The 72,089-nt window shown below is 36.8% G+C and overlaps 3 protein-coding genes and 1 long non-coding RNA gene across 7 annotated transcripts in view; all 4 read left to right on the plus strand.

Annotated features, from left to right (window-relative positions):
* Positions 1-11,498: 11,498 nt before the first annotated feature.
* Positions 11,499-46,616, plus strand: LOC117336121 (sulfate transporter-like). 2 transcript variants are annotated; one of them, XM_033896499.1, is made up of 4 exons: positions 11,499-11,599; positions 11,909-12,215; positions 20,856-20,948; positions 43,526-46,616. In XM_033896499.1, the coding sequence occupies exons 3-4, from the start codon at positions 20,918-20,920 to the stop codon at positions 45,601-45,603; spliced, it is 2,109 nt and encodes a 702-aa protein (XP_033752390.1). In that variant the 5' UTR covers positions 11,499-11,599; positions 11,909-12,215; positions 20,856-20,917; the 3' UTR covers positions 45,604-46,616. The 2 variants fall into 2 exon arrangements, with proteins under 2 accessions (XP_033752390.1, XP_033752391.1); XM_033896500.1 differs by lacking the exons at positions 11,499-11,599; positions 11,909-12,215; positions 20,856-20,948 and adding exons at positions 39,085-39,242; positions 39,552-40,621.
* Positions 46,617-55,458: 8,842 nt separating this feature from the next.
* Positions 55,459-56,759, plus strand: LOC117335387. Its single transcript, XR_004534391.1, has 2 exons — positions 55,459-55,621; positions 56,191-56,759. It is a non-coding gene; the product is annotated as an uncharacterized LOC117335387 (long non-coding RNA).
* Positions 56,760-60,765: 4,006 nt separating this feature from the next.
* Positions 60,766-64,261, plus strand: LOC117336813. Of its 2 annotated transcripts, XM_033897467.1 has the most exons (3): positions 60,766-63,078; positions 63,648-63,713; positions 64,155-64,261. In XM_033897467.1, the coding sequence occupies exon 1, from the start codon at positions 60,901-60,903 to the stop codon at positions 62,809-62,811; it is 1,911 nt and encodes a 636-aa protein (XP_033753358.1). In that variant the 5' UTR covers positions 60,766-60,900; the 3' UTR covers positions 62,812-63,078; positions 63,648-63,713; positions 64,155-64,261. The 2 variants fall into 2 exon arrangements, with proteins under 2 accessions (XP_033753358.1, XP_033753357.1); XM_033897466.1 differs by having other exon boundaries at positions 63,648-64,216.
* A 493-nt stretch (positions 64,262-64,754) lies between these two features.
* Positions 64,755-72,089, plus strand: part of LOC117336128 (branched-chain-amino-acid aminotransferase-like) — a 37,939-nt gene continuing 30,604 nt past the window's right edge. Inside the window, exon 1 of one of the 2 annotated variants that reach the window (XM_033896511.1) lies at positions 64,755-64,894. Coding sequence is in view for 1 of the 2 variants with exons in the window: in XM_033896510.1 (XP_033752401.1) it covers positions 65,650-65,670 (21 nt within the window). In the remaining variant the exon portion in view is untranslated. Of the gene's footprint in view, positions 64,895-65,572; positions 65,671-72,089 lie in introns of those variants that run through there. The other variant, XM_033896510.1, reaches the window with a different exon arrangement.

Below are 72,089 nucleotides of genomic sequence, written 5' to 3' on the forward strand. Positions count from 1 at the left end.
TGATGGTGATCTTACTGGTAATCTTACTGGTTATATTACTGGTGATCTTACTGATGATCTTACTGGTGATCTTACTGGTGATCTTACTGGTGATCTTACTGGTGATCTTACTGGTGATCTTACTGGTGATCTTACTGGTGGTCTTATTGGTGATCTTACTGGTGGTCTTACTGGTGATCTTACTGGTGATCTTACTGGTGGTCTTACTGGTGGTCTTATTGGTGAGATTGCTGGTGATCTTACTGATGATCTTACTGCTGGTCTTACTGGTGGTCTTGCTGGTGGTCTAAATGGTGGTCTTATTGGTGAGGCTACTGGTGATCTTACTGGTGGTCTCACTGGTGGTCGTACTGATGGTATTACTGGTGATCTTACTGGTGGTCTTACTGGTGATCTTACTGATGCTCTTACTGGTTATCTTACTGATGATCTTACTGGTGATCTTACTGATGATCTTACTGGTGATCTTACTGATGATCTTACTTGTGGTATTACTCGTTGTCTTACTGGTAGGGTTACTGGTGATCTTACTGGTGGTCTTACTTGTGGTCTTACTGTTGATCTTATTGGTGGTCTTACTGGCGGTCTTACTGGTGGGGTACTTTTGGTCTTACTGATGATCTTACTGGTGATTTTACTTGTGATCTTACTGGTGAACTTACTGGTAGGCTTACTGATGATCTTACTGGTGATCTTACTGGTAAACTTACTGGTGAGTTAATTGATGAACCTTCTGGTGGGCTTGCTGAAGAGCTTATTGATCATATAACTATTGGTTTTATTGGTGGTCTAACCGATGGTCTTACTGGTGGTCTTCATGGTGGTCTTACTGGTGGGGTTACTGGTGAGTTAACTGGTGGTCTTACTGGTGATCTTACTGGTGATCTTACTGGTGGTCCTACTGGTGATCTTACTGGTGGGCTTACTGGTAATCTTACTGGTGATCTTACTGGTGATCTTACTGGTGATCTTACTGGTGATCTTACTGGTGGTCCTACTGGTGGTCTTACTGGTGGGCTTACTGGTGGGCTTACTGGTGATCTTACTGGTGATCTTACTGGTGGTGATCTTACTGGTGGTCTTACTGGTGGTCTTACTGGTGATCTTACTGGTGGTCCTACTGGTGATCTTACTGGTGATCTTACTGGTGGTCTTACTGGTATGAGTCTTATGGTACTTATGGTGGGTCTTACTGGTGATCTTACTGGTGGTCTTACTGGTGGTCTTACTGGTGATCTGGTGATCTGTGTTTTGGATCTGTACTGTGTCTTATGGTGTCTTACTGTGGTTACTGGTATCTTACTGGTGGTCCTACTGGTTACTGGTGATCTTACTGGTTGGATCTTACTGGTCTTATGGTGATCTTACTGGTCTACTGGGTATTGACTGTCTTACTGGTGGGTCTTACTGGTGTCTACTGTGTCTTACTGGTGGTCTTACTGGTGGGCTTACTGGTGGGGTTACTGGTGGTCTTACTGTGGTCTTACTGGTGATCTTACTGGTGGTCTTACTGGTGGTGTTACTGGTGGGGTAACTGGTGGTCTTACTGGTGGTCTTACTGGTGGTCTTACTGGTGGGGTTACTGGTGGTCTTACTGGTGGTCTTACTGGTGATCTTACTGGTGGTCTTACTGGTGATCTTACTGGTGGTCTTACTGTGTCTACTGGTGTTACTGGTGAGTCGGTTACTGGTGGTGTTACTGGTGGTGTTACTGGTGGTCTTACTGGTGGTCTTACTGGTGATCTTACTGGTGATCTTACTGGTGGTCTTACTGGTGGTCTTACTGGTGATCTTACTGGTGATCTTACTGGTGATCTTACTGGTGATCTTACTGGTGATCTTACTGGTGGTCTACTGATTCTGTGGGTTACTGGTGACTTACTGTGATCTACTGGTGTCTTACTGGTGGTCTTAATGGGTGGTCTTCTTACTGGTTGGTCTTACTGGTGATGCTTACTGGTGATCTTACTGTGTCTTACTGGTGCTACTGTGGTTTACTGGTGGTCTTATGGTGAATCTACTGGTGATCCTACTGGTGGTCTTACTTGTGATCTTACTGGTGATCTTACTGGTGGGGTTACTGGTGTGGTTACTGGTGGGGTTACTGGTGATCCTACTGGTGGTCTTACTTGTGATCTTACTGGTGTCTACTGGTTGTCTATTACTGGGGTCCTACTGGTGGGTCTTATGATGATCTTCTGATTTACATTGTATTTACTGGTGATCTTACTGTGGTTACTGAGTGTTAACTGGGTTACTGGTATCTAATGGTGGTCAATGTGTCTTACTGGTGGCTATTGGGTCTTGATTGGTGATTAACATATGGTTTTACTGTGTCTTATGTGGTCTTACTTGATCTTACTGGTGTCTTATGGTGGTTACTGGTGGTACTGGTGTTATGGTGATTACGGTGATCTAACTGTGGTGCTTATGTGTCTACTGTGTCTTATTGGTTTATGTGATCATGGATCTACTGTGTGATTTATGGTGTTACTGTGGTACTTTTATGGGTTTAGTGTTTATTTCTGTTATTGTGGTGGTAACTGGTGGTCTTACTGGTGGTCTTACTGGTGGTCTTACTGGTGGGGTTACTGGTGGTCCAACTGATGGTCTTATTGGTAAACTTACTGGTTGTCTAACTAGTGGTCTTACTAGTGGTCTTACTAGTGGTCTTACTGGTGATCTTACTGGTGGTGTTACTGGTGGTGTTACTGGTGGTGTTACTGGTGGTCTAACTGGTGGTCTTACTGGCGGTCTAACTGGTGGTCTTACTGGTGTTGTTATTGGTGGGGTTACTGGTGGTCTTATTAATGGGCTTTACTGTTATACTTTCTGAAATTTCCAACAAAATTCATTTCAATCAGGAATATGAGTGAACAGCAGGTATAGCCTTAATTAACATAGAGCCTATAAGTTTTACTAATGATTTATGTCAAATTCTACCATGTTTGCTATGTAACGCCGGTTTTGATTGGTTTAAAACCATGTATTATTTTCCAATAACCCACGCTCGTGCCAATAATACACGGTCGTGAGTCACGGCTATCACAATTTTAAATATCTAATATTCACCCATTTCATAAAAGGTTACTATAGCCGAGTGGGCTAATGGGTTAGTCTTTCAATATATTTTTATCACGACGCGAGTTCGAATCCTACGGAGGCCCCCCCTTTTTTTCTTTTTTTTTCTTTTTTTTTTATCCTTTTTTTTTTTTTTTTTCAAAATCAATGCCATATGATAGATGCTCTTGATCGTAGTACTGTATTGCCTGTATATTTCATCAACAAATAATACAATACTCAAGAAATAAGGTTTTCCCGGGGTTTCTTTGCTGTTTTTCTATTAGAAAGAGGTCGATCTCAGAACTGAACAGTACATGGTAGAATAGAAATAATCAACTTTGACTCGTGTATTGTTGCAGGATATACAACTCGGACTCGGATATTTTGCAATTTTAATTAATAACTCAGGCCTGCGGCCTTCGTTATTAATTTAATTGCAAAATATCCTCGTCCTCGTTGTATATCCTGCAATAATACACGAATCATCGTTAATTATTTCTTAAATTAAGGACCCATAAATAGGTAGGATTTGCAGGTATGTAAATATCTTAGTTCCAAACTATATCATGACACGTGTAATAAGCCTGCCAGAGAAATAAGCGCGACATCCCTTGGTCAGCAGGGTGCGTCATGGTCCACATATCATCCATTGGTCAGCAGGGTGCGTCATGGTCCACAGATTTGTTCTGATATCAATGTTACAGGTTTAAAAAATAAACTTTGACTGCCATGTCATAAGTTTGAAAGGAATTAACTTGATAATGATATATGGTAAAACCCCATGACTGCCATGTCAAAAGTTCAAAAGTAATTAACTTGATAATGCTATAAGGTAAAACCCCTTGATTGCCATGTCATAAGTTTGAAAGGAATTAACTTGATAATGCTATATGGTAAAACCCCATGACTGCCATGTCAAAAGTTCAAAAGTAATTAACTTGATTATGCTATAAGGTAAAACCCCTTGATTGCCATGTCATAAGTTTGAAAGGAATTAACTTGATAATGCTATATGGTAAAATCACTTGACTGCCATTTCAAAAGTTCAAAAGTAATTAACTTGATAATGCTATATGGTAAAACCCCATGACTGCCATGTCAAAAGTTCAAAAGGAATTAACTTGATAATGCTACAAGGTAAAACCCCTTGATTGCCATGTCATAAGTTTGAAAGGAATTAACTTAATAATGCTATATGATAAAATCACTTGACTGCCATGTCATAAGTTCAAAAGTAATCAAACTTGATAATGCTATATGGTAAAATCACTTGACTGCCATGTCAAAAGTTCAAAAGTAATTAACTTGATAATGCTATATGGTAAAACCCAATGACTGCCATGTCAAAAGTTCAAAAGGAATTAACTTGATAATGCTATATGGTAAAACCCTTGATTGCCAAGTCATAATTTCAAAAGGAATTGACTCGATAATGCTATATTGTAAAACCTTTTGATTATATATCATTTCGAACAAATTTTATGTAAACAAGGAACACGTAGTTGCCATGTATTGTATGACAAGCATTGTTTGACAAGCATTGTTTGACTAGCATTGTCTGACAAGCATTGTTTGACTAGCATTGTTTGACTAGCAGCTGTCCGTGATGTGGTATCTATATAAAGTGATCCCTCTAAACCATAAAATGGCATAGACATACAATGTAGATGTAGAGATGATCATATTATTACAATATGAACAAATCTATTATCTAAACTGAAAGTCTGTGAAATTTCGATAAGATATGGGAAAATGTTTATAAATAAATGGTCCATTGGAATGATACAAAAAAAATAAGATCATCCTTGGCTTTGTAAGCGGCAAATATCATGTAAATCTATGTCAAATTGAGTACTACCACGTATCGAGAGAGCCAAGGGATTGACCAGGAAACTACAACGCCTATTAGTGTGTATAGATGTTGCTACAAAGAAAAGTAAAGTTCACTGTCAAAATAGTGACTTCCAATCTGGCTGAAATCACCTGTTCATGGCTTCTGATGATTTTAATCAGAGTGAGTGACCGCATTGGCAAAACTGTAAGCACAAATGGAGGGGAGCGGCTGATGTTGGCAAGTCTGCATAGCCATGAATTTCATGGTATGAGGGTATCTTGGTCAATAAATCAAATCATTATGAGACAAGTAGACAATTTTGTTATCACTAAGATGTGTGAAAAACATAACACGATGATCCGGGTTAAACTGTTCATGATGGCATTTGGAAACTAGTTTAGATACCAAGATACCCACTGAGGCAAGAGTCTGTTCTATTAAAGTAATTATTTTTTTCATTCTTATTGAATTTCTATAAAAATATTATCTCTGCTGAGTTTGATGTCAAGATCTTCCAACAATCTATTGGCGTACCATGGAACAAGTCGTAGTGTCACAGCTAATCAATATTCTCCTGAAACATTAATCTGTTCAAACGGATGTGACCATGTATATTTGAGACGACGCGTAACCAGAAACAAGAAGATGCCGATAACAACATCAACACTATCAACCAAACCGTGCCCATCTTTTTGTCGACTTCTTTTTTATTTTATACAAGGACGAATTTATCGAAGATCTCCTGAAATTAGATATCAGATCCCTTGAAATTCATTAATTTTTTCCTTTAGATTGATTGATGCTGTGTCGTCTTGAAAACGAGAGGAATTAATTGCCATATCGATCGGAAATACCCTTGAGAAGTTGAAACCAAGGACACAAGAGACTTTATTTCACATTGGTTGTGTACATCTGTGATCTTTACCTACAACCATGGTGGACAGCTCACAACCCACTCTGTATGATAACGCGATGATTTCAATTTCCTTAACATCACAGATTCCTAATCAGCATATTGGGTTTGCATGTCACATGAGTTTTTACCCAATATCACGATTTCCGTTAAAGATGTCAACTGATGACAGAAAAACATCAAACACGTGGTGCCGAACGATGCAGCTAAATGAACTGATGGGGACGTTACAACATCAACGTCTTTATCTCACTCTAAAATTATTTTATCTAATGACATTTTAATGGCATTTAATGACAGTTTGCTGTACAGGGTAATTCCCACTTCACCAGATTTAAAATGATAATGTGATGTAGGACAAAAATAATTGTATATTGTACATGTAACGGCACTAAGTTCGAGTATCTGATTTAGAATAATACTTTAATTCATTGCTTTCCAAGTGCTTATCTTTTTCATTTGGGAAGCAGTTTTTCCAGTCCCTACCTGTCCTGGTAAAATGTTCCACCCACACTTCTGCAGGTATTTTCTCTGTTTCCAGATCACTGTGAACATACAGTGACCACTTTATCATATTTCTATGAAATGGTTAATAACGCTCTATCGTGTCTCCTCGTTGCCTACCCCATGATAGCGTTTACAAGGCGTTACGTGATACGAGAGATGTTTCTATCCTGGTTCATGTTTGCTCTCCCTTTTATCCTACACAATATGACGTTTTCGATACACATTGGTATCCTTGGTTATTCCGTTATTATCTCATCATCTTTCATTTTGATAACGTGGCATTCCCTGCGTCAAGCTTTAAAATTTAAATGTTTTCAGGACATGTTTTCTTCGAATAAAAAGCTTTCATAAAAATAGGTTCGTACTTAATTCCAGTATGACGTATGGTAAACCACGTATGTAGTTCGATTGTTAGATATTTTGCCGTTCATTGATTTCACACGTGGAATATAAATTGTTGCAATACATTTTAAATAGTCACAAGATAATTTTTTGATTTTGAAAAAACAGCGACAAAACGTTTATCATGGTTTTTATTTCGGAAAATACTATATAGGATATGTCACCAAGTACAGAATGATGAATTAATCAACATCGTCCGTAAACTCTTTATTCCTTAGTTTATCTAACAGAATCGCGATTATCCTCTCTGATTGACAAAGTTCATAATGTCAGGTGCTTTGTCTGCAAGTAAGACTGTGTAGATAGTCTGATCATGAAACAGCCTTAAGGGTCATCTATATAGCAGAATAGTGTTGAATTTCAAACACGAATAAATACCTTAAGATTTGCACAAAACATGTCATGTAATATACCAAAATGTTTGTTTGGACATGTAGCTTCTTACAATCACCAATAATATGCTATAGATGCTACCAGTTTCTTCTGTAGAGTAACTTTGTGGTAAGATTTGGCATGGAATAATTCTAAGTCACGCAAATGATCAAACCTGAAAAATAGCCATGCTGTTATGTTCACAAGTGTCTATAGCACAGGATAGGAACATTTGTTTGACCGGATTTTACTGTATGTACGTATAAACACTTATTTTGTTTTGACCTTGAAATGCAAATGGCAGCTGAGAATAATATTACACAAATATGGCTTAAAGGAGGCATTTCAGTTAATAACAAAACTCCTATATCGTACTTTTAAGACATCTCATCATAGTAACATGAACATTTGAATGTCAATTTGTTAAAATGGTGAGTTTGCAGCCTTTTTCAGAAATAGGCATATTTTACCCCAAACTCAACGGTTGAACATTTTTTCATAAAAGCAGTCTTCTTGCCACTTCAAGAATACTTTATATTGTCTAATAAGAGCATTTTTGATGTTTTAAATACCTCCTTATATGCCATATTTGTGTGATATCGTTCACGACCGCCATTTGCAATTCAAGGTCAAAATAAAAACAGCGTTTATACATATAATAACGTCAAAGCTGGTCAAACCAATGCTCCTATTTTGTGCTTTAGACACTTGTGAGCAAAACGACATGGCAAGTTTGTGTAATATATGGGATACAAATGAGTTAATTATGTCCCCCTGAAACATGCATTTTTCCTACGTTTTGTTGAAATTTACAAACAGCTTAACAAATTACATGTCAACAGCAAGACCGAGGGTTTGCCATGATACATACTAAAAGTTCACCATGTTACTTTTGTGACATTGCACCATAATAGGGATTTATAGGCCTGTAAAATATCAATGTTTTGACTGGATTTGCTGTTTAGATGCCCCTTAAGTATGTCCTAGTAAAAACACACGCCTGCAGTAAGTGCCATTGTTATCTTATCGAGAGATTGTCAGTGACGTGTTCACAGTCGGATTAGGAAATGATCGATATCACGAGAAGTTTCCAACACTTTGTCCTTTTGCAAACGAAAGGTTCTATACTTCTTATTACCACATATAGATTTAAATTTCATGAATACACAATGTAGACGGTCACATATGAACAAAAATTCATATAATGGTGGCGATTTTCAAACTGCGAATCCCGGACCATGGGATGATATTCGGCCATATTTATGTAATAAATGATAAAGATAAATAGTGAAATAGCAAGGCAGTAACATATTCTGACAGAGTATACTGTGTCAGAATGGCTGCCAAGATTAGATACAAAACTATGTTCATTGACGTGCATACGATATACCGGTACCTGTACAAATATAAATATGCCGTCCACAAACATGCACGACCCTTGCACTTATAAATTGGTTTGTCATGTTTTAAAATTACTAGGCAACTGCTCACGAGCTGTGTTTAGACGGTGACAGAAACAGCACGGTAGCTAATGTCAGAAACGATAAAAACAAACGTATACATGTATAACAAGGTTACCATAGCAACTACTCCGTGACACAAACAACTTAGTAATAAGGGGATGTATCTACTGATAAAAAAAGGATTCAATACAAAACCATTTATTTGTCCACTAGCTAGACTAATATCAATGTTATATCTATTAAGCGTATTTGAGTTATCGTGCGCCTTATTCCGGATTAATGGGCCATCATGCCTAACTATGTTACATAAACTTTCACTGTTGTGAGGAGATGCAATTTCGCGCATGAATTTTAAGTAAAAACCAGAGATGTGTTTCTGGTCTAAACCTTTCCTTCAATAAAACTCAAAAGGTGAAATCCTTAAAATGTCATTTGCAAAATGTATTTTCTGCTTGGTGTATTTCGTTACGTGAATAACATGTGCATACATGCATGTAGAATGTGAGAATATTAGAGGTGTGTAACGAAATCAAGGTTTGTCCTTACGCTGCAATGCATTACGTAACCGTCATGTATATCGGTGTATGCTTTATTACGAACCACGGTGTAAAGTTTGAATAATTAAAGTATGTTGTAAGCTAATTTAAGTAAATGTTAGTTACCGGATACCTTAATATAAAATATGTATCTCATATGATTGGAACGTGGATAACTCTCCATTCACTACAATGAATTACATCATCAAAACCTTGAATTGGTGCAATACTACAGCATACATGTACATCAGAGGGCCAACAAGATAAAAACAAAAACAAAAAAACGCACACAACCATTTCCCCCTTTGGGTCGGGAAATGGAATCTCAACCCTCGAGGTTCTAAAAAACACAAGAGAATACCAGCTTTATATAGCGATAAATGTCCCGCCTTCGCAGCAATTGTCAGTGATGTTATGGGTCTATAGCCTTGTAATAAAAAGTAAAATGTAAAAATGAACCTAAATGTTTAAATATATAATGGGAATGTCAACTACATGGTTTAATGAATTTCATATTTTTGGATATTTGATTTCACATTATTTATTCATTAAGAACATAAAATACAAAATTGTACATGTAAACAATTATACCGAAAAAGGGCGATACCAGCCACCTCACTCTAAATATGCTGAGGGCTAAGCATGTGTAGATCCTAACATTTTAGAGACTCTGGTATGTCCCAGCCAGGGGACAGATCCGAAAGCCTTGATTACAGGGGCGAACGCTCAACTAAAGTCTTAGAAAAACATTGCGGCGTTTACTGAAGACTTGACCAGTTTTACCTTATCTGCAGTCTGTGTAAGCAGACATGAGTCTTGGTCATATCGAAAATATAGTTTTACCTGGATGAAATTCCATTTCAAATGCAATGGCTGACAATTCGTCTGACGACACAAGAGCCCGCGAACCTGTTATAGGCCATAGAAAGTAAACCTTTATAAATCGATAACAAGTCCAGAGGTACGAGTACTCCGTTGTTCAAGATATGTGCTGCATTGCACCGTTTCTATAGCTTATCTACCGAATAGCCTAACACTTTAGATATGCTCAATACGGTAGATGGGGGATCACCAGTTTTATGTTGTGTTTTTAAGGAACTGCTTTAAAAACGAAACTCTAACGGTTGGGCGCCTAGTAGATTATGTATGCAGTAAATGTCGACTAACTGATAAACTCCATCTTCTTCTTTCTAGGACTCGTCATTGATGCTATGGAACAAAAGTGTGAATTTTAAACAAAACAAAAATCGGTTTAATTAAATATTGAAATACCAAACGAGAGGTGTACAAACTTTATGCTTAAGCAACAATTCAGGGAAAAACTCTATATCTTAGGGTCTAAATATAATGCGTCTCTGGTGTTCCAAAAGTTGTGCCAAGGCAATGTCATGGTCAAGTTCCACTTGCTTTGTCCGGTCTTGCCCACTGAAATTCGGGGAAGCCCGCGCAAATTTCGAACAAATCTATTTATAAAATGTCACGTGATTGTTTCGAAAGCGAGGCAGTGAAAATATCAACATTTCAGCAGTGTAGTATTCAACCAGCGGACAAAGCCGCAATACAGTAAACAATTGTTTTAAGATGCGCGAACGAAACCATTATTCTATTATTAACTCAGGTATATATATCAACACAATACATAGGAAGCGACAGGTTTATTTTCCTCTTCCATCCAACTTTTATTATTTTTCTATTTAATTATTCTTATGTATTCTCCATCCGATTTATCCATGCGTTCTCTCGGTATCTGATACATTTGATTCGTGTGACACTGTGATAATGCCGTGTTTAAAGGAGAGCGTAAATCTTGTACCGGTTGTATGTATTGCATGATCCTAAAAGGCAACTAAATTTGGGATATTAGCTGTTTTCTAATATCTCCCTTAGCACTGCCTTACTTTTTGCCCTTAGTTGACCGTTCGCCCTTAAAAAGACATCGTCGGAGACCCACGGTTGATTGCACTACGCTACGCAACACTTATCACCAAGTGATAAATGTAGCTAATTAGCACTCGGTGATAAGTGTTGCGTAGTGTAGTGCAATCAACCGTGGGTCTCCGACGATGCTGTGAAGAAGGCTTTTGGGTTTTGTCCCCTGGCCGAGACATACCACTGTCTTAAGAAATGGTAGTTGCTACGCTTGCTTGGGTGGGACACATAGTTAACCTGTTGTTAGTATAATGTAACCAGTGTCCTGGATGAGCACTGTGAAGTTGACATCAGTTCCGCGCTCTCACAAGGAGGCGAACACGAAGTAGTCTCCAAAAACACATACACATATACGCATGCGTCTCGCACATAGTGGAGCCCCTCCTTAAATGACCATAAATGTTTATACACATGGCAAAAGTGAAATATGGAAATCGTGAAATTCACTGAATTATATGGCTATTGCGCCTGCCCCTCCAGATTTTGACATTTCTTTCAACCTTGTTTGAGTTACTTCCGTCGCTATACACATCTGAGTCTTAGGAGGACAAAACAGCTATACATTGTGTTCTAATGTAAGGTAATTATCGTGTTTTTACAATCCTTTGCGTTTGATAATTAATATGATACAATGAATGGTATATCCTGTTTATGGCCATGCATGTCCACTCATGCTGACGACTATCAAAGTCACCAAATCTCGTTGTTCTAAAGAATGAAAACAAATCGTGAAATATCTATTCTTATAGTTCATAGATAATCGCCAGCTAGTTACTATAACGTTGTCATGGAAATGGTCTATTGATCACAACGTTATTTGATAATGATGTCGTTACACTGTTTGAAATAGTCTTGTCCTTAAAACAACCTTTTTATATCTATCTTTCAGGAAAGAAAATGAATGGAGGTCAGTCGTTATCTTCAAATGCACTGATTCGGCGTAACAGGCGACACACCACAAATGCACGTATTAGATAATATTTGGAGGTTATATGACTGGACAACTTCTGAACTGTCTTGTGTGAATGTATACATCACTATACGAATCATTGATCACCGCCAGGACATTATTGACAGGAAGGACACTAAATGCAAGCTTCCGTTTATATCTTATCACGATAGAAACTCGAGGGCGTGATCTCAGTGTGAAACAGGAAAGGAAGAGAGTGAGGAGAGTGCTGGCCTTGATTTGTTAGGTGAGCATTTCATTACAAAAACATGTGTTAAAAATATCATTATTTTATATCCGTAACAGTTATTGACATCAAACGTTTAGAACTCGGGAGGTTTTTGATATATATAACTGTGTGGTTTGTTTCAGAGCACGGGATGTTCAGATGTTTAGCCATTTATTTACACCAGAGCCTCCAATATACGAGTTCTCTATACATAAACTCATTTCCATAATCTTCACATCGTTCGTCACATTAGGATACCGAATTTCTACGTCAAAGTCACCATTATCTTTTCGAGGATTGCTTTTAATAGTTTGTCAATGAATTTCTTCCTGTTGAAAAAATAAATAATATTTTGTAAAATAATTATATATACTGTTTGTAAGTTACTCAGTATTTGCCACTCTAATCGCACTACGTGTAAAATGTTCTATGGATAACAAAATGTGGAAAATATTTCTTAAACAAGTCAAATGAAAATGTCGTATTTATCATCTAGTTCTAAAATGTTTGAAATGAAATATGCAATAAAACTCATCTGAAATTTATGTTACTGAGCATGATTGAGCACCAGACCTAACCTATAGACTACGTCCGTGTGCTGTTAAACACGTTGAGTGGTCAATAAACAGAGTGGTCAAGTTTGATAGAGTAGTGTCCCCTGACCACCACATTGGACTAAAACTAAACAAAACACTTAAAAATCCTTACATATATGGTTGAAAATCATATAATTTTGAATACATATATGGATATATATCCATACTAATATCGAGGTTTAGCTTATTATACGTTCAAAATTATTGTTTATATAAGCATATCTTTTTTTTTACACTGTACAAATAATGGTTATACCTTGAAATATTTATGTTAGATTAAGCCATTACTGTTTGTGTATTGCTGATCAATTTGGTGATATGCCGTTCGAAATTCAAAATGTCAATTTTCACAACCTATTGAACATTTCATGCAAAAATATCACTCTTATGTTCATACATCTAAAGCATCACCAGGTGAACTATACACCAAGCTATCAGCGTCAATATGAGATAAATGTGACAAGGTTCTCTTTGTTTTATTTGATAAGTCATTTAATACTTCCGAAAATGTTTTCCTCACTCAGTATGTATTCGATATATTTACAGGAATAGGGACTTAATACAAAGTCCCGCCGTCCATAAAGACACATTGCTGATAACTATGTGCCAATATGTGATCAATAGGAACCTAAATTGACACATCTGCAATGAATCTTTCTTAAAATACTTCTTCAACGAAAAAGAGTAATTATGATAGATTGAAAACAATAATTTTTTGTTTTACTTTTTTGTGTACAATGCCAAAAGTTATTTTTTACGCTATCATCACCCCAACAATATGGAGCTTCTACCTCTATCATTTAAATCGAAAATGAAAACAAAAATTAATGATATCCCGAAGTAATTCTTTCGTATATTTTGTATGTAGCTTTCTGTGTTATAAGCGATAATGACTTGGGCACTGTTATAATCATTTTTCTTTTAGATTAATATTTATATATATTTATTTATATATGTCTATTTATATTTATTAGATATATTTCTATAACGGGGTTTCATTTGTTGGTGTTAATTAGATATATTTCTATACCGGGGTTTCATTTGTTGGTGTTAATTAGATATATTTCTATACCGGGGTTTCATTTGTTGGTGTTAATTAGATATATTTCTATACCGGGGTTTCATTTGTTGGTGTTAATTAGATATATTTCTATACCGGGGGTGTCATTTGTTGGTGTTAATTAAATATATTTCTATACCGAGGTTGTCATTTGTTGGTGTTATTTAGATATATTTCTATACCGAGGTTGTCATTTGTTGGTGTTAATTAGATATATTTCTATACCGTGGGTGTCATTTGTTGGTGTTAATTAGATATATTTCTATACCAAGTGTATCATTTCTTGGTGTTAATTAGATATATTTCTATACCGGGGGTGTCATTTGTTGGTGTTAATTAGATATATTTCTTTACCGGGGGTGTCATTTGTTGGTGTTAATTAGATATATTTCTATACCGTGGTGTCATTTGTTGGTCTTAATTAGATATATTTCTATACCGTGGGTGTCATTTGTTAGTGTTAATTAGATATATTTCTATACCGGGGGTGTCATTTGTTGGTGTTAATTAGATATATTTCTATACCGGGGGTGTCATTTGTTGGTGTTAATTAGATATATTTCTATACCGGGGGTGTCATTTGTTGGTGTTAATTAGATATATTTCTATACCGAGGGTGTCATTTGTTGGTGTTAATTAAATATATTTCTATACCGAGGGTGTCATTTGTTGGTGTTAATTAGATATATTTCTATACCGAGGGTGTCATTTGTTGGTGTTAATTAGATATATTTCTATACCGAGGGTGTCATTTGTTGGTGTTAATTAGATATATTTCTATACCGGGGTGTCATTTGTTGGTGTTAATTAGATATATTTCTATACCGAGGGGTGTCATTTGTTGGTGTTAATTAGATATATTTCTATACCGAGGGTGTCATTTGTTGGTGTTAATTAGATATATTTCTATACCGGGGTGTCATTTGTTGGTGTTAATTAGATATATTTCTATACCGAGGGTGTCATTTGTTGGTGTTAATTAGATATATTTCTATACCGAGGGTGTCATTTGTTGGTGTTAATTAGATATATTTCTATACCGAGGGTGTCATTTGTTGGTGTTAATTAGATATATTTCTATACCGGGGGTGTCATTTGTTGGTGTTAATTAGATATATTTCTATACCGGGGTGTCATTTGTTGGTGTTAATTAGATATATTTCTATACCGAGGGTGTCATTTGTTGGTGTTAATTAGATATATTCTATACCGAGGGTGTCATTTGTTGGTGTTAATTAGATATATTTCTATACCGAGGGTGTCATTTGTTGGTGTTAATTAGATATATTTCTATACCGAGGGTGTCATTTGTTGGTGTTAATTAGATATATTTCTATACCGGGGTGTCATTTGTTGGTGTTAATTAGATATATTTCTATACCGGGGTGTCATTTGTTGGTGTTAATTAGATATATTTCTATACAGGGGTGTCATTTGTTGGTGTTAATTAGATATATTTCTATACCGGGGTGTCATTTGTTGGTGTTAATTAGATATATTTCTATACAGGGGTGTCATTTGTTGGTGTTAATTAGATATATTTCTATACCGAGGGTGTCATTTGTTGGTGTTAATTAGATATATTTCTATAGCATGGGTGTCATTTGTTGGTGTTAATTAGATATATTTCTAACGAGGGTGTCATTTGTTGGTGTTAATTAGATATATTTCTATATCGAGGGTGTCATTTGTTGGTGTTAATTAGATATATTTCTATACAGTGGGTGTCATTTGTTGGTGTTAATTAGATATATTTCTATAGCATGGGTGTCATTTGTTGGTGTTAATTAGATATATTTCTATAACGAGGGTGTCATTTGTTGGTGTTAATTAGATATATTTCTATATCATGGGTGTCATTTGTTGGTGTTAATTAGATATATTTCTATACCGAGGGTGTCATTTGTTGGTGTTAATTAGATATATTTCTATACCGAGGGTGTCATTTGTTGGTGTTAATTAGATATATTTCTATATCATGGGTGTCATTTGTTGGTGTTAATAGATATATTTCTATACCGTGGGTGTCATTTGTTGGTGTTAATTAGATATATTTCTATAGCATGGGTGTCATTTGTTGGTGTTAATTAGATATATTTCTATACCATGGGTGTCATTTGTTGGTGTTAATTAGATATATTTCTATACCGTGGGTGTCATTTGTTGGTGTTAATTAGATATATTTCTATACGAGGGGTGTCATTTGTTGGTGTTAATTAGATATATTTCTATACGAGGGTGTCATTTGTTGGTGTTAATTAGATATATTTCTATACCATGGGTGTCATTTGTTGGTGTTAATTAGATATATTTCTATACCGAGGGTGTCATTTGTTGGTGTTAATTAGATATATTTCTATAGCATGGGTGTCATTTGTTGGTGTTAATTAGATATATTTCTATACCGAGGGTGTCATTTGTTGGTGTTAATTAGATATATTTCTATACCGAGTGTGTCATTTGTTGGTGTTAATTAGATATATTTCTATATCATGGGTGTCATTTGTTGGTGTTAATTAGATATATTTCTATATCATGGGTGTCATTTGTTGGTGTTAATTAGATATATTTCTATACCGAGTGTGTCATTTGTTGGTGTTAATTAGAGATATTTCTATACCGGGGTGTCATTTGTTGGTGTTAATTAGATATATTTCTATACCGAGGGTGTCATTTGTTGGTGTTAATTAGATATATTTCTATATCATGGGTGTCATTTGTTGGTGTTAATTAGATATATTTCTATACCGAGTGTGTCATTTGTTGGTGTTAATTAGATATATTTCTATACCGAGGGTGTCATTTGTTGGTGTTAATTAGATATATTTCTATACCGGGGTGTCATTTGTTGGTGTTAATTAGATATATTTCTATACCGAGGGTGTCATTTGTTGGTGTTAATTAGATATATTTCTATACCGTGGGTGTCATTTGTTGGTGTTAATTAGATATATTTCTATACCGGGGTGTCATTTGTTGGTGTTAATTAGATATATTTCTATACCGAGGGTGTCATTTGTTGGTGTTAATTAGATATATTTCTATATCATGGGTGTCATTTGTTGGTGTTAATTAGATATATTTCTATACCGGGGTGTCATTTGTTGGTGTTAATTAGATATATTTCTATACCGAGGGTGTCATTTGTTGGTGTTAATTAGATATATTTCTATACCGGGGTGTCATTTGTTGGTGTTAATTAGATATATTTCTATACCGGGGTGTCATTTGTTGGTGTTAATTAGATATATTTCTATACCGGGGTGTCATTTGTTGGTGTTAATTAGATATATTTCTATACCGGGGTGTCATTTGTTGGTGTTAATTAGATATATTTCTATACCGGGGTGTCATTTGTTGGTGTTAATTAGATATATTTCTATACCGGGGTGTCATTTGTTGGTGTTAATTAGATATATTTCTATACCGGGGTGTCATTTGTTGGTGTTAATTAGATATATTTCTATACCGGGGTTTCATTTGTTGGTGTTAATTAGATATATTTCTATACCGGGGGTGTCATTTGTTGGTGTTAATTAGATATATTTCTATACCGTGGGTGTCATTTGTTGGTGTTAATTAGATATATTTCTATACCGGGGTTTCATTTGTTGGTGTTAATTAGATATATTTCTATACCGGGGTGTCATTTGTTGGTGTTAATTAGATATATTTCTATACCGGGGTGTCATTTGTTGGTGTTAATTAGATATATTTCTATACCGGGGTGTCATTTGTTGGTGTTAATTAGATATATTTCTATACCGGTGGTTCAAATATCTAACGTCATGGTTGATTTCTAGGGTCATTAGTATAATTCTACTAACCGGTGTCATTTGTTGTATAAATCTAACGATCTTTTTTAATACTATTCATACCTGCATTTATATGTTCAAGGTATGTGTATAGAATTTCAACGAGTTATTTTGTATACTATGGTTTGTTGCATTAAGTATTTCAAGTTATACGTATAGATAGTTCTTTGTACGGTTATCATTCATTTTAATGATTCTACGGGTTATCTGATTATAGATTCGTAAGTTCATTGAGGCTTTAATTAAACTTCATATAATGTATAATGATTGTAAATAAATTAACCGAAAATACGTCAATCAATTATATCGAATTGTAATTATACGATGTAGCTTTCTTGTGATTCATAGTAATTCCAACTGGTGGTCATAATTATTAATATAAATAACAATGCTGTAACGTATATCAAAATTATTGTAGTGCTTAGGATAATACATATCTAACATATCGATTGGGGTGTCATTTGTTGGTGTTAATTAGATATATTTCTATACCGGGGTTTCATTTGTTGGTGTTAATTAGATATATTTCTTTACCGGGGTGTCATTAGAAGCATTTTGTTAGAAGTAGCGTAAACGCTGCCAGAGATGTAGCATATTAAATAAAACAATTGTTAACGGTATTTTTAGTCATCAAAGCACCAGACAATATCTGGTTCTAAGGTGTAATAGATAATCCCTCACTGAGATCTGATATCAAAATAAAATTTACTTAAACATCAGTCGCTATATCAATAGCGGATCAAATCTGATCCCAGAATGGATTAAAAGACTTTTCCGATCTAAAAATGGTACAAGACATAATGCAATAATAAACAGTCTAAATCAGGCCGTCGTACGGGCTATACATATTCCGAGATTGTAATGTCCGCCATCTGTGAGTTTTATACTGATACCTGTAGGCGTTATACGGTTCAGATAAAGAAGGCGTTTGTATTGTCAATACAGTTATATTTCAATATGTATGCTGCTTCAGTACATTCGTCACCGGTAAAATCTTCACTTCTTACATCTTATTAATCACTAGCAATGTGAATATTGAAATGTGTAGCAGATACCTTGTCTATGTTGCACCAAGAAAACCTGTGTGGGTTCATCTACTTATATTTACCATTGTATGGCACTGCCACTATATAACCCTACCAATTCAGTTGCGAGTTCACCAGCTTATGAACTGCCAACTGCAATTTGAATTTGAAAATTTCAAAAAAAAAAAAATCGCACGACAAATAAAAAATCGCAGATGGTAAATATACGCATTGAACGGCTTTCAGTTGGCATTCATAGTCAATATGCCAACTGAAGGCCGTTCAATGCTTAAATAAAATACAATCGTAAAACGGATATACAAAAATGTATTGTGTAGATGCTTTGAAGAGGAAAAATAAACAATAGCTCTAAACATCATCAGATTGTGTATGATCTAGTTATATTGACGATACGGAATCAATTCCTCATTCTAACATGTAGCTGTTCATCTCGGTGTGGTCTTCATACAATAGTTTGAAATAAAAATAAATAATCAATTTGCTTAAAACACGATTTTATTGCTCCCCTTCTGCATTCCAAATATTTAATTTGGACGGTTTTAAGATACATGTTAGAAAGTTTTTGTAATCACCGAGTTTGTTGTATTCTAGTGGTCTGGTGATTTAATATAAAGGATATTTCATTTTAGGCTTTAGTTATTAGTGTCGGTCTTTCAGCCCATGAGTTCGTTGTATTGTGAAATTAACATAATCTATATATAAATGACGTGAACTTTCATAACGTACGAGTAATTCATTGTTAGTTAGGTGAGGATAGGTCGTGATAGTGGACCTTTAATCCGTTAACGATCATATTAAGAACCAAATATCACTCATCGCAGCGCGTAGTTGCCATGTCTACATTTATGAACAAGGGCTCCTTTTTATAATTTGAAGACGATCGGTCGTTTGAATAACATGTAAAAGATGACATATTGATAATATTAAGAGTTAACAATTTCAATTTCCGAAAAAGGCTTTTGTCGAACAATGTACGTGGTATCATTTAAAGTTGTATAAAGTGACTTTGGCCAAGCTGTTTCAGCCAATATCCTCTGATGTAAGGTTGTAAGTCCTGTCGAGCAGACTTAATCCCTGAATAGCAAATACCAGAGGACGCATATTAATCTTTTACTGCCAGTAAACCCAATAACTACTGTCTACATAAAAAAAACATGACACAAAATAGATATGGCATTGTTGTGAATGTTTTAGGACAAATGATATCCCAGTGTTTCGTGTGTCGACTACTGACTCGCAAGCCAGTAACCCAGGACGGTGGACAATTGCCCACACAATGTCGGAATACGCACTAGTTTTCGAGATAGGAAGCTTCATGGGACAGTTTTCTAACCACAATAATTCTATCATGGAGTATTAGTCTGAAACTTACCACACGGGTTTTCGAGAGGGACAGCCTCACAGGGAATATGAGGAAGTGTTAGGGTCGCAACCATCATCTCAAAAATATCCCTTTCCCGGTTTTAAGGGCGAATTGTTCGGTGCTTAAATAGGATTTTTGTTTTATTGCCATATTTTGAAATGTAGCAACACGTTAATAACATGGCGGTGTCAGCGATCAAAACGAGGCGCTTACTCTTCTGGAACACCTGGTCTCGATGAATTTATTTATTTGATTTTGGGTAAGAGGATAACTTACTGGTCTGTATTCTTTTGTGTTGGTTTTGGGTAAAAGATTACTTACTGGTCTGTATTCTTTTGTGTTGGTTTTCAATTGACAGAAATATTAACTTGATTATATATATTTAGCTGCAAGATTTTCTACTAAGAACACAAATTTCGTATTCTCTTCAAACAATATCATTGCATAATGTGTTTACCTGAGATTTGCTGAACGGAATTTTAGTGATAGAGACATTGATGTTTTTAAATCATGTGACTTGAAGTGGAACTTTTTAAGTGTTATTGTTATGAGGCTATGCATGTCGAAAATTTTATTTCACATTTAAATGTCAGAGCTCTATCTTAACAGAAGCAGTTATGGCAGTTATAAATAGAAGTAATAAATTAATTAACTAATTCTCTTTAATGACAATGATAATGATATATATGTACACGTGCTTTTACACTATCGCCCGACGATCACAGATATAACATGGCTTGATCCTCTTTAAACAGGAAACATGTATCGTTTGTTTTAGATCTTTAACCTTGCTAGAGGTCAGACTGGACGACAACCTAGGTATTTGACCTGCTGGTGATAATGGCCAATCAATCAAATTCAGAGAATACAGGTAAGTCGAAACAAAGCGTGGTTAAGATAATACTTTAATGTAATTTTCTGTTTTATTAGTTAGTCCCGCTAAAGTCACAAAACTGGAAATATGCATCAGTTACTCTCTGTAATAACAAATCCATGTATCCTTGTGTAAAGTTAAATAAGAATCATGACTAACTTACAAACTGACAGTTTTAAGATTGATATGATGCCCGGGAGACATTTCTCATAAATTACTGTCTAATGTCATTGTAGTCCTACTATAATTATTGATAATTTACAGTGTAGCTTTAGACAGTGTACGAGATCGTTCAACATCTACAGTGTAGCTTTAGACAGTGTACGAGATTGTTCATCATCTACAGTGTAGCTTGAGACACAGTGTACGAGATCGTTCATCATCTACAGTGTAGCTTGAGACCAGTGTACGAGATTGTTCATCACCTACAGTGTAGCTTGAGACACAGTGTACGTGATTGTTCATAATCTACAGTGTAGCTTGAGACACAGTGTACGAGATTGTTCATCATCTACAGTGTAGCTTGAGACACAGTGTACGAGATCGTTCATCATCTACAGTGTAGCTTGAGACAGTGTACAAGATCATTCATCATTTACAGTGTAGCTTGAGACACAGTGTACGAGATTGTTCAACATCTACAGTGTAGCTTGAGACACAGTGTACGAGATTGTTCATCATCTACAGTGTAGCTTGAGACAGTGTACGAGATCGTTCATCATCTACAGTGTAGCTTGAGACAGTGTACGAGATTGTTCATCATCTACAGTGTAGCTTGAGACACAGTGTACGAGATTGTTCATCATCTACAGTGTAGCTTGAGACACAGTGTAGGAGATCGTTCATCATCTACATTGTAGCTTGAGACACAGTGTACGAGATTGTTCATCATCTACAGTGTAGCTTGAGACAGTGTACGAGATTGTTCATCATCTACATTGTAGCTTGAGACACAGTGTACGAGATCGTTCATCATCTACATTGTAGCTTGAGACACAGTGTACGAGATTGTTCATCATCTACAGTGTAGCTTTAGACAGTGTACGAGATCGTTCATCATCTGCAGTGTAGCTTGAGACACAGTGTACGAGATTGTTCATCATCTACAGTGTAGCTTGAGACAGTGTACGAGATTGTTCATCATCTACAGTGTAGCTTGAGACAGTGTACGAGATCGTTCATCATCCACAGTGTAGCTTGAGACAGTGTACGAGATTGTTCATCATCTACAGTGTAGCTTGAGACACAGTGTACGAGATTGTTCATCATATACATTGAAGCTCGAGACAATGTACGAGATTGTTCATCATCTACAGTGTAGCTTTAGACAGTGTACGAGATTGTTCATCATCTACAGTGTAGCTTGAGACACAGTGTACGAGATTGTTCATCATATACAGTGTAGCTTGAGACAGTGTACGAGATCGTTCATCATCTACAGTGTAGCTTGAGACACAGTGTACGAGATTGTTCATCATCTACAGTGTAGCTTGAGACAGTGTACGAGATCGTTCATCATCTACAGTGTAGCTTGAGACAGTGTACGAGATCGTTCATCATATACAGTGTAGCTTGAGACCAGTGTGCGAGATCGTTCATCATCTACAGTGTAGCTTGAGACATAGTGTACGAGATCGTTCATCATCTACAGTGTAGCTTGAGACAGTGTACGAGATCGTTCATCATCTACAGTGTAGCTTGAGACAGTGTACGAGATCGTTCATCATCTACAGTGTAGCTTGAGACAGTGTACGAGATCATTCATCATCTACAGTGTAGCTTGAGACACAGTGTACGAGATCGTTCATCATCTACAGTGTAGCTTGAGACAGTGTACGAGATCGTTCATCATCTACAGTGTAGCTTGAGACACAGTGTACGAGATCGTTCATCATCTACAGTGTAGCTTGAGACACAGTGTACGAGATCGTTCATCATATACAGTGTAGCTTGAGACAGTGTACGAGATCGTTCATCATCTACAGTGTAGCTTGAGACACAGTGTACGAGATTGTTCATCATCTACAGTGTAGCTTGAGACAGTGTACGAGATTGTTCATCATATACAGTGTAGCTTGAGACAGTGTACGAGATCGTTCATCATCCACAGTGTAGCTTGAGACAGTGTACGAGATTGTTCATCATCTACAGTGTAGCTTGAGACAGTGTACGAGATTGTTCATCATCTACAGTGTAGCTTGAGACAGTGTACGAGATTGTTCATCATCTACAGTGTAGCTTAAGACACAGTGTACGAGATCGTTCATCATCTACAGTGTAGCTTGAGACACAGTGTACGAGATTGTTCATCATCTACAGTGTAGCTTGAGACAGTGTACGAGATTGTTCATCATCTACAGTGTAGCTTGAGACATTGTACGAGATCGTTCGTTCATCATCCACAGTGTAGCTTGAGACAGTGTACGAGATTGTTCATCATCTACAGTGTAGCTTGAGACAATGTACGAGATCGTTCATCATCTACAGTGTAGCTTGAGACAGTGTACGAGATCGTTCATCATCTACAGTGTAGCTTGAGACACAGTGTACGAGATCGTTCATCATCTACAGTGTAGCTTGAGACACAGTGTACGAGATCGTTCATCATCTACAGTGTAGCTTGAGACAGTGTACGAGATCGTTCATCATCTACAGTGTAGCTTGAGACAGTGTACGAGATCGTTCATCATCTACAGTGTAGCTTGAGACACAGTGTACGAGATCGTTCATCATCTACAGTGTAGCTTGAGACAGTGTACGAGATCGTTCATCATCTACAGTGTAGCTTGAGACAGTGTACGAGATCGTTCATCATCTACAGTGTAGCTTGAGACAGTGTACGAGATCGTTCATCATCTACAGTGTAGCTTGAGACACAGTGTACGAGATCGTTCATCATCTACAGTGTAGCTTGAGACAGTGTACGAGATTGTTCATCATATACATTGAAGCTCGAGACAATGTACGAGATTGTTCATCATCTACAGTGTAGCTTGAGACAGTGTACGAGATTGTTCATCATCTACAGTGTAGCTTGAGACACAGTGTACGAGATTGTTCATCATATACAGTGTAGCTTGAGACAGTGTACGAGATCGTTCATCATCTACAGTGTAGCTTGAGACACAGTGTACGAGATTGTTCATCATCTACAGTGTAGCTTGAGACAGTGTACGAGATTGTTCATCATCTACAGTGTAGCTTGAGACAGTGTACGAGATCGTTCATCATATACAGTGTAGCTTGAGACAGTGTACGAGATTGTTCATCATCTACAGTGTAGCTTGAGACATAGTGTACGAGATCGTTCATCATCTACAGTGTAGCTTGAGACAGTGTACGAGATTGTTCATCATCTACAGTGTAGCTTGAGACAGTGTACGAGATTGTTCATCATCTACAGTGTAGCTTGAGACACAGTGTACGAGATTGTTCATCATCTACAGTGTAGCTTGAGACAGTGTACGAGATTGTTCATCATCTACAGTGTAGCTTGAGACACAGTGTACGAGATTGTTCATCATCTACAGTGTAGCTTGAGACAGTGTACGAGATGGTTCATCATCTACAGTGTAGCTTGAGACAGTGTACGAGATCGTTCATCATCCACAGTGTAGCTTGAGACAGTGTACGAGATTGTTCATCATCTACAGTGTAGCTTGAGACACAGTGTACGAGATTGTTCATTATATACAGTGTAGCTTGAGACAGTGTACGAGATCGTTCATCATCTACAGTGTAGATTGAGACACAGTGTACGAGATTGTTCATCATCTACAGTGTAGCTTGAGACAGTGTACGAGATTGTTCATCATCTACAGTGTAGCTTGAGACAGTGTACGAGATCGTTCATCATCCACAGTGTAGCTTGAGACAGTGTACGATATTGTTCATCATCTACAGTGTAGCTTGAGACAGTGTACGAGATTGTTCATCATCTACAGTGTAGCTTGAGACAGTGTACGAGATTGTTCATCATCTACAGTGTAGCGTGAGACAGTGTACGAGATTGTTCATCATCTACAGTGTAGCTTGTGACACAGTGTACGAGATTGTTCATCATATACAGTGAAGCTCGAGACAATGTACGAGATTGTTCATCATCTACAGTGTAGCTTGAGACAGTGTACGAGATTGTTCATCATCTACAGTGTAGCTTGAGACAGTGTACGAGATTGTTCATCATCTACAGTGTAGCGTGAGACAGTGTACGAGATCGTTCAACATCTACAGTGTAGCTTAAGACACAGTGTACGAGATCGTTCAACATCTACAGTGTAGCTTTAGACAGTGTACGAGATCGTTCATCATCTACAGTGTAGCTTGAGACACAGTGTACGAGATCATTCAACATCTACTGTGTAGCCTGAGACAGTGTACGAGATTGTTCATCATCTACAGTGTAGCTTGGGACATAGTGTACGAGATCGTTCATCATCTACAGTGTAGCTTGAGACAGTGTACGAGATTGTTCATCATCTACAGTGTAGCTTGAGACAGTGTACGAGATTGTTCATCATCTACAGTGTAGCTTGAGACACAGTGTACGAGATTGTTCATCATCTACAGTGTAGCTTGAGACAGTGTACGAGATTGTTCATCATCTACAGTGTAGCTTGAGACACAGTGTACGAGATTGTTCATCATCTACAGTGTAGCTTGAGACAGTGTACGAGATCGTTCATCATCCACAGTGTAGCTTGAGACAGTGTACGAGATTGTTCATCATCTACAGTGTAGCTTGAGACACAGTGTACGAGATTGTTCATTATATACAGTGTAGCTTGAGACAGTGTACGAGATCGTTCATCATCTACAGTGTAGATTGAGACACAGTGTACGAGATCGTTCATCATCTACAGTGTAGCTTTAGAGAGTGTACGAAATCGTTCATCATCTACAGTGTAGCTTGAGACACAGTGTACGAGATCATTCATCATCTACAGTGTAGCTTGAGACACAGTGTACGAGATCATTCATCATCTACAGTGTAGCTTGAGACACAGTGTACGAGATCGTTCATCATCTACAGTGTAGCTTGAGACACAGTGTACGAGATCATTCATCATCTACAGTGTAGCTTGAGACACAGTGTACGAGATCATTCATCATCTACAGTGTAGCTTGAGACACAGTGTACGAGATCGTTCATCATCTACAGTGTAGCTTGAGACACAGTGTACGAGATCATTCATCATCTACAGTGTAGCTTTAGACAGTGTACAAGATCGTTCATCATCTACAGTGTAGCTTGAGACACAGTGTACGAGATCGTTCATCATCTACAGTGTAGCTTGAGACACAGTGTACGAGATCGTTCATCATCTACAGTGTAGCTTTAGACAGTGTACGAGATCGTTCATCATCTACAGTGTAGCTTGAGACACAGTGTACGAGATCATTCATCATCTACAGTGTAGCTTGAGACACAGTGTACGAGATCATTCATCATCTACAGTGTAGCTTTAGACAGTGTACGAGATCATTCATCATCTACAGTGTAGCTTGAGACACAGTGTACGAGATCATTCATCATATACAGTGTAGCTTGAGACAGTGTACGAGATCGTTCATCATCTACAGTGTAGCTTGAGACACAGTGTACGAGATCGTTCATCATCTACAGTGTAGCTTGAGACACTGTGTACGAGATCGTTCATCAACTACAGTGTAGCTTGAGACACAGTGTACGAGATCGTTCATCATATACAGTGTAGCTTTAGACAGTGTACGAGATCGTTCATCATCTACAGTGTAGCTTGAGACACAGTGTACGAGATCGTTCATCATCTACAGTGTAGCTTAAGACACTGTGTACGAGATCGTTCATCAACTACAGTGTAGCTTAAGACAGTGTACGAGATAATTCATCATCTACAGTGTAGCTTAAGACAGTGTACGAGATCATTCATCATCTACAGTGTAGCTTGAGACAGTGTACGAGATCGTTCATCATCTATAGTGTAGCTTGAGACATTGTGTACGAGATCGTTCATCATCTACAGTGTAGCTTGAGACAGTGTACGAGATCATTCATCATCTACAGTGTAGCTTGAGACACAGTGTACGAGATCATTCATCATCTACAGTGTAGCTTGAGACACAGTGTACGAGATCATTCATCATCTACAGTGTAGCTTGAGACACAGTGTACGAGATCGTTCATCATCTACAGTGTAGCTTGAGACAGTGTACGAGATCGTTCATCATCTACAGTGTAGCTTGAGACACAGTGTACGAGATCATTCATCATCTACAGTGTAGCTTGAGACACAGTGTACGAGATCGTTCATCATCTACAGTGTAGCTTGAGACACAGTGTACGAGATCGTTCATCATCTACAGTGTAGCTTGAGACAGTGTACGAGATCGTTCATCATCTACAGTGTAGCTTGAGACAGTGTACGAGATCGTTCATCATCTACAGTGTAGCTTGAGACACAGTGTACGATATCGTTCATCATCTACAGTGTAGCTTTAGACAGTGTACGATATCGTTCATCATCTACAGTGTAGCTTGAGACAGTGTACGAGATCATTCATCATCTACAGTGTAGCTTGAGACACAGTGTACGAGATCATTCATCATCTACAGTGTAGCTTGAGACAGTGTACGAGATCGTTCAACATCTACAGTGTAGCTTTAGACAGTGTACGAGATCGTTCATCATCTACAGTGTAGCTTGAGACACAGTGTACGAGATCATTCATCATCTACAGTGTAGCTTTAGACACAGTGTACGAGATCATTCATCATCTACAGTTTAGCTTGAGACACAGTGTACGAGATTGTTCATCATCTACAGTGTAGTTTGAGACACAGTGTACGAGATCGTTCATCATCTACAGTGTAGCTTTAGACAGTGTACGAGATCATTCATCATCTACAGTGTAGCTTGAGACACAGTGTACGAGATCATTCATCATCTACAGTGTAGCTTGAGACACAGTGTACGAGATTGTTCATCATCTACAGTGTGCCTTGAGACAGTGTGTACGAGATCGTTCATCATCTACAGTGTAGCTTGAGACACAGTGTACGAGATTGTTCATCATCTACAGTGTAGCTTGAGACACAGTGTACGAGATTGTTCATCATCTACAGTGTGCCTTGAGACAGTGTGTACGAGATCGTTCATCATCTACAGTGTGCCTTGAGACAGTGTGTACGAGATCGTTCATCATCTACAGTGTAGCTTGAGACACAGTGTACGAGATTGTTCATCATCTACAGTGTGCCTTGAGACAGTGTGTACGAGATTGTTCATCATCTACAGTGTGCCTTGAGACAGTGTGTACGAGATCGTTCATCATCTACAGTGTAGCTTGAGACACAGTGTACGAGATTGTTCATCATCTACAGTGTGCCTTGAGACAGTGTGTACGAGATCGTTCATCATCTACAGTGTAGCTTTAGACAGTGTACGAGATCGTTCATCATCTACAGTGTAGCTTGAGACACAGTGTACGAGATTGTTCATCATCTACAGTGTGCCTTGAGACAGTGTGTACGAGATCGTTCATCATCTACAGTGTAGCTTGAGACACAGTGTACGAGATCGTTCATCATCTACAGTGTAGCTTGAGACACAGTGTACGAGATCATTCATCATCTACAGTGTAGCTTGAGACATAGTGTACAAGATCATTCATCATCTACAGTGTAGCTTGAGACACAGTGTACGAGATTGTTCATCATCTACAGTGTAGCTTGAGACACAGTGTACGAGATTGTTCATCATCTACAGTGTAGCTTGAGACAGTGTACGAGATCGTTCATCATCTACAGTGTAGCTTGAGACACAGTGTACGAGATCATTCATCATCTACAGTGTAGCTTGAGACAGTGTACAGGATCGTTCATCATCTACAGTGTAGGTTGAGACAGTGTACGGGATCGTTCATCATCTACAGTGTAGGTTGAGACAGTGTACGAGATCATTTGTGCAGGAGTTTACCACTGCAGAACACCTACTTGACTTTATATTCAGGTTGATCAGATTTTTCTTGTTTTCGTGTCTTCTATTTCCTGTTGTTGTTCTCGTATATGATTTTGTACTTATGTTGCTGCTGTAGTATAATGTGTCCTTGTGTGTTAATACTGTGATATATGTTGTACTTGTGTGTTGATTCTTGTTAATTATGGACCTTCGGTGAGTCAATGACAGATTAGAATAACAACATAATAACCGAGGCTAAATGTCCTTAATTTATAATATTTCATATGAAACGCGTTTGTAAAAGGTTCGAATTGCATCATATTCATCTTGGTAACAGAAAATTTACATTGGTACATTGTGACGTCACAGTGAATATGACGTAATAGACGCAATATTTACTGGGTGCTTATAAAATTAAGAAGATCAAGTTAATATTTCAAAATATTAACCTTCGCGTGACTGTTTCAGCCTATAAAAACTTAGAAAAGTTGGACCATTTCCATTGTTGTAGTATGTTGTCGAACAAGCCCTTTGATTAGCTCTCATTTTGTATTGGTCAATATGGCATGCATTTTGATTACCTCTCCAATTTGATTGGCCAATATCGCATCTAAAGAAATCATTATGTCGTGGGTTTACTAAACTCAGAAAATATATGACTGTCAATTCATTTCCCGTCGGTGTAGTACACCATACAGGTACATTTAGGACCTGCTACCTTCATTGACACCTAACAGTCTACCTATGTTATATCAGTGATTGTACCTCATGCCGACACTATAGTGCGATATAATACGTGGAGAATCACGATTATGCCCATGGAATGATATAGTGATGTGCGCATGTCCCGGGTATGATATCGTGATGCGCTCATGTCCTGGGTATGATATAGTGATGTGCGCATGTTTCTAATCGTGCAAACACTAAGGCAAAATTGATGATTTGATTTCTGTTGTTGTTGAATCAAGAAAGAAAGGTATATCACATGATTGTATTCATAAATTGTTTTTCTCCGCACGACGACTCCCCTATATCACTTATTCCATTGTGACCTTTTCACAAAGTATCAAATTAACATCTCCTCTATGCCACTTACTCCATTGTGACCTTTTGACAAAGTCTCAAAGCTCTTTGTTTGGTCTTAACAATGACCTTTATATCCTGTTAACAACAAAATGGCTCCCATCGACATGTTTGCGTCCCAGCGACAAGGACTGGCACCTTGTTACAAATATGGGCATTGCAATCATAAACAGGAGATGGTGATCTCTTTAACTCCTGGTTGGAATAGACAGGTAAGACAAACGAAGTTTTTACTTATTCACGGAGCAATGTGAATCCAGTACTTAACCAAATTATATAAGATATCTTTTAAAGTATATATATGGCGTGTCAAACGTTGCAATATTCAATAATTGTAGATATATGTGCAACAATTTATATAATTGTCAAGTAGTAATAACGACAGTACAGACAAGTAAATTGTCGAATTTTCGAGGCAATCTGTCCCTTTATAAAGACGCAGGTAAAGGTGCTGTTGCAGGAATGCTCTAAAACCGCCCACGAAGGAAATCGATCCTTTACCTAATGCCAGGATAGACATATCCATGGGGCATCTGATAGTACATATCAAAACCTTTGTTCCGTTCCGGACATGTCGGAACGAGACCATTTTGTACCAAAGTCGTAAATACTCACAAAAACACTTTAAGTATTTATAAGGTCAAAATGTCATTTATTTGTAAGGAAAATTGTACTAAAATTACATTTATATATCGGGCAACGTAATCGGATATCGATTGTATGAATCTTTTCGTTAGTTTCTGTGAAATTTGACATCAAACATAAAAAATGATATTTCTCATAAAGTTGAATGCACGTTTAAACGGCATTTTGTCTAATTCAAACCCCGAGTACTATCGAATTTTGTCGATAGAAAATATCTCCATTCATTTGTGTAATCCATGAAAAAAAAATTGCGCTTCAGAATTACTGGATATGCCTCGTTTTTGCAACTTCTATTAGTCAACCCCCCATAAATCTTCATATAGATCAAAGTGCTGAAAGCACTGCATGCTAGTGAAGACATCTCGTCCGGACAAGAAATACATTGAAATATTATAGGAAACACGATTGGACGAATTCGCCTTCAAGGAAACTATTTGTTTCAAGATTTTTGTCAGGATAATGTTAGTCCCTTTACCAATTTTCCTATCTCCATGACTTTGTTGTACAACTAATGTGCTTTGTTCTTGCTCATTCAGCTCATCATGTATTATTTGTGTATTTAGAACTTAATATCATATATATATGAGTATTATATTCCTTCACAGTTACATTCTAGACACTGTCGATCATTTTTGAAGAGTGACAATGACGCTACGTTGTGTATATCAGAATCATTCAATGTAGTATCTTCCCTACATTCTGGATTATATGTATTAGCGGGCTATTTACTTCATCAGTAGCATAGACTTGGTTGGTCGAAGTGGTTTTCGAGACTGACTATGGACATAAACCCCAAGGTAGAAGAGAACACTGGCGATATCAGCACACATAGCAACAGTCCTCTGACCGGTTGTACACGTACAGTAGTAATTCTGTATTGGTGGTTGTTCGGTAACTGAGTACTAGATCCATATGTTGTAGTATTTCGTTTGCGATTGATGACGAGATCGGATTTGACATCGAATCAGGTCAGAAGAGTGTTGGTATGCCATGACTTCATAATCTCCATCTGCTGTCAAATGTTCCGATATGTATCCGGGGGCCAACTTCACCTGGTACGTCCCACATGCCAGAGTTTCTAGATATTCTTGGTCAAGACGTGGGAACTCGAGCTGGGCTGCCTCTAGCTTCTGCCATTGGGATTTGGCTCTCCGTGATAGGTATGGCTCTTTCTCAACACGCTCTGCTAGGATGTTGGACTTGTTTAGAAGTGGTGACTTCATCTCCAGAGCAACTTTTTCATCTTCGGCTGCTTTTGTTGATGAAGGCTGATATATGGGTCCACGTAGCCAATTCAGACATGCCGTGACACTTTTCAGAAGACTTTCGAGATTTTTGATGAAGTAGTTCAGTTTTAAAAAATCTGAACTGCTTGAAACGAGAGTGATAACTTTCGACCACCCATCTTGTTTTAGTGATACACCTGTCTGTGTTTGCCTCTATACCATCATGTTGACTCTGTCCAGGTTTGAGAAATGTCGGCATGTGAGTCTCGTATCCCTCGTCTGATAGTTTGCTCAAAATGTCTCGGAAACCCCTGTCTACAATTACCTGATCATCTTCCCCTAGGATACCTGACAGACTTTGTAATGAGGTAAGTATCTTGTCAGTGATTTTGGCGTCATTATCACTACCAAGAAATGGGCCGACAGTGTCTAGAACGTAACCGTTAGGGAACACAATACTCATAAACTTCACGTAGTTGCGTTTTTTTTTTGACCGCAGTAACTTTTCCGCTGAAACTCATGTTCTTCACTTTTGCCGATATATATATATGTACCATCCAATATTACAGTGACTTTGTTGCCGAAGAATGTTTTTGTGAAAACTGTATTGTGATCCAACGCTTGCGCCCTAGACACGTGATCCGGACCAAGATGTGTGGGAACTACGGCTTGATTTAGAGCATCTTCATCATCCATGTTGTCGAAGTTTAATACAAGCGATAACAAGTTATTTGACATGTTCTGTATGATTTTGAGTAAATCGTTGATAACAGCTGGTGACTTGGTGGCTAAGTGATTAACAAGTTTATCCCTCCCTGTCAAAACCGGCTCAATGTCAGGACTGATATCCTTACCAAGAAGATGACTTGAACACATCCTGGAATTCTCAGGCATGTACAGTTTATGTTTGATAAGCAGCTGGTGTCTTGCTTTCTCACTGATGCAGCTAGAACTCTTCATGTTGTAAGTTCGACAAATGCTACATTTTCTGTTCGAAGAAGGGGCATAGTATAAATCATCTACAGAAAGATACCTGTCCAGAGTGTCAGATTCGTCAACAGAATCATCATTGTATACGGAAGCTTTTTCCCGTTCCGGTTCATTGGCATTCTCGGATGCAGGACGTTTCTTGAGGTATCTGAGAAAGCATTTTGGACACATCTTTGCTTCTGTTGATTCAGAAAGTTTGACACCTTCAGAAAGGAGAAAATCTTTCATCCAGTCCTGAATTTTTCGCGGATTTTTACCATCGCCAACCTGGTTGTACTTGAACTTAACTTTACACCCCAACCCAACGCAGGAGTTCTCCATTTTCCTATTTGAGACAAAGACAACTTTACTACAGAATAACTGAACTAAATAGAATTGTAAAACGTAACAGCAATTATAACAACACGCCGAGCACCATTCGCGGTGAGTAGTCAAAAGACCAAGAGGCAAAAGGGAACTTTTGTGTGGCACACCCCAAAGAAGGAGAAGCTTTGAAGAAGTACTGAAGACGAAGATGGTCAAGTGAGAAAAATGATGAATCATACGTAATACGGAACTACTATAAGTATGTTAAACATAGTAGAACATAATACATTGCCATGGACATTGTATCAAATCACTTTCATAATAAATCAATACGTTGTATTATTGTGTACGACAAGGACCACTTGTATCGCCCGTGCATTTTTTCCACATACATTTTTCAACATTGAATTACTGCCCTTATCCCGTGATTCGGCACGACTTTCTTTTGCTGGTATACAGAGGGATAGTCAAATATGTTTTTAAAACACTAACATCGATAGTACTCGCATATTATCGTGCCGAATTTGCCGCTTGATTTTAAAAATGGTATTTTGAATTTGATGAAAATTTTCGAATTTGGGTATTCTACATCATCTTGTACTAAACTCGTTTGTTTTTCATGGTCAACTGTTTATCATTTTAAACTACAATGTATGTAAAATACCTAGTCGTGAGAAAACCTCTCGGTGACAAACAGAAATACCACTTATGGGTCTGTGAAAAACAAAGGTATGCTTGTAAACGAAAAAGTGAAGTAGATGGCGCTATGGGCGCGCTTATGGGTCAAGTGGAAAATAACATCCTGTTCCATATGTATGTTTCATAACTTTACTAGAAAATATAGTCGATTTCAAGAAATCGCTGTGGGCGGTTCTGCAACAGCACCTTACATACGATCACATATAGACATAGAACATGTAACAGTTACACAAATATAGTAGGTATAAACAATAATAGATATCGTAATGTTGTAAAAACGATCCCCCTCGGCTGATAATTAATTGCAACAATATATATATACAGTGGACCCGCGATAATCCGGACGCCGATAGTCCGGAAAACTCACAGTCCGGACGGAAATGCACGGGAACGGATTTCCGTAACGTTATTTGTACTCACCAGTCCGGAAATTCGGATTCCGATTCCGGAAGCCCATTTCGGGAACGGAACGTACTTTTCATTAGTAAATTTCCCTCAATAATCCGGACGATTTTTTCACCACGAGGAGAAAAAAATGTTGGGGCAAATCACCCGGGTCGACAGCGGTACAGACTATCGCTTGACACTGTGCGTAGTCATAGCGACCGCTGCCAGGTCATAGCCCCGGGTGTTTACCTGTGTTACAATGTGTAGCTTTTGTTTTTATAACGGTACACTGCTTTTTCTCTACGACCTAAATGTTACAGAATTTATGCACAAGCATACAGTACGTGATACGATAATTAATCAATCTCAAATACATGTAATAAATTTATGATCGGTAATTAACATCATTAACACTTGTATTGGGTAAACACGGATATCGGCTTTGTAACACCGTTACGTGAAACGACGACTCGTTGAAATATGCATGTTATTAATTACATACACATTTACGTATTAAGCTGTGATCACAAGAACTGGGTTGATTAAACATAAAATTAGTCAATAGTCGTCTGATACTTAACTAAGCGTCACATTGTTAAGTGAATACTTATCGGACATCTTGGGTAGTTCTCGCTGGTGTCGCGTACTTTTAAATAGATAGCTTGGGGTTTCTGGTACGTAAAAATCATAAAAAACATGGACTGACGGTAAGTTGTAAAATCCGGGTATTTTATTTAAGGTATTTAACGTTTGTAATTTTAACTTGTTTGTGAACCTCCGGGACGTGACACATGTGTGTTGTTTGTAGGTCACACATGCCTGCTATAAATAAAACAAGTTTCACTTTACATGTTCTTTTAAAAACATAGTTTATTTTTTACTTTCTACAAAACAAAACAAGAATCATATCAGAAACATAAGTATATTTATTGTTAAAAAGTCTGACAATTAGACGTGTTTATGAAACGTTCCGGATTGTATATAATCAAGGGAGATAACTCTTACACGACATTTTTTTTTGACCTGGTACACGAAATTCGGCAGTCCGGAAAACTCGTAATCCGGACGGTTTGGACTGGGAACGAAGGTGTTCGGATTATCGAGGGTCCACTGTATATACAAAAATGTATATACAATAAAAAATATATATTTGTGCAATAATTATAAATATATGTGCAATACAATATATATATATGCAATAGAAAATGATTATGTGCAATAATTGTAAATATATGTGCAATAAAAAATATATATGCAATACAATATATAGACAATAAATATATACATGTATATGCAATACAATATATTTATGTGCAATATGTGTATTTGTGTTAAATAATTACAAATATATATGCAACATGCAATCATAGCTGGAAAGTTGCGACAATGAAACGTGCTTAATATATCAGTCAAAGGGGTTTGTAATGAATATTTATGAAGGTGGAAGAGAGTTGTATGTAAGTCAGAAGTGACACATTGTCGTATGCAGTATGTGAAAGCGCCAGGACGACTCCCTCATCCAATCAAAAACGCCGTTACATGAACCTCAGATGAGGTCACAGATGCTATCCCACAATGCAAATTATCGCACATATACATGTACATGTATATAAATTTTATTGCACAAACATATATTTTTTTTCGAAAAATATATATTTTATTGCATATAATTATTTTTATTGCATATATATATCTATATATATATATATATATATATATTATTGCATATATATTTGTAATTATTTAATACAAATAAAAATATTGCACATAAATACATTTTATTGCACATAAATATCTTCATTGCATATATATATATATTATTGCACATATATTTACAATTATTGCACATGAACATTTTTTATTGCATATATATCTATATATAAATATATTATTGCACATATATTTACAATTATTGAATATTGCAACATTTGACAAGCCATATATATAGGATATTAATTTGTCTCTGTGTATAACACAAGTAAATGTATTTGTTTATTCAATATAATTTAAAAAAAACTCAACAACAAATAAATTAATAATTAAAAAAAAAATATTATAAGATATGTAAGATATATTGTAAAAGATATCGGTAATCAGTAATAATGTAAGATACATTATATGATTGAGTTCGTTACTGGATCAACATGGCCCCGTGAACAAATGATAACTTGACTTACCATATTCAGGTGTACAGTGGATCAAGCTTGCAGCTTTAATACTGGTGCATTGTACACAACCCACAACTAAGTGGCATTTTAGATACCATTTGTATGATTTGTGTTAACTTTATTCGTTCATAAACTTACTCCGTAACTCTGATGTAAATTGTGTGCTTCACAGTGGATCAAGGTGGTAGAGAATTTGTGTATCCCGAGCCGAGCCCGAGCTTTTGACCCGAGCCCGAGCTTTGGATATTTTCGTTTTTCTCTTTCATTACTGAATGGATTAAAGTGATTTTTTCTACCAAGATTTGATTTCATGTTTTAAATCAATCCGTGTAAGTGGATTTTCATGAAATGTATTTTAACGTCCTAAATCCACGATTTTCATTTTCCAGGGGGAGAATTTGTGTAGCCCGCAATCAAGCGTGACTATTCATGTTTTTTGCTAATTATTTCCGATACATGCTTTTATTTAGATATATTACTAGATACAAACAACAAGTAAACATAGCTGATCTTAAAAATATAAATTTCAACATATATTGAATGTGACTTGGTGTCAAATTTTGACAGTTTTGTAACCGCACCAACGATCAACGAACTCGCCGTGTTTACCGAGCTTTCACCGAGCCCGTGCTAAGGGCAGATAACTCTACCGATCTCGAGCTTTGTAGAACTTTTAGCCATTCTGGTATAAGAATGTTTCCGGGCTCTACGACGAGGACGAAGTTCTACAAAGAGCCCATATGATTTTATTTTAATGATTTTATATATATTTACCTATCTTTTCATTATTGTTTATCACATTAAAATATTTTTATCACCATATGTACTTTTGTATTTTTTTACGAAGAAAATAAAGTTTTCATTTGTGGTATAAACCAATTCACTGGTTTACTTTTTATCTGTTACTAAAGCTAATTATTTTAGAAAAAATATTTTCATCAATGCATAATTTTAATACAACTACAGTACTATTTTCTTATTGTATTCTAGTTTGAATTTTCGAACATTTAGTACAATGCCAAACGAAACTGTCTCTTGAAAAATGAAAATCTGACTGATCACAAACACATCTACTATGAAACTACCTATCACAACCAGCGTCACAACTTACCATATCATCAAAAACATTAGAAATATGACATCCATCTGACTCACAATCGATAAAAATAGCATAAGTTAAGGCTTGGGAAACTTTCTTTTTTCTGTATTTACTAAGTTTTTTTCTTTGGAAATTTAGAAAACCTACCATTTGAAATACAATTTACTAGATGCTGTCTCATATAATCTATGTCGAATTCTAATTCGTCACTACTTTTAAACCTATTAAAACAAAACTAAATTAGCGATGGCAAAAACCCCACAGTCAACCCCATTGGTTTGCTGTTGTATGCTAGGTAAAATTCTTTTTAAGATTTTCCTATTTTCCCCGTATGATGAACTTACCTGCATTTCTAAGGACGCTGACAAATGATCTTTCTGCTTAGTTATTCCTATCAAACCATCAAGAATATAAACTTCGTTACCACTTACCTCCTGTACTGATACTACCCAATGGTCCCCACCTGTATGATGGATTTGTGCTGCTGATGCTGTCGTCGGTTTCATTCGTAAAGCATAATCCCACTTACCGTTTCTCAAAACTGGAGCGTAGCCTGTATCTTGCATACCGTTTATATTAGGAAATTGTTTCTTTAAAATGTCCTGAACATAGCACATAGTATTTCCGCATAATTTTCTATCCTTTAAAATATCATATTTTTCTTTAAAACTTATTGCACTCTTACCGTTATCCATCCAAATACGTTTTGTTTCTACTGGCTTACAAATTGACGGTCTATCATCTGAAAGATCTTCTAATATATCACTTACCTTTGGTTTGTGTCTTTTTGGCAACGAAAGTATTTTTCTATTAGGTTTTACCTTAGGACTAGTGATAACAATAGGCTCGTTTATACTTACAACATCATCACTCGAGGCAATTTCCTCTTTTGATGATTTTTGTAATTTTATATTTGAGTTAATAACTTTAATGTACGATAAATATACATTTTTTTTTGTCTTAACAATAACACTCAATTTGAATAAAGTTTAATCTCAAGACATTTTGATGTTTTAATCACAATCAATTCACATATATAGCTCGGCACTCCACTAAAGGCCCGGCTTTACTAATGTACAGTCACAAAGCTCGGGATCGGTAGAGTTATCTGCCCTTAGCACGGGCTCGGTGAAAGCTCGGTAAACACGGCGAGTTCGTTGATCGTCGGCGCGGTTACAAAAATGTCAAAATTTGACACCAAGTCACATTAATATATGTTGAAATTTATATGTTTGAAACCAGCTATGTTTACTTGTTGTTTGTATCTAGTAATATATCTAAATAAAAGCATGTATCGGAAATAATTAGCAAAAAACATGAATAGTCACGCTTGATTGCGGGCTACACAAATTCTCCCCCTGAAAAATGAAAAATGTGTATTTTGGACGTTAAAATACATTTCATGAAAATCCACTTACACGGATTGATTTAAAACATGAAATCGAAATCTTGGTAGAAAAAATCACTTTAATCCATTCAGTAATGAAGGAGAAAAACGAAAATATCCAAAGCTCGGGCTCGGGTCAAAAGCTCGGGCTCGGCTCGGGATACACAAATTCTCTACCACCGTGGATCAACAACATAAATGCATGAAAGTATTCTCGCGGCGTGAAGGGTACTATCGGCTCTTTGATGAAATATACTGGACGTGATTTTCCGTTGAATGTAGATAGCGATGGCAGGGTATTCTACAATAACGAAGCATGGATCAATAAATCGCATGACAAAGCTGAAAATGACTCGGCGAGGTAAATAATGTCATACCTGGAAATAAGATATAGCATTATGTTGTAATTGGTATGTTGTAATTGGTATGTTGTAATTGGTATTGCTCTGCGTTTAGGGTCATTCTACAGAAGTCCTGTTATTGTTAATCTGATTGATCAACTGCATGCATTCAATGTCCTCTTGAACTGATTGATCAAATTTATGTATTAAATGCCCTCTTGAATTTATTGATCACATTTTTGTATTCAGACTCCGCTTGAACTGATTGATAAAATGTATGTATCTAGATGCCGGTTGTTGTAATCTGTATCTAATCAATTGATTTTCAGATGTGCAGTAACCTAGTTTGAGAAACTGCCTAGTATAATGATTACTACATACATATGTAGTCTACTTGGAGAAAGGACGAATCGAAGACATTCCGCGGAGAGTTGATGGTCGGAGACATACAGACTGAAGGTTAATTAGCCAAACAAAGCCAGGTTCCAAACATGCTGAGGGATGTAGATCTGTTTACAGAACAGATCTCTAAGGCAGAAACTAACACCGGATATCCGGCATTTTATTTGTAAAGCCAGAATTCACTAAAAAATGTTTTGGTTCAAGCTTGTTAGACTTGAGTAGAAAAAGAAATTAGTTCTGAACACGAAACGAAAATTAACACGTGTATGTATCTCCTTATAAATGTACATCAATATGTATAAAGCCCAAATGTTCATTACTGATATCTATCTTTCGATCCTTAGATTCATACAAGAAAGAACCAGTTTCACGATGTTGTTTATTAATTAGGAGACGATTACAATTTCCAGAACACATGGTCGTATTCTTGTGTTTTATAAGGAATCTCCGTGCAATTCCATATATACATATATATGTGTGTTTGTGTGTGTGTGTTTGTGTGTGTGTGTGTGTTTGTGAGCGTTCTTGTATGCGTGCGTGCGTCACGAAATTCATGTTAGTATAACTTACGAAATTCATGTTTAAATCTATTATTCGCTTGTGTTTATTTTACCAATTCGTTTACCATTGGAGTAAAAATGTCTTCAACAACAAAACACACGACTGTTTAACGTCAATACTGAGCCGTTATTAAGACTGGATTGAGGTAGAGCACTTATATATATACCGTATATAGCCACTGATTATAAAACCGAGTAAGCGCTGAGCTTTTGATACGTTATCACCAATAACTCATCAGTGTCAGGTACTAGGACAACACAATCCTACTTAGTACTTATCACCAGTAAGTACGGAATTATGTGTGTGGTAAGGAAGCGGTGAGGATACTATATACTCTATGGTGCACCAAGGACTACCGGACAAATCTGACTACAATAGTACCACAGAACGATTGGAATATGTAAACTGCAGATAGTATGTAATGGACATTTAACAGGTAAGCCGGTGTAGATAAGTACATACCACGGTATATGTAACGGTTGATATCCGACAGGTAGGCGTGAATTGTATGGGAGCCCTGGAGAGACATCTTTTTGTTACCACTTATTTGTCTTTCTTATTTGCTGTTACTTATTTATTATTATCAATTGTTAATACATATCAGTAATATTCCAGGACGCCTGCAGTATTTTTTTACTTAATTGGTATCCCTTATTTCTTATCCATCAGTATCAATATCGATCTCAATACTAATTTACATTGCCATAATCATTGCATTTATTTCATTATGAATACCGTGTTCTACTTTGGAGTAACGTCAACAATTCTATTGCCTGGAAGCTACGTATCTAAAGTTCATTCTGTTGATAGAAAAAGTCAATACCAAATAAGGAATAACAAAAATAATCAATACCAAATAAGGAATAACAAAAATAATCAATACCAAATAAGGAATAACAAAAATAATCAATACCAAATAAGGAATAACAAAAATAATCAATACCAAATAAGGAATAACAAAAATAATCAATACCAAATAAGGAATAACAAAAATAATCAATACCAAATAAGGAATAATAAAAATAATCAATACCAAATAAGGAATAACATTTAATAGTACACTTTAGCAAATATGCGTTAAAACATACGTGGTAACTAAAAATGTGCCCCAGCGTTTCCGTAGACTTTTGTAGTAGTGGTGGTGTATTCCGCCAGAAATCTACATGGCCCAAACATGTTTGATACATTTTCTGACTGTAATTTGTGTCATACCTGTTGTAAAATAAAGCTGATTTTAATTGATTGTCTTATTGTTGTTTTGATGATATTACCGCGGACACATGTAAGTCCGTGATACTACCATGTTAAACCACATCACAGTAGGGGTCTTCATGCAGTTAAGACCACATTAAATAGTGATGAGAAGGTTGTTTTCGAACAACAACGTTACTGAAAGTGACAAAATTCAACATTTTACTCCAACGCCAGCTTTATATATATTCGTTGCGTTGTGATAAATAATCTGTCGTAGTATTGCCTATTTTTAGTCCCCGACGTCTGTCGTAGTACAGCCTATTTTTAGTGTCCGACGTCTGTCGTAGTATTGCCTATTTTTAGTCCCCGACGTCTGTCGTAGTACCGCCTATTTTTAGTCCCCGACGTCTGTCGTAGTACTGCCTATTTTTAGTCCCCGACGTCTGTCGTAGTACCGCCTATTTTTAGTCCCCGACGTCTGTCGTAGTACCGCCTATTTTTAGTCCCCGACGTCTGTCGTAGTACAGCCTATTTTTAGTCCCCGACGTCTGTCGTAGTACAGCCTATTTTTAGTCCCCGACGTCTGTCGTAGTACTGCCTATTTTTAGTCCCCGACGTCTGTCGTAGTACTGCCTATTTTTAGTCCCCGACGTCTGTCGTAGTACTGCCTATTTTTAGTGTCCGACGTCTGTCGTAGTACTGCCTATGTTTAGTCCCCGACGTCTGTCGTAGTACTGCCTATTTTTAGTGCCCGACGTCTGTCGTAGTACTGCCTATTTTTAGTACCAGGTTCAGGTTATCAAGTTCATTGAATTATGAGGTAAGCAAGCAGTCCTTATGAACGCTGATACCAGTTCAGGATGTACACAGGTATTTTATGTTCCTTTGAACATTTAATATTCTAGAAAAATATATTAATTTATAGGTTTCATGGACGCCCTGTATGAAAGGCAGAACAGTTTTATGTAGACTGACCCCTGTCTCTAAAATATCATAATTATGAATAAAATTCAGCTTTATAATTTTGGTCTCTATGATATAACTTGGAAATGTCAAACTAGAGGAAGATAGTATTGAATTCAGCCGGGCGATTTATTAATTTATTTTTGGTGGCCAGTTGTAAGAATGAATTTTGTTATATACATTCATGATTTGGCATTTACTGTATCTGTTGATTGTATTTAAAAGTGATATTCACCTGTTTGTCTATTGTATAATTCTTAGTTAACCTTCAAATTCATAACTCAAGATTACTTTAGATCACCCACCAACAATGCATATTATTGTGTTCAACTGTTTTATTAGCACCTATAAACAATATCATTTTCGGTGTTAAACTTTTTGTGCAAAGAGACATGTTTCACAGTAACGTAGCATGAACATTCAGTGCGGTCACATCCTGCATTATCAACACTGCTGTGAAAAAGAATACCAGTAATCTGTCTACCTTTCTTTACTGTCGTTGTGTGTTTGAGGGAACCTGACCAGTAACCTATTTATCTACAAAAGGCACGCCATATTGCATACGGATATTTAAGCAATATACACAATGACAAATCCTCTTCAACATTACTCATGTTTAACAAAGCTGGATGATATGACCCAGTGATACCATTATTTAAATAACCTGTAAGTACGTTTGTATCACTGATACGTGGCTAGTCAAAATATATACCCCAGTCTTTATGTAACCCCGATCTACGTTGGTATGTTGGATTGCTTTATAGAGCACGAGAAATGTCAAGTCTACAGATATTGTCCATGTTGTTTGGTGTAATATACGATATCAGTAATATTAATGTTTGTCGCCCTGTGTTAATGTACGTTGGATTTGTTTATAGAGTGCGAGCAATGTTAACTTTAGTAAGATGTGCAATGTTCTTTGTATGAATTACATTTTCATATTTTCATGTTTTGTGTTATTTCCCATTTAAATATAATGTAGGTTGAATGTGTCTATGAAGTAAAAGACCTGTTTGTTTTGTCTTTGTTCAGTGTTGATTTGCACCAATCTAAGTCCGTGGTATAACATTCTTCTTTGATGATATTTAAGTTTGTTACTTCGTGTTATTCCCCATATTGATTTCGTTAATAGACCATTCATTTTTCTGTAATGTTAAAGATTCTTGTTTGTTTTACTTTCCAGGCATACCATTACCTGTCATATCTGATAAAACAATGGAGGACGAGGAGTCGCTCTTGGCTACTTCTGAGAAGAGGATAGATGTGACACGATTCCTACATACCCAGAAACAAATCCAGGATGAATATGGGATGGAGGAGGTTAACGTGTCATGGAAGGACAGACTGAGAGATAAGTGCACATGTACGGGAACAAAATGTCTAGGTAAATGTTTATCTTACATCCCAATAATTAACGTTATAAGAACGTACAAACTAAGGGAATACATCATCGGCGATATCCTAAGTGGAATTACCGCTGCGTGTTTGCATTTCCCACAAGGACTTGCATTCGGAATCCTCGCCTCTCTTGCCCCGGCGTTTGGCTTATACACCTCCTTCTTTCCCATCATACTTTATATGTTGTTTGGGACATCCCATCATATATCGTTCGGTACGAACGCTGTCATAGCCCTTTTTACAGCGGAAATGGCCGAGGGTCAAGTCAGGGGTCTTGTACGGCAGGCAGGTGTAGGGAACGTGACGGAAAATGGCACGCAAATTGTTGAAGGACTTGATGACGCCGCCATCATAGATATCAAAGTAATGACAGCTTCCGGAGCATCTCTAATTGTAGGGATTGTGCTTCTTGCTATGGGTATATTACGGTTAGGATTTCTCACCTCGTATTTATCTTCATCCTTTATCCACGCGTTCGTGTGTGCAAGTGCAGTTCACATCGCATCAAGTCAAATTCCGAAAGCGCTGGGTATATCTATCCCGTCATTTACTGGAGCAGGGAAACTGGTTCGGTCATACATAGAAATATTCAAAGCAATTCCACGGATCAATGTCGCTTCGCTCATCATCACAATCCTGTCGATGACAATCTTACTGTTAGTGAAGGAATGCATCAACAAACGGTTCAAGGACAAGATGAAAATGCCAATTCCCATAGATCTTATCCTTATTGTTGTCGCTACCATCATATCTCACTTTGCAAAATTCAAAGAAAACTTCGAAGTGCCTATAGTTGGTAACATTCCTAGTGGAATACCGGCCCCTCGCGTACCAGTTCTCTCCTCTGATTACATTGGAACAGCTATCATAGTTGCCTTCTTGGTGTTTGTCCTGTCAATTGCAATGGCGCGGACCTGCGAACTAAAACATGACTACCAAATTGATGACAACCAAGAACTTGTTGCTTATGGAATCTCCAATTTGGGTAGTTCATTTTTCCAATGTTTTCCTTCATGTACTGCACCTCCCCGAACAATGCTTCTGAGTTTGATGGACGCGAAAACAACATTGAACGGTTTGTTTTCAGCACTGGTTATGCTGCTTGTGCTGATGGTGGTTGGACAGCTGTTCGAGTCGCTTCCGCTTCCTGTTCTTTCTTCTATGGTCATCATTGCTGTCAAAGATCTCATCCTACATGTGACCGAACTACCAAACTTCTGGAGAATAAATAGATATGATTTCATTATCTGGATGGGAACCTGTCTTTGTGGTGTGTTAATCGATATCCCATACGCCCTTTACGTCGGTGTCGGACTTGGACTGATAACGATAGTCGTACAAGGTCAAAAATCTGCTAGTTATACACTTTCTTCTCCTAAGGACGAGGATATATATTTAGATTCTTCTATGCATAATAATCTTCATCAACTACCAAATATACGTATCTTCCGAATGGAAGCATCACTGTATTTTGCAACTTCGGCAATATTCAAACGATTGTTATACAAGGAAGTTTGTGATCCAAGACAGATTGCTAAATCGATGGAAATGGAAAATAAAAATGGATCTGAACATAATGAAAATGGAGGAGATGGAAAAGCTAAGAAATCGCATCAACAAACAATCAAATACTTGGTAATTGACTGTTCACTCGTAAGTTACATCGATATGAACGGAATGAAAGTGTTAACACAGATCAACAAGGAATTCCGAAAAGCGAATATCACAGTTGTCTTAGCGAGGTGTTCACGATATATGTTAAAGAGTCTAGAGACAGAAATGCTCTCGGAGGTATTCACTGACAGCAGAGTGTTTCTGGATCTCTACGACGCTGTGTACGCGTGTGAACATTCATTGGTCTAGGGGAAAGTTTGTGTGTTATAACCCAATGATCAAGGGTGAAATAGTAGTACTACTAACTGGTTGTCTGTAGTTTCGAGAAGCTAGATATAACATTCTGAACCATTGTACAAAAGACATGAATATCGTCATCTTTCAGTTGGAGAGTTAGAATCTGATACAGTCAAATAATGAGTCCAACTGCACCACACAGCTGTTCCTTTCTTCTAGGACTTGTCAGTGGTGTCTGAATAGTTTATACCTAGGAGGCGATGGAGGGACCTCAAAATAGGTCCAATGAAATGCTAGCAGTCTGGATGAGGAGATGATATTGCCCCATCATTCAATAATTTTAATAATCTATAATAATCAATGTGATATTTTATTCATAAACGTGCCGCTACTGTATCTAACTAAATTAAAACGTGGCATGGTTATGGAAAACCTCGGGGACTAATGTCCACCAGCAGTGTCTATCACCTGTATGGTAAACCTTGGAGACTAATGTCCACCAGCAGTGAAATATAAAATAAAGTTCCTTCGCCGTTTCGGGACAGAGATAGCTCAGTCGGTTAAAACATTTGCCTCCTAAAATTCTGAGGAAGATAGGATTTCGGCAGCTGATGTTTCTCGCAAAGCTAAATCGAGATCAAATCCAAGTGATGATACTTTTTAAAATGGTTATACAATTATTGATGACACATGTACACGCAAACACGTCAAACTTCAATATGGCACAAAGAGTTGTATAGTCCGTCATGATGAAGGTTACAATACTTTAGTTTTTAGAATCCTAGATATCTGTAACACGTTTCTTACATGTAGTATGAAAAAGGTGCTTATGTACATAAGTAGACAACTATGTATGACAGTATATTGTTAATATTGAATGTTTAGAAGGTTGCTTTAAAAGATTGTCTTTATACAAAAAAGACAATGTAGCTTTGACATGTTTAATGCGTAGGTTAGATATTTCATATTCATTATTTTGTTAGCTACTTTATTAATTGCTTAATTAAATACTATATGATTATAAACGTTTATGTTTTCGTTGCGTATATGGATGTGTTTTATATCTTACGTTTGTGCACATAACAAGTTATAGATACCTGTGTATACGCATTAACAAAAGCAACAGGTATATATGAATATATTTATGAATATATGAATACATATATGAATACAAAAATTAAATCAAGATAATATTGAAACTAGTTGATAAGTAACTCAACTAAGAAAATGATGCAACTAAATATATGTCTTCCTTTACATATATTATTTAATACAGGAAAGCATATTGTATATAGAAGGTCAACAAGGACATGAGACGCTGCTGGAGAGGTCTGTATTGGCAAACCCTGGGGAATATGGCTATTTGCCAACAGAACGCAGTACATTTGATGTTCTGATTCTGTTCGTATGACTCTTCAGTAATGATTCATATGGTATCTTAGTTCTACAGGTGGTGAGGGATATGTTGTTCAACTGAAGAGTTGGTTGGATTATCTAACACAAAACGCAACGGTGTCCACGAATGATGCCACAGAAGGACGCGTTAAAAGTGCAATCACACTGGAATGCCTAGGTAACACTCCACCCAATCACATAATATACGGACACATGTGAACCAGCCCTTACCTTAATTCGAAGTTGAACATTCTGTATAGGGCAACAGGTGCCAATTTTATAGACTGTTGTTAGCCTCTGCCAGGTCAGAACCTGAAATACAGTGGGGGATGTTTGGGGATGTTTAACAACGGTGAAGCAGTGTTAAGAGAAACAGCAAGCTGGAAAACGGTGTTTAGGAAGAAGAGAAAAGATCTGACCCAGCAGATCATGCAATGGAAGCTAGTGGTACAATTCTGTAGGGCAATTTCTTTATAAAGTTAATTGTTAAATGTTTATCGTCGTGTTCCTTATTATCGCTAAATGCTATGTAGTATCTGAGTATGCATTACGTTTTTATTTTGAGTTCGAGAGAATAAACAATAAAGCTCTCCAATTCTTGACGTAAATAACAAGTATCAATAGGAAATTCGAATTCGTTTTCAAGCTTACCACTTGACATTTTCTTAACGTTGGTTATAACGAACATACTTATGAAATAAAAGACATTTGCTAAACCTCTCCTGGTTTATGTACTAGGGACGCCGCCGTCGCTGCCACCACCACCGCTGCCACCACCACCGCTGCCACCACTCCATGCAAATCTTTTTAATTTTCATATTTTGCTCTTAGAAATACGGTTTCTTTATTATAAAATCGATAAAACGAGGGTAAAATATGAACAAAAACATAGACATGCATGAAGACTCTTGATAAAGTACAAGGAGAATGAGATCATGTGTTCCGGAAGATTAAGCGTCTTCTGCTTCATCGACGACACCTGACATACAGATGTGTTCCTTCCGTTGTAGACGCGATCTCTTATAGGTAAACGGGAATCTCAAAAGAATGAGCATTTTACTTAACGAATGTATATTGTGTGAACATCGGGTAAATAGATATATTATCAACATCGTTATTATCTATAAAGAGTGTAGAAATCAATGAAAATGTACCCGACACGAACAGTTAAGTGACCACGGTGTATATATACAAGTCTGATCCTGGCTCCCAATGATACAAAACAGGGATTCAGTGAGAATCAATAACAACATGGTTATTATCAGTTTTGTGTTATATCCTCTAAGGATAGTTTTTTTTATCGTGTAGCAGTAAAGAATAAGCAACATGGACACCTTTATGTCGATACAACAGTTACACAATACGTGCCTTACTTTCGGTTTGGAGAAATCTATATACTTTGAACAGACATGTGATACAAGGTGATGGAAAAGAAACTTTGAAACTCTGAAAATGCGTAATCACCCATCATCAAAACCACATACTTATAACAATTTCCGATGTCATATGTGTTACAGGAAATGGCAATTTTGTCGAGTATATGTAGCAAGGATCTAGCTATCACTATGCACCTCATGTAAAAAATGTCACCGTAGCCTAAAAAAACCCCAACAATTCTGGCGCATTCTGCGCTTTGCATCGCCACTATGGTATGATTATGATATTACAAAGCCTATATGTATACATGTACTCATGCAATACAACAAAGAAACAAGCGGTATTCACGCGAAATTCTCCTGAATTCTTGTCGCCACTCCTTGTTGGAAAAAATCTCGAAAGCTGACAGTCACAAAAGAAGAGATTAAAGCCTATCTAGAGGAGCAGAATTCCGATGCTGACAGAAATGCACCGTAAGGAGAGTGTCCTATGATACCATTAGCAGAAGTACCAACTGTCTCTCTGAATGATTAACACTTTAACTCGTGACAACTAGTGACCAAGATAATGACCATTAGCATCACTTTAAATAAGATGTCCCTATACAAGTACACGATATTGATTGACATTGATTAACAATTTGACCTCTGACCCTTGGTTACCCATAAAATGACCTTTGATATAACTCATCACTGTTATAAGATATTCATATGACATGTATACGATATTGATCGACATTGATAAACAATTTAACCTTTGACCTTTGGTGACCCAGATAATGACCTTTCGTATAACTTATCACCGTTATAGGATATGCATATTAAATGTATATGACATTGGACCAAATTAATTAATAGTGTGACCTGTGACCTTTGGTGACCCATATAATGACCTTTGATATATATTCAAACTGTAATATGATATGCATATGAAATGTATACGATATTGATCGACATTGAGTAATAATTTGACCTTTTACCCTTGGTGACCCGTATAATAACCTTTGCTATAACTCATCACTGTTATAAGATATTCATATGACATGTACACGATATTGGTCGACATTGATAAAAAAATTAACCTTTGACCTTTAGTGCCCCAGATAATGACCTTTCGTATAACTTATCACCGTTATAAGATATGCATATGAAATGTATATGACATTGGTCCAAATAAATTAAGAATTTGACCTGTGACCTTTGGTGACCCATATAATGACCTTTGGTATATATTCAAACTGTAATATGATATGCATATGAAATGTATAAAATATTGGACGACATTGATTAATAATTTGACCTTTGACCTTTGGTAACCCATTTAATAAACTTTGGTATAACTTATCACGGCTATAAGATATTCACATACATGTAGCACGAAAACGATATTGATCGACATTGATAAAAAAATGACCTATGACTTTTGGTGTAACTTTAACTATATAAGACTTGCATATGACCTGTATACGACATTGGTCCATATTTATGAAGAATCTGAATTGTGACCTTTTGTGTCCATTTTAATTACCTTTGGTATAAACTTCAAACTGTTATGCATATGCATATTTTAATGTATGCGATATTGATAGACATTGACCTTTGACCTTTGTGACATATATAATGGCATTTTGTGTAAATTTTAAGTATTATAATAATCATTTGCTGAAAATGACCCCGGTTCCATATTCAACATTGAAAATGGACCCTACAACATACTGACCCATTTGCATATTTAAATGAATTTTTTTTTACCCCGGTTCCATTTTCAACGTTGAAAATGGACCCCACAATATACTGTCCCATTTGCATATCATTTGCTGAAAATGACCCCGGTTCCATATTCAACGTTGAAAATGGACCCCACAACATACTGACCCATTTGCATATCATTTGCTAAAAATGACCCCGGTTCCATATTCAACGTTGAAAATGGACCCCACGATATACTGACCCATTTGCATATCATTTGCTGAAAATGACCCCGGTTCCATATTCAATGTTGAAAATGGACCTCACGATATACTGACCCATTTGCATATCATTTGCTGAAAATGACCCCGGTTCCATATTCAACGTTGAAAATGGACCCCACAACATACTGACCCATTTCCATATAATGTTTTGAAAAATGACCCTGGTTCCATATTCAACGTTGAAAATGGACCCCACGACATACTGACCCATATCCATATCATTTTTTTTAAAAATGACCCCGGTTCCATATTCAACGTTGAAAATGGACCCCACGACATACTGCCCCATTTCCATATTATATGTTTAAAATGGCACCGGTTCCATATTCAAATGTTACAGTGGATCTCTGTTTATGAAAAAAAAAAAAAAAAAAAAATGAACGCTTAATAGAACAAATTGTTGATCCATGTCGATGAATATCATATATATGATTATCTTATTATTGTTTAAATTTATACGGAAAGTATATGGGTCAAACAATGTCAAAGGTAAATATCGATCAATATCATATACATTTTATATGCATATCTTATTGCAGTTTGAAGATAAACCAAAGGTTATTATATGGGTTACCAAAGGTCACATCGTCAATCAATGTCGATCAATATCTTGTACATGTTACATATATAAATAACTTGTATAAGTCATAATTCATACCAAGGGTCATTATACGGGTCAACAAAGGTCACATGTCAAATTGTTAATCAATGTCGATCAATATCGTGTATTTGTTACATGAATATCTTATCATAGTGATGAATTTTACCAAAGGTCATTATATATGTCACCAAAAGTCGAAGGTCAAATATTTTATCAATGTTGATCAATATCGTATGTGTTTTATATGCATGTCATATTTCAGTTTGAAGATATACCAAAGGTCATTATATGGGTCACCAAGGGCCACAGGTCAAATTATCAACCAATGTCGATCAATATCGTGCACATGACATATGTATATCTGATAACAGTGACAAGTTATTCCAAAGGTCATTATATGGGTCACCAAAGGTCAAAGGTCAAATTATCAATCAATGTCGATCAATATCGTATACATTTTACATGTATATCATATTACAGTTAAAAGATATACCAAAGGTCATTATATGGGTCACCAAAGATCGAATTGTTAATCAATATCGATCAATATTTTATGCTTGTTAAATTGTATCTTATAACAGTGCTGTTATTCAGAGCAACATATATGTGGCTCACTTTTCAACGAGTTCCGTTTTCAACAGGCTACACGTGGAAAAGAGAGACCTGAAGGGGTCCATTTTCAACAGGAGAGTCAGTTTTCCACGGCGTCCCGGTTCGATTTTCAACGTTGAAAATGGAACCGGGTTCCATTTTCCACGGGGGTCCATTTTCAACGTTACACCGGCCTTAATTAAAAAATAACAAAAGTCATTTGGATTTGATCCAGACGGGGTTGTGGGTTGAAAGTTCTGTCCAAAATTAAAGAAATTTAATTTGGAATCACCAGGGGAAATTTAAATTACTAGGCATCACGTATAATTTTCAAAAGAAAAAAATATATATGTGAAGATAATTTCATAGAAAAGTTAAAGTCGATAAAAAATCGACTTGGTTATTGGTCCTTAAGGAACCTTTCATACATTGGAAAATTTACAGTTATACAATCTTAAGCTTTGTAAATTTTAATACAAACATTAACTGTACTTTGTCAATTAAAAATATTATCAAAGATATGTAGTCGACATTCCTTAATTTTATATGAAAGGGAAAGATTAATATAGTTAAAAGAAATGTTACAATTGTATGTATCACAATGAAGGTGGATTAGGTATCCCTCATGTTTTATCCTTTTGTCATGCTTTGATATTATCCTAGATAATTTTTTTTTTAAATCCCATTCATTCCTCCCATTGGAAAACATTAGTATTGGATAAGATAGAATTAATTAGAGGGGATAAAATGTTCAAAATAACTAAAGAAGGATTAGTTAGACTTTCAAATTTGTTTAACACTTTTTTATGTTTTTGGAAGGAATTGATATGTGTATGGCCATCCATTGTAGATGATAAGCCACCCACAACCCCATAACAAATTGTTTCACGACCAGTTTGGTATAATGATGATATTAAAATAGATAGAAAATCTGTTTTCTACAGACATTGGTAATCAAAAGGTATTTGTTTTTTTATTAATGATCTTGTAGTAAACAATAGTGTTATGTCTTTTAAACCTTCACAGAAAACACAATATTGAGATTACTTTTGTAGAATACTACGGTCTCATGATTGCTATACCAAGAGATTGGAAACGAATCCTAAGAGAACATAATAATGTGTCGATCCAGATGATTACGTTTAAAATGTTAGAGAATATTAACAAAAATGTAAAAGTTACATTTTTTTCAATAAGGTGTTGCTTAATAACTATAAAGTAAAACCTAGAGGGTTTTATTCGCCATACTTGCCTGACGAATGGCCTAGTACATGATAAATAATGAGTACATTGACTCGTACAGAAGGGAGGGATGCCAGGGTACAAGTGATATCACTCAATTCATCAGGAGGTGAGAATCAACCCTGGTGACCTCACAGTCATTTGGCTTTACCTTGCCAATGCCTACGGATCAATATCCCACCAGTTGATCAATGAAGTACTCCAGCATTATCACTTAGGCAAGAATGCAGTTCAGACCCAGAAAGTCGTGGAGTTTGGTCATCAAATGATGCAATATAACGGAGAAGTTTAAAAAGAGCATCAATAGGGCGACATCCTATCTAATGAACAACCCGGTATAGTGATTGGGGAATTTGTTTGATGCAAGCTTAAACGATGCCAACAGCATCAAGAGATTGCAAGCACAAGTACAGAATAGACTAAAGAAGACTGACAAGACCGGACTGCTAGGGATTTTTGAGACGTGGCTTTACCAGCATGAGCTTCATCTACCCCTACTGTCAAGGCCTCTAACATTGTATAAGAACACAACAACAACAGTCAGAAAGACCCCGAAAAGATGAAAAATGACGGCTTTTATAGCATGCAAACAAAACTGCAGCTTCCAATTTCATCATTGTAGAGGAGTACAAAGAAGGTGATGAGGGTGATATCGGGGACGAAAAGATCTTAAATGCGTGTGCTGGGATTGAAATCAGAGCAGGAAGGAAAGAATCTGCAAGAGTGCAGTTCAACCAAGCAGAAAGCCGGCTAAGACACGGGGAAATGTGGATATAATAAGTGTAGGACGACAAGGATTCAGCGTGGCAAAATTCAGCAATGGGAAAATCAGACAAACCTGGAAAGAGGAAGGTGGTACTAAATTACATCAGGAAAATAAAAGTGACTGAGATTGGGACACACATGGACCAGGTGGGACACAACAGAGAGACGGCTATCGTGATCCGACATACATGGACCAGGTGGGACACAACAGAGAGACGGCTATCGTGATCCGGCATACATGCCGTTCCTGTTGAGGTCAGCAACACCAACACACCTGTGTATTCTGAATTTTGTTAAAAAAACAACAACATCAAAAAACCAAACAAACAAACAAAAAACACAGAATCTTAGTGATATTTTGTCATCATGCAACATTGCTCCCACTCAGCGGCGATATAGGCGGAGACATGGTGTAAGGGACGTTGCTGGGAATGTGGAAACATTTGAGAAGGAAAGAACGAGTAAAAGGCAGACAGGTTGTTGTCAACAATTCATCAACTTTGTGCATCCCGCAGATGTATAGGAGGCAACAACTCCCCATGCTATACCTGACTAATCAAATCAGGGAAAGAAAGATTCCTCTGGGTGGAGTTGATAGCACACTGGGAGGAATGATGTGAGGAGGCATACCAAACGAAAAGGGAAAGCAAAGATCAGAGGGATGGAAGGTGACGGGGATCCCCTACACAATCCCTATGTAGGATGTTCTCGGTAATAGACGGCAATGACAGAGGCTCGATGGAACGAATGCGACATGGGAGGAGCTGTGATTTACAAATTGGCCTATCACTGTCGACTCGCCACCTGTTGGGCGTTCCATGATAGGAACCTGGCTAACGACGACGGTGGATCAGAAACTTATAATTACGTAATGATAGTAGGTTTAGTAGTGGTAATGATTTAAGACCGTAGGGTGTATAATAGGTAATATCACGCTCATTAGTCAAAGATCGATTATGACAGAATATATACATCCTGTAGCGCGAAAACTCCCGGCGAACAACAACCGTGCGTGTTACAGTTCCGGAGTCACTCGGCAATGCCCTCTGTGGTAGCGTCGGGCACATGCTATCAATGTCCGAGTTTTGAATAGTTTAGTATACGTGGGCCGTTGAGAAAATCACAAAAGAACACCGTCTCTCGGTTTCAGACTCTTGTATTCAGGATCAGCAACATGTACAACAGTTACACAGTTTAGGGTAAATCCCTGCCAAACAGATCCAGCACAATCCAACATAGCAACACCTCGGTACCTCGAATTCGAACTCCCCCGAGCTCTCTCTTACTCGAAGTTCCTTATTGCCCGATCGGGCAAATGTGTCCTGAACTGACCTGATGACTTAACTTGACCAAATCCTGTAGGAGTAGTCGGGCAAACTGTCGGAGCAGACGGTCCGTTAACCTGGATATGTGGATATACATTAGGGATGAGTATATGATGACCATAGGTAAGGTAGACAGAGACACTATAAAGAACCCCCAGAGTGATCTCACGAAGCCATGGGCCAATAAATCCCAAACAGTGTCAAACGTAGACCAGTAGCCACGGATCAAGGTAATTAAAACGTTATCAGTGAATGACCGGTGTATTACTCTGCCTAAATGATCACGGTCAGCATGTACATAATTAAGTTGGACAATGTAGGGCAAATAGGGCAACCCATCTAATTACTCATGGTCAACATAAACCTGAACTACTAAAACTACTAACACTAACATTTCTAACATAATACTATAGAATAACGAAATATACTACAATCCTTTAATTTGCATGACATAACATTTAAGATCTTTTGCTAATGAGCGTGCTAAACTGTAAATACTTCTTATATTATATGCAAGTAAGGACTTTTGTTTAGAAGCGAGTGCTATACTTAAAAAAAACAGCTCTAAATACAATTATTTATATCATTTCACTGTGCTGGACCAGCAGTAGGAATTACCTCCCTTGGTATAGCCTACGTCAGTACGTGATATTTAGTAGTTGTTTGTCATGAGTTATCCCCCGTAGTGTCGCTCTTTTTATTGCAGAAGAACGCCAGAAATTATAAACACGTTTTACAGCGTTACAAGACCGCAGTGCATTTGTAAGTTTTTTAGATATATTTTGCAATGTCAATATGGTATATATTGTTTGACAAATATCACATAAGTAATGTGGATCGACGTTCGATTGTCAAATTTAGACATTAATTCAGTATTGTTCGGTTAAGCGATATGTTAGTATTTTTCGAAACAGTGCAAGTCATTTCGTCCCATTTTATATGTATGGCAAAACAGTGCCTCGCTGATTACATGGAGCCTTTTACTTGTGTAACTAAAATGTAAAATTAATGTGTAGCATTACCTCCCATTGTTTGATTTACCATTAATTGTCATTTTATCGATAAATGCGTATTTTAAGTCTGTTAAGGAAAGTTACAGTCTCCTAGTCATATGATTACAGATGTCAGTATTTAGTGCTGCTGTGATTTATTTGTATACACTGTGTAGTTGTAGTTATATAATAATATAGTATGCCAGTTTGAGTTTATTACAATCTCCACATACATATATCTTCATATATATCCAAGGGTAATAAGTACTTCCCTATGTTTGTAGATTACTATTGATATTAGTGTTGTAACTGCTCACAATGTATTTTACTTAATTGTAGAGCACATGTGCAAGCCTATTTTTTGAAATGCCTTAAATCAGAAGTCAGGCTAGGTGTCACCACAGCGTAAGTTTATATATGCATGTACAAGTATAGATCTATTATAGTGTGCAGTACAGTACCTATATATTGTAATGATTCAATCTATAATTGTTAATCAGATGTGTGAATAGTTAAATACTAAATTGTTATAGTGTTTATAATACTATCTATTAGAATGTTGTCTATGAGTTCAGTTCTCAGACATGATAATATGACCATTAACGATGAGGCTAATTGATATCAGAGTTAATATGTCAATAGTTATAGTAACAACAAAGTCTTTGATTGTACAATGTACCTTTAATTTTCAAGTAATTATATTGTTGATTTGTCAATATTATGATACTAGTATTCAGTATTCTAGTCAACAATGTTAGCTATATAGGAAAAACAGTATGTTTAGTATGAAATAGAATATTTGTCACTATGTTAGGACTCATAAGAGTATTTTGTTTCACATTTCAGTTCTTACGGTGTTAACTATGGTTTTAACTATGGTGTTATGTTGAATAAACAAGTTTGACGTCCGTTATCTGTCTGTCATCATTCAGCAAGAGTGAGTGGCGGAACAGTAAGAAGCTGTGACACTGACTATCCTGAAGCCAGTTGAATTAAGGTAAGAGTTTCAGCATGTCTACCGCTGAGAAAACATTAGATGAGCAGCATACCACAGCTGATAAAAACCTGGACGAGGTTCCTACCCCAGAGAGAAAGCAGAGAGTTAGGACCCTGACACCTAAAGCTGCAGAAAACTATGGTAAACAGGTAGAGAAGTATCAGATGCTTATCAGATCAACCTGGCAAGATGTATATGAGTACATAAACAAAAGAACTGGTTCTTTTGAGGAAACCTTAGAAGTTCTCAATGAGACTAAGAGGAATTTATGCCTGATATATGGGAAATATAGATTGGCATGTAGAGATTTCACCAGTTACCTTCATGCAAATTACACAGATGAAAGTATTCGTCTCGTTTCGATCCACACTCACGAAGATGGCAAGTGTGATGAATTGGTTCAGAGCATCCTAAAGCAGTTGGACTCTAAACAAGAATTACTTGCAGAGAGGGCATCACAGCATTCAAGCAGTCACAGGTCTCACAGGTCTAAATCTAGTCGTACATCTAGTTCTAACTCCGAAGCATTGCGAGTTAGAGCTAAAGCTGAGAAGGCCAAGGCGGCTAAAGAGTTCATGAAGAAAGAAGCCATGCTGCTTAAACAACAAGCTGTGTTGGCCGAACAGGAGGCAGTTTCCAAAGCTAAGTCACAACGTCATCGACAGGAATTGGAAATAGACTTGAATATTGTGAAGGAGGAGAGAGAATGTGCAGAGGCTGAAGCCGAAGCAGTTGTGTATGAAGAGTTAAGCTCCCAGGGAGATAGAAGTGAGTCTGAGAATTTTACCTTACCTAAACGAGTTGAAAGTGCTTATGAGCGTACTAGGAGTTATGTCAACACACATCAAAGTGCTGAAAGCACTGAAGGCACTGAGAGCACTGAGTTGATAGTGGAACCAACCAACAACCCAGTTACAGTCTCACTGCCTGTACCGGTAACTACGACCAAGGATGAAGTTGTACCTTCATTAGTAAACTTCCTCATGCGCAAGGAACTCGCATCCTCAAGACTTATGAATTTCAACGACAAATCCAATTCATACCTTAGCTGGAAAACTACATTTCAGTCAGTCATGAAAGAAGCCTCCATTACACCAGGTGAAGAACTTGATCTTCTTGTGAAATGGCTGGGTCCTGTGTCATCGACATATGCTTCAAGTATAAGGAGTAGTAATGGCAGCAATCCAGCTCTCGGCAAGAAACTTTTATGGGAACGCCTTGACGAAAGGTATGGCAGTGCTGAAGCAGTAGAGGCAGCTTTACAAACAAAATTAGATAGTTTTCCTAAACTTATTGACAAGACCAAGATGTATGAACTTGCAGATGTTCTCACAGAAATCGAAGTATTGAAGGATGATCCTAAATATCACCAGATCTTGTCGCATTATGACTCTCCATTAGGTGTGAGGCCGGTATTGACAAAACTGCCGACACGTGTACAATCTAAGTGGACCGATCGAGCCTTTTCATACAAAAACACGAGACATGTTGCCTTCCCTCCTTTCGTATTTTTTGTAACCTTTATAAAGGAAATGGCCCGACTGATGAATGATCCAAGTTTCGTGTTACAAAACGAAAAGTCGACCAGAGAAGATTCCAGGAATCCTGCGAGAACCAACGTCTACAGACCAATCACAGTGAAGAAAACGGAAGTTAATTCGGGAGAAAAGGAAGTTAATGTCAAATTCTGTGCAGTTCATAACTCCACGACTCATTCCCTCAATGAGTGCAGAGAATTCAGAAGGAAACCTTTGGCGGAGAGGAAACTTTTGTTGAAAGAACATAAGATCTGTTTCAAATGTGGTGAGACTAACTCACACATGGCTAAAGAATGCAAGGCCATCATTAAATGTAAGCAATGTGGAAGCAAACAACACCCTACTGGTTTACATCAAACTAATGAGAGTGAGCGTAAGGATTTTAGCCATTCAGAAATGATTCCTCATGGCGGGGAGCAAGTTCAAAGTGTAACAACGAAGTGTACTGCAGTATGTGGACAAGGAATCGGTGGCAGATCCTGTGCTAAAACTTTACTGGTAAATGTGTTTCCGGCTGAGCAACCAGAAAAGGCCATTACAGTTTACGCAGTGATAGACGACCAAAGTAATAGGACACTGATTAGTCCAGAGCTTCTTGACCAACTAGGAGTGCAGGGCGAGGATTACTGCTACACTATTTCTTCATGTACCGGAACTGCTCAAGCTTCTGGACGCAAGGCTGACGGATTAGTCGTTAGTTCGATTGATGGATTTTCGAGTCACTTACTACCGAGTACTATAGAATGTGATGATATACCACAAGACAGATCTGAGGCAGCTACTCCAGAGGTTGTTCTACATCATAGCCACTTAAAGGAACTGAAAGACCATATTCCTAAGTTCCGATCGGATTGTCACATAGGGCTTCTGATTGGAAGAGATTTACCCGAGGCACATCAAGTTCAAAGGCAGATAGTAGGACCTAGACGAGCGCCATTTGCACAGAAGTTGAGCTTAGGATGGGTAGTTATAGGGGAAGTTTGCTTAGGCAAAGTGCACCCTCCTAGTACTGTCAAGGTAATGAAAACTGCTATAATCAACAGTAGGGGTTCTATATTCCAACCGTGTGACTTCAACCTGTATACTAAAGAGAGTTCGGAGAACGACCACATCTTTGTTAAAACGAAGGATGATGAGAAGGTCAGTCTGTCTGTTGAAGATCGTCAGTTCCTTGATGTAATGAATGAAGAGTGCCATAAAGATACAGAAGGATTTTGGACAGCACCTTTACCTTTTCGATACCCAAAGTCTAGAATGCCCAACAACAGACCTGTTGCATGGAAGAGAGCTATGATCCTGGATGCGTCTCTCAAGAAGAACCCTACAAAGCGAGAGCATTTTGTATCCTTCATGCAAAAGGTCCTTGACTCTAAAGCAGCAGAGGTAGCCCCACCTACAACTGACGAGGTATGGTACTTGCCCATATTCGGGGTGTATCATCCGAAGAAGCCCGATAAGATCAGGGGAGTATTCGATTCGTCTGCGACTTACGAAGGCATTTCTCTTAATGGAACTCTCCTGTCTGGACCTAACCTTACCAATAGTTTACTGTCAATTCTCCTTCGCTTTAGAAACGATTTGTATGCAGTGACTGCCGATGTGGAACAAATGTTTTACAGGTTTCTCGTGAAGAAAGAACACAGAGATTTCCTGCGTTTCCTATGGTACAGGAACAATGATCCTACTGAGGAACTAATAGAATATCGAATGCGAGCGCATGTATTCGGTAATAGCCCGTCACCAGCTGTTGCCACCTACGCCCTACGTAAAGCGGTTGAGGATGCCGAGAAAGATGTCAAGGATCTAGTTAACCAGGATTTTTATGTCGACGACTGTCTGCTATCTCGTCCTACCGCACAACTAGCAGCTGATGTCGTGAAACGTACCCAGTTGGTGTTGAAGACTAACGGAAACATTCGTTTGCATAAAATAACCTCAAACAACCCTGAGGTGATGAACGCCTTTCATGAAGAAGATCAGTGTCAAACATTGAAATCTTTGAACTTTGACAAGGATGCACTGCCGGTACAGCACAGTTTGGGCATGTCCTGGGACCTAAACACAGACTCTTTCAAGTTCGATATCCAGGTCAATACTAAACCGGAAACCCGTCGGGGCATGCTCTCCACTTTAAACAGCATATTTGACCCGATCGGTTTCCTATCACCAATCACAATCCATGGTCGTATTCTCTTCAGGGAGATTGCTACTGGTACCGGATGGGATGAACCTATACCTACAGAGCAACTGGAAAAGTGGAATGTTTGGACAAGGTCTCTGGAACAACTGAAGGACATCTCCATTCAACGAATGTTCGTTCCTCTTTCCCTCAGCACATCGGACGGGGTAGAACTACATATCTACTCCGACACCTCGGAGAAGGCGATTGCGACGGTGGCATATGTGGTTACTTTACACGATGGAATATACCATACTGGTTTTGCGGCAGGAAAGTCAAAGATAGCCCCAGTTAGAGGACACACTATACCTAGACTTGAGCTGTGCGCAGCCGTCATGGCAGTTGAACTTGCTGAATTTCTTTGCGAATCTCTCCATATATCTCTACAATCTGTGAGGTACTACAGTGACAGTAAGGTCGTTTTAGGGTATGTTAATAACAAGACACGCAGGTTCTACACATATGTTGCTAATCGCGTGGAAAGGATTTTGCGCAGCTGTCGAGCAGATCAGTGGTCATACGTCAATACTAGAGAAAATCCGGCTGATCTTGCTACTCGTTCTTCCACCAAGCCAGAGGATTTTGCAAACAGCAACTGGCTGCGAGGTCCTGAACAACTCTATAAAAACTCTGCTATAACACCAAGGGAGTTTCCATTAGTAGAGCCAGATGATGACAAGGAGCTGCGACCGGAAGTCACAGTAGCTTCCCGTAAAACTGTTTTAGAAGAAAGCTTCATTGACCGCTTACAAGATTTGTCTAACTGGCGCAAACTAGTGAATGTCATAGTCCTGATTAAGAGAGCTGCTCGTCGCTTCAAGGGAAAACTTACCCCGGACTCTCCGACTGAGAGCACAACACATCTAATCAAGGAATCTACTGCTGTTATCATTAGACTTATTCAAGAGCATGCTTACCATGAAGAAGTTTTGTGTCTAAGGGAAGGAAAACATGTGCCCATGTCAAGTCACATCAGGAATTTGGACCCTTATCTGGATGGTTCTGGTGTCTTGCGTGTAGGGGGACGTCTAGGAAAGAGCGATCTTCCTATCGAGGAAACTAATCCCATAGTTTTACCTAGTAAACATTGTCTGACAAAGTTTTTAGTCCAGCATCATCATAAAGCAGTATATCATCAAGGACGGCTTATCACGGAAGGTTCATTAAGAAACAATGGTTACTGGATAGTAGGTGCTAAAAGGTTGATCACCAGTATCATTAGTAGCTGTGTTACGTGCCGGAAACTTCGAAGGCCCCTGGAACATCAAAAGATGTCTGATCTCCCTAAGGATCGACTTGTTCCAGGGCCCCCGTTCACCTCCGTAGGTGTTGATGCCTTCGGACCTTGGTCCGTAGTCACTAGGAAGACGCGAGGTGGATCAGCAAACTCGAAGCGGTGGGGAATGCTGTTCACGTGTCTGACGACACGTGCCATACACGTGGAGGTAACAGAAGAAATGTCTAGCTCATCATTCATCAACGCTCTGCGACGGTTTGTTGCTATCAGAGGCAACGTGAAAGAAATACGTTCAGACTGTGGAACAAACTTTGTTGGAGCTGTGAACGAGTTACACATTGACAGCGTTAATGTTGGAGATGGACCTACTGCCTCTTATCTCAATGATTCTGGCATCGTGTGGAAATTCAACGCTCCACATTCCTCCCACATGGGTGGAGTGTGGGAGCGAATGATTGGGGTAGTTAGGAGAATACTTGATTCTATGTTAATGGGTGCTGCAGGCAAAAGTCTAACGCATGAGATTTTGGTGACATTCATGGCTGAGGTGTGCGCCATTGTCAACTCTCGACCAGTTGCCTCCATTTCGCATGATCCAAAATCCCCGGAAATCTTAAGCCCAGCTGTTCTTCTGAATCAGAAAGTGAATTACTATGACCCAGTTACAGCATTGAATTTCTCCGAAAGAGACATCTATAAGGGTCATTGGCGCAGAGTCCAGGCCCTCTCTGAAATGTTCTGGAAGAAATGGCGCGAAGGTTACCTTCAAACCCTACAGCCACGTAGGAAGTGGCAGGATGATCAACGAGACCTCAAGGAAGGAGATATTGTGCTTCTCAGAGATAAATCACTACCGCGCAACGATTGGGCGTTAGGAATCATTCAAACTGTGTTTAAAAGTGAATGTGACAATAGGGTTCGCAAAGCTGAAGTTCGCGTCGCAAAGGACAACAGAGTGACTGTGTTAACGCGTCCGATAACAGAAATGGTTCTTCTTCTTGAAAAGTAGACTATGGACTCTGTAAATGAAGAACTGTGTATTCTGGTTGTTTAACATTTATAATTTGTAGTAGAAAATAGTGATATTACTAATATCAGACGGGGAGTGTGCTGGACCAGCAGTAGGAATTACCTCCCTTGGTATAGCCTACGTCAGTACGTGATATTTAGTAGTTGTTTGTCATGAGTTATCCCCCGTAGTGTCGCTCTTTTTATTGCAGAAGAACGCCAGAAATTATAAACACGTTTTACAGCGTTACAAGACCGCAGTGCATTTGTAAGTTTTTTAGATATATTTTGCAATGTCAATATGGTATATATTGTTTGACAAATATCACATAAGTAATGTGGATCGACGTTCGATTGTCAAATTTAGACATTAATTCAGTATTGTTCGGTTAAGCGATATGTTAGTATTTTTCGAAACAGTGCAAGTCATTTCGTCCCATTTTATATGTATGGCAAAACAGTGCCTCGCTGATTACATGGAGCCTTTTACTTGTGTAACTAAAATGTAAAATTAATGTGTAGCATTACCTCCCATTGTTTGATTTACCATTAATTGTCATTTTATCGATAAATGCGTATTTTAAGTCTGTTAAGGAAAGTTACAGTCTCCTAGTCATATGATTACAGATGTCAGTATTTAGTGCTGCTGTGATTTATTTGTATACACTGTGTAGTTGTAGTTATATAATAATATAGTATGCCAGTTTGAGTTTATTACAATCTCCACATACATATATCTTCATATATATCCAAGGGTAATAAGTACTTCCCTATGTTTGTAGATTACTATTGATATTAGTGTTGTAACTGCTCACAATGTATTTTACTTAATTGTAGAGCACATGTGCAAGCCTATTTTTTGAAATGCCTTAAATCAGAAGTCAGGCTAGGTGTCACCACAGCGTAAGTTTATATATGCATGTACAAGTATAGATCTATTATAGTGTGCAGTACAGTACCTATATATTGTAATGATTCAATCTATAATTGTTAATCAGATGTGTGAATAGTTAAATACTAAATTGTTATAGTGTTTATAATACTATCTATTAGAATGTTGTCTATGAGTTCAGTTCTCAGACATGATAATATGACCATTAACGATGAGGCTAATTGATATCAGAGTTAATATGTCAATAGTTATAGTAACAACAAAGTCTTTGATTGTACAATGTACCTTTAATTTTCAAGTAATTATATTGTTGATTTGTCAATATTATGATACTAGTATTCAGTATTCTAGTCAACAATGTTAGCTATATAGGAAAAACAGTATGTTTAGTATGAAATAGAATATTTGTCACTATGTTAGGACTCATAAGAGTATTTTGTTTCACATTTCAGTTCTTACGGTGTTAACTATGGTTTTAACTATGGTGTTATGTTGAATAAACAAGTTTGACGTCCGTTATCTGTCTGTCATCATTCAGCAAGAGTGAGTGGCGGAACATTCACATTTAGTGGCAAAAGCGTGTAAGGGGAGGTAATTCAATAATAGGGTTAAATTTATATTTTGTCATTAACAATCAAATCTGAAAAATGTAGAACAAATGTTACTCAGTGCGCATATAGGCTAAAACTTTAAGTGTCTATGTGCGGGGAGGCATCATGAGAATTTTAATGCATTTCTGGTATTTTTTCTTCACTTTTTAAAAGTATTTGTTCATTGTTGTTAAAGCTAGCTGGTGTCAAGTATTGAAGTAAGTCAAGGTCTCTGGTATACTTGATAACATTAAACTTTCCAGTGTGTGGAAGTTTGTACAGATATATGTACATTTAGGGAGAAAATACACTGTTATGTCTACAATATGCACCAAAAACAAAATTGGGTATTGCTCTGAGTGCACAGAAAGTAGGATAGAAAATGTCAAATTACGAAAATGAAAGTAGAAATTATTTAAAAGAGAGCATGCTCCCATCGCATGCTCACATTATATAGGTCATCCTCTTATCAGCTGACTTGAACCCGGTGTTGTTTCTCCAGTAAGCATTGACGAATATTTTGATTCTGTAAATTAATTAGATTCTATGGATTCGGCAGTTGAATTTGAACTCTCAAAACCAGGAGGTGGTTGCTTTAACAGGTAGGCAGACAATTTATCAATATAACTGTCAGATGTTTGGTGTCCATCAACCTTATTTATGTACGACATCAGGGAAACGGACTTTGAACTCTCGGCTGTAGTGTATGGTACACATTGTAGTTTTATGGAGCTTTAATCAATATACAAATTGACATAGATTTGTGATAAATTAATCAGAAAAGCAATCAAATAGTTAATTGTAGTCGGAGCGAAACAAATATGAAATATGTTTTTTTCTACGATATTGAAGGCCTAGCTGACAGTGGTATCATTTTCTAGCGGTTGTCTCCCTTTTACCACATGCCCACTTGTGACACTAACCTGTAGACAACGCACATTAATTTATTAAATCTATGTAAGTTATGGAAAACAACAGAAGCGCGTGCTGTGATGGTCATAATTATATGCCGTTACATATTTTAATGAATGTTGTTTCAGGGCTACTGGTGCAGAGATTTGATAACAATAAAGAAAAACTTTTTCTTTTATTTTTCTAGCCAGCCAGAGACCTAAATTAATATAGGTCTCTGAGCCAGCTAAGCAAAGTACATGCCTTATCATCATAAAACTATTTTCGCCTTCGTCGACTACCCATAAACTATTGTTTCGTTTCTTATTATTATAAATGTAATGTATGCCTATATGTACGTATGTCTATCGATTTTGTACACGAAACTGCGTCATAAAAAGTTGCATCATCATGGAGAAAAATCCAGAGTTATCTACCGTGGATAACATCTCCGCAAACAGACAACATGGCGATATGCGTCCGCAAGGTACGTGTAAACAAACGAGTTTGTGTTAAATGGCAATGAAATTTAAGTGGATGTAAATGTATTTAACTTTTCAAATGTCTCCTTATACTGTTTGATATGTGTTTGTTTGTGATTTTCACGTAGTAGTTGTATAAAAAATCATTATTCCACAATGTACATCGACATGAAAGCCCATGTCACATGTAGTATATTGTTAAGAATAAATTACCATTTGACTTTGAAATCCCGTTTTCAAATTGGATGTAATATTAATCATATAAGCTAGTGTCAATTTATTATATCATGTTAATAACTCTTTGACTCTTGTCATGAACCAGTTCATAGAAATCGAACTTTTTTCCACTGCTAACAAACGAAGCCCTTACCGTGACCTTCGGGTTTGTATGCAAACTAGAATATCTATGTACAGTAGATCATGGATCTAGACAACCCAATGATATTTTCTGTGGCATTTTTCTTATAATATCATTTTCAATGAACGTATATGATATTATGGATAATATTTTATTAAGATCGGTCTGTTTTTAAATAGTTAACATTTCACGATTAATACAAAACAGTTTTTTTTTTCTATATTTTTTTCTGCTTTGAATTATCTTTTTAAAAGTTGAATTACAACTTGTTCGTTAATTGTTTAGAGTTCAATTGGTTAAAACTGCACTGTCATCAGTTTAGTTATCCTAACTTTCCTAATGTCCAAATGTATTATGATTAACGTTCCTGAATATTAACTGTATTAAATAAGACAATATGTTATATTAATTATTTACTAGTTTTATTCAAGAATAAGATGAGGATGTTTTCTTTGGAAAGTCCAACAGAACAGATACCTAGCTAGGGAAAACAACATTTGAATAAATTTTGTAAACATGTAATTTTGTTTTTAATTCATACATACTAACTTCTAATCTATATGATTCCATGATCAAATTAAAATTCATTTTAGTCTCTTTTCACATACTGACATGATGTATAAAGAAAAACATATTTACAATATAATATATACAATTAAAGTAGTGTTCGTAGTTGATGCACGACAGTGTTTCACAACAAAACATTTTCATTCTTCTCAAGGAGGACAGATCATGTTATTGATTAATCTGATAGAAATACACATTTTTATTAGTTTTTTAACATTAATTATATTCATTAGTTCGTTAAACTTAATAATATTTGGTTTTGACCAATAGTATTTGTCATGAGTAGCTAATTAGCAAGAACAATATGGAGAAAAAACAATAGCTTCAGACTTAGTTTTATCATATGCTGTGTAATAAGTAGACCTAGTACATATTTTGTCTGGTGTGTAGTTATACTACACAAGTAAAATACATAACATGTTAGATTAGTTGGGTATTTATGTTCTAATAATTGACCAATGCATATTGTGCTGGTTCGGTCATTTGTATGGAACAAACAGATCAAAGTAAACTTTTTTATTTAGAGATCTATAGCTACAATCAGTATAGTCTTTAAATTTGGCACTGGCAACTTTTGGGAATTTTCATGGGTTTAACATACAGTGTTGTTTGTGTTCAATAGTCTCAAGTCAAAATAATACCTTAGATCAGAGACATATATAGAGGGATTGGCAACACTCTATTTGCCCTTATGTCTACGTGGTGGCCCCTGACCTTCCCGCAATCCTTTGCGGTCACTCTGTTCAGTCTTCACCTGACGCCATATTGGAGAAAACTTGAAAACCAGACACATAATTATTCATAATTTCTATTTGAAATCATCTCCCAGATCCAAGGATATGTTTTAATTTTATTAATATCAAAGTGCAGAAGTGTCATCATTATGAAATATATCACAATTTGCTGTCAAAGTGTTTGTATTTTGAGTATAAAAGTCAAGCCCACCGCACGGAAGATCGGCGGTAATTTCCAATTTTCGAAAAGTCCCTGTGTGGTTTTCAAAAATACGGAGAAAATGACAACAATGTGCATGATAAACAAGACTATATCCCATAAGTATGATAGTTTTTGGATAATGAAGAAACTTTTGTAGTGGCCTACATAAAATTATGTGCTTTTTGTGTGCGTTTAAATTTGACGATATTTTGGTCTGACGTAATGGCGGCTTAATTACAAAATTAGGACATGTCGAATAGGACCCAAGTGATTTTCGGATTAACCAGAACATGTCGAATAAGTTCTGGTACATCGATACACACATGAGCAAAGTCCGATTTACCTGTGATCGCGTGTGTTTGATAGGGAAAAGGTGCTCTTGATAAGGGATACACTTGAGTGGTCACGAATAAAGGGAGCCACCACATGTACGGGAAAATAGCAATGTTTCTTATCTCTCTGTATATATGTCTCTGCTTAGATACTGAAACAAATTTTGAAATTGTGAGTAACAAAGAATATAAGATATTTTCAGGCCTTGCCATGCATTCAAAATACAGAAGACAGAATTTTTCTGTAATGTGATATTAAAATGAATATACCGTATTATTAAAAAACTTAAATGAATACATATATAAAGACACTGTTGTTCCGATTAATCAATTTAGACGATGATTATAGTCCTTTTACCTCTGATGATGCATGGGTAACAGTCGCTCATTATTTTTGTGATCAATTATGGTTTGACTATAACATTTTAAGATTTACCTCCATATTGAACAATTAATAAATGAACAAAATCACTAGTAAATTGAAATAAAAATGCATTAAATTTTTTTTAAATCATTAATTGCTAGATGTGATAAAACATGTCCACTACAGTTTTTCTCCATTTTGGTTAATGTTTTTGCAAATATTTCAATTTCTGTTCATGATCAATCAAAGAATCAATCGCGATCGTTTAAGAAATGGTGTGATCAATCATGAAATGTTAAGTGATTCCCAAATTGCAACACTAATACACAATGATATAAATAATTTGTAAAACTATGGGCCACTGCTGTGGTAATTGGTATGATATAAATAATTTGTAAAACTATGGGCCACTGCTGTGGTAATTGGTATGATATAAATAATTTGTAAAACTATGGGCCACTGTATTAATTACATTGGTCTTTGATAGTTACATAAACAGTTCAACAACTACATTGTAATGAATGAGAAGACTGATGACTATACCAGCCAAAAGTTTTTGTAAAGAATTGGCCAGCTTAATTGTTAAACTATATGATTTCCACCTTGTTTGAAATTTTATCAGATATATCCTAGAGTCCCAAATGATAAAGTTAAATTATATTGATGATTCTAAGATTGTAGAGTTGGGCTGGGCCAGTCTAAAACATTGAGGTATACCAGATTTCTTTTTCTGGTTTAATTGATTGATATTGCTGATATGTTTATGCTTTCCTGATTTTGGCAAGATCACAGAGTTTGGCTGTCTGATTTGATTGTCAGTTTTTGGAAGTATTTGCCAGTTTTTGGAAGTATTTGCCCCATATATTTGTCTAATATCTCGTCTAATACTATACTAGAAATTTAAAATTAACTGGACCCCCTCAAACCCTACTTTTTTATGTGTATGTACATATAGATCTATCACTAATAAAAGATCATGATCTTCTCAAACTCTTACGAACTGCAAAACTTCAAATCTTCTCATTCAAAACATTGTCCTTCAAATATATTCGTCAATTAATTTAATTTAACTGTCTTGTTGACATTTATGGAAACGGGAAAACATTGGTAGAATGGGGCATGGACTTATAAACAGGAAGACATCCATTAAACCATGGCCAGTACATTTGTAGATGGATCAGATCATCAGCATGAGGAAGTTTATAGGCTCTTCATTCATGACTGTTCCCAGCAGGCTAAGCTAATATATATATATCAGCCCTCGGCAAATTAATTATCGACCGAGGGGATCGTTTTCACAACATTACGATATCTATCATTGTTTAAACCCACTATATTTGTGTAACTGTTCTATGTCTATATGTGATGGTTTGTAATTTACTTGTGTCTTGATAAATTAAAGGGGCAGATTGCCTCGAAAATTTAAGAATTTACTTGTCTGTACTGTTACTACTTGACAAATTATCTATTTCTAGTAATACACATCCAACAAACATCTGTTTGTTAGGATCCAGTACCTATATTAGACCGTACCGTCCTTATTATGTACTTGACCCTATATATTTATATTTTATTATATAGGCCTATATTGATCTGTATCTGTTACAAACATGCTTCAATTTTTTTGTCAGGAAGGTAATTATCTTTTCTTGTATTGGTACATTTCATCTTTAAATTTTATTGCAGTCAAATATTTTATCTGTAGGGCATATGTGTTTATGATGTTTGTTGAAGTATGTGCCCATAAAACAACAATAAGTAAATAGCAATATAAAAGTAATAAACCAAACCTGTCATTTGCAAATATCCATATATAGGTATGTATAATGTAGTGGTAATTAAGTTAGCTAGACTGATGAAACAACAGAAACATATGTTAATCTTACATCACTATACCTAGCTAAGATCTCTCATTGCAAAATATTAATTTAAGCTTGACCTCCATGTAAATAAAGAGAAACCTCCCATCTTCAAGAGCTCAAAGCTAGAAGTTGACACTGCACAGTGGTCTTGTATATGCATATCCACAGGTATACATAGAATCTGCTTCATATTGGCATATGTAATAACAATTATATTGTACTGTAATTACAAAACTAAACCTTTAAACCTCTTCAAAATCCTTTTAGTTTGTTTATAATGTTCATTGTGTATAAGCTACTTGAGTTATATTTTGTATAATAGCATTTATAGTTCTGTATTGAATGAATTACCAAACGAGACTATAGATCTCCTATAATATAACAGGGACTGACTGTGTCACATTGTACCAATGTAGTATACTGAGATTTTAGTCCCAACATGAGTATCTAAAGTCCTTATCAATCCTGAATTTAACTACAGCACATACGTATGTGTATACAGAATACTAAAATTTGACATTCAAAACGTTAACTCTGAGGATCGAAGCACAATCCTTTGTACTAAATACAAAAAGTGTGGCACAGCCAGGCACACACTTCAATGTTTTTTGTCATGTTTGCTTCGGCTATTGAATATTCAATTAAAATTTGGTGTGATTAATGAGGCCGTGAAGACATTGACCTCGCGATCATCTGACAGGTGTAATCATTGACCAATATATTCCAAAACACAATGAGCATGACCTATATATCAATAATAGGTGAACCTATGCATATTTACCATTCACTAGTATGTATAATGGTAATTTACAATGGTACAGCTTTATCTATTTGCGTATGCTTTTAATTTTACACCATGCATACATTTCATGTACATAAATCTCAATGTAAATTAATATACCGTATTTGACCTAAGAAGGGCGCAGGATATTTGGAGTCCTTCTTTACTGATTTTTGGCCACAGTCTGGCCGTTTAACTTGGCCGACTCATATATACATTATATGTTGTATAAAAAGACAAACCACTGTCTGAACCACTGGTATAATCTGGCCACTTTTTTTTTACAGTTTTTACTTAAATTTTTCACTGTGAACTTCAGATGTTAATTCTTATGTAATCATCAAAATATAAATGTCATAATATATCTGAACTTTTGTTTGCATAACCCCTTTTTTAGGTTAAATCTTTTTTTTTTGTTACATGGTTGTCCCAAATTTTACCACATCTCCCCAATGATCTATCATATATATAGCTAAATTATATACATGTACCGTATTTGACCTAATAAGGGCACAGGGCGTGGGTAATTTGCAGTGGGGGCGCCCTTATTAAGATTAGTTATTCTGAAGTTTTATGAAACAGACTATACCTTATAGCAGAATACCCAAGGCTATGGAAACGGTAAAACATTAAGTCATAAAAATATTCCAGATGAAGTTATCTATTCATTATCATATATACAGCCCTGTATTGTTTAATTGGTTTGTGTGACGTTATAGTGAATCGGTTTGCCTTTATATACAGCCCTGCATTGTATAATTGGTTTGTGTGACATTATAATGAATCGGTTTGCCTTTATATACAGCCCTGCATTGTATAATTGGTTTTTGTGACGTTATAGTGAATCGGTTTGCCTTTATATACAGCCCTGCATTGTATAATTGGTTTGTGTGACATTATAATGAATCGGTTTGCCTTTATATACAGCCCTGCATTGTATAATTGGTTTGTGTGACATTATAATGAATCGGTTTGCCTTTATATACAGCCCTGTATTGTATAATTGGTTTGTGTGACATTATAATGAATCGGTTTGCCTTTATATACAGCCCTGTATTGTATAATTGGTTTGTGTGACGTTATAGTGAATGATCGGTTTGCCTTTATATACAGCCCTGCATTGTATAATTGGTTTGTGTGACATTATAATGAATCGGTTTGCCTTTATATACAGCCCTGTATTGTATAATTGGTTTGTGTGACATTATAATGAATCGGTTTGCC

This window comes from Pecten maximus, chromosome 10 (genome assembly GCF_902652985.1).
Source record: "Pecten maximus chromosome 10, xPecMax1.1, whole genome shotgun sequence".
In the NCBI taxonomy this organism is placed as follows: Eukaryota; Metazoa; Mollusca; class Bivalvia; order Pectinida; family Pectinidae; genus Pecten; species Pecten maximus.

Excerpts from the sequence above, each read along its gene's own strand:
- LOC117336121 (XM_033896499.1), top strand. The coding sequence starts at position 20,918 with ATGGCCAATCAATCAAATTCAGAGAATACAG. Across the intron at positions 20,949-43,525 it reads ATCAAATTCAGAGAATACAG|GCATACCATTACCTGTCATA; the intron begins GTAAGTCGAAAC and ends TTTACTTTCCAG.
- LOC117336813 (XM_033897467.1), top strand. The coding sequence starts at position 60,901 with ATGGCAGTTGAACTTGCTGAATTTCTTTGCGAATCTCTCCATATATCT.